This window comes from Oncorhynchus gorbuscha, linkage group LG09, assembly GCF_021184085.1.
Source record: "Oncorhynchus gorbuscha isolate QuinsamMale2020 ecotype Even-year linkage group LG09, OgorEven_v1.0, whole genome shotgun sequence".
NCBI classification, from domain to species: Eukaryota; Metazoa; Chordata; class Actinopteri; order Salmoniformes; family Salmonidae; genus Oncorhynchus; species Oncorhynchus gorbuscha.
Genome location: NC_060181.1, coordinates 66,005,067 through 66,077,155, shown reverse-complemented (window position 1 = coordinate 66,077,155; position 72,089 = coordinate 66,005,067). Strand labels below are relative to the sequence as shown.

At 44.7% G+C, this 72,089-nt stretch overlaps 1 protein-coding gene and 2 pseudogenes across 3 annotated transcripts; 1 reads left to right on the top strand and 2 right to left on the bottom strand.

Annotated features, from left to right (window-relative positions):
• The first annotated feature begins 14,665 nt into the window (after window positions 1-14,665).
• Window positions 14,666-17,987, top strand: LOC124043962 (annotated as a pseudogene).
• Window positions 17,988-19,363: 1,376 nt separating this feature from the next.
• On the bottom strand, window positions 19,364-40,969 carry LOC124044421 (annotated as a pseudogene).
• Window positions 40,970-49,678: 8,709 nt separating this feature from the next.
• creb1b (cAMP responsive element binding protein 1b) lies at window positions 49,679-65,338 on the bottom strand. 3 transcript variants are annotated; one of them, XM_046363148.1, is made up of 8 exons: window positions 65,204-65,338; window positions 60,974-61,086; window positions 60,219-60,389; window positions 59,880-59,980; window positions 59,640-59,788; window positions 59,218-59,400; window positions 58,968-59,124; window positions 49,679-50,622 (listed from the first exon to the last, which is right to left on the bottom strand). In XM_046363148.1, exons 2-8 carry the CDS (start codon window positions 61,076-61,078, stop codon window positions 50,601-50,603), a joined length of 888 nt encoding a protein of 295 aa, XP_046219104.1. In that variant the 5' UTR covers window positions 61,079-61,086; window positions 65,204-65,338; the 3' UTR covers window positions 49,679-50,600. The 3 variants fall into 3 exon arrangements, with proteins under 3 accessions (XP_046219104.1, XP_046219102.1, XP_046219103.1); XM_046363146.1 differs by lacking the exon at window positions 49,679-50,622 and adding an exon at window positions 55,355-56,912; XM_046363147.1 differs by lacking the exon at window positions 49,679-50,622 and adding an exon at window positions 55,355-56,912 and having other exon boundaries at window positions 60,219-60,365.
• Between the last annotated feature and the right edge of the window lie 6,751 nt (window positions 65,339-72,089).

The window sequence follows — 72,089 nt, the reverse complement described above, 5'->3', positions numbered from 1 at the left end:
CGCAAATATTTAGAAAAGAAACATGACAATTTTAAAAATAAGCAACTGTAGTTTTTTGAGCGAGAATCAAGACGACTTTCGAGTAGTAAGACATATATTAAAGCAACAGATGCCATTAATAAGAAGGGGTTAGAAGCGTCTTATATGATGAGCTACCGAGTGGCGAGGACAGGCAAGCCCCATCTTTTGTGGAGCACGTAATTCTTCCTGCTGCTGGCTGGGACAATGGATGGGACAATGGCTGGGACAATGGCTGGGACAATTGCTGGGACAATGGATGGGACAATGGATGGGACAATGGATGGGACAATGGATGGGACAATGGCTGGGACAATGGATGGGACATGGCTGGGACAATGGCTGGGACAATGCTGGGGGAAAAGACCAAAAAAACTATACAGACAATGTCTTAATCAAACAACACTGTTTCACGATGCATCAGTGACATGGCAGGAGATGTTTTGAAACAATTACTGCTTTGCATACAAGCCAGTGTATTCAATGTGCGGGACAAAATTGAGACTTTAATTAAGAAGTTGGAGCTCTTTTCTGCCTGCATTATCATCATTGTATGATTTCTTTGTGTGCAAATTAACTCAAGCTTACAGACAATGTCAAATGTGATATAACGAAGAACCTGAGTGAGATGGGTGCGCAATTACGCAGGTACTTTCCCAAAACGTACGACACAAACAACTGGATTCGTTATCCCTTTCATGCCCTGCCTCCAGTCCCCTTACTGATATCTGAACAAGAGAGCCTCATCGAAATTGCAACAAGCGATTCTGTGAAAATGTCCTTTAATCATAAGCCACTGCCAGATTTCATGCCTTGGTAAATTGTGTTGTTATTAAGACACTGATGCCCTTTGCAACCACGTACCTACAGTTGAAGTTGGAAGTTTACATACACTTAGGTTGGAGTCATTAAAACTCCTTTTTCAACCACTCCACACATTTCTTGTTAACAAAATATCGTTTTGGCAAGTCAGTTAGGACATCTACTTTGTGCATGACACAAGTCATTTTTCCAACAATTGTTTACAGACAGATCGTTTCACTTATAATTCACTGTATCACAATTCCGGTGGGTCAGACGTTTCCATACACAAAGTTGACTGTGCCTTTAAACAGCTTGGAAAATTCCAGAAAATGATGTTATGGCTTTAGAAGCTTCTGATAGGCTAATTTACACAATTTGAGTCAATTGGAGGTGTACCTGTGGCTGTATTTCAAGGCCTACCTTCAAACTCGGTTCCTCATTACTTGACATCATGGGAAAATAAAAATAAATCAGACAAGACCTCAGAAAGAAAATTGCAGACCTCCAAGTCTGGTTCATCCTTGGGAGCAATTTACAAATGCTTGAAGCTACCACATTCATCTGTACAAACAATAGTACACAAGTATAAACACTATGGGACCACGCAGTCGTAATACCGCTCAGGGAGGAGACGCTTTCTGTCTCCTAGAGATGAACATACTTTGGTGTAAAAAGTGCAAATCAATCCCAGAACAAGAGCAAAGGACCTTGTGAAGATGCTGGAGGAATCAGGTACAAAAGTATCTATATCCACAGTAAAACAAGTCCTATGTCGACATAACCTGAAAGGCTGCTCAGCAAGGAAGAAGCCACTGCTCCAAAACCGCCATAAAAAAGCCAGACTACGGTTTGCAACTGCACATGGGGACAAAGATCCTACTTTTTGGAGAAATGTCCTCTGGTCTGATGAAACAAAAATAGAACTGTTTGGCCATAATGATCATTATTATGTTTGGAGGAAAAAGGGGGAGGCTTGCAAGCCGAAGAACACCATCCCAACCGTGAAGCATGGAGTTGGCAGCATCATGTTGTGGGGGTGCATTGCTACAAGAGGGACTGGTGCACTTAACAAGAAGGCAATGCTACCAAATACTAATTAAGTGTATGTAAACTTCTGACCCACTGGGGGTGTGATGAAATAAATAAATGCTGAAATAAATAATTCTCTCTACTATTATTCTTACATTTCACATTCTTAAAATAAAGTGGTGATCCTAACTGACCTACGACAGGGAATTTTTCCTAGGATTAAATGTCGGGAATTGTGAAAAACTGAACTAAATGTATTTGGCTGAGGTGTATGCAAACTTCCGACTTCAACTGTATGTGTGGAGTCTCGGCCCTCACTAGCATGAAAACTAAATACAGGCGCAGACAGTGTGTGGAAATGATTTAAGACTGAGAGACTCTCCAATACAACCCAACATTGCAGAGTTATGTGCATCCTTTCAAGCACACCCATCTCATTAACCTGTGGTGAGCTATTCAACCTTTTTGATGAACAAATAATGAGGTTTTATATGTAAGATGGCTAAATAAAGAGCGAAATGATTGATTATTATTATATTATTATTTGTGCCCTGGTCCTATTTCCCACGAGCCGGGTTGTGACAAAAACTCACACTCATTCTTCTGTTTAATAAATGTATCGTATAGTGTGTGTGTGTGTGGCAGGATTACAGTGATGGCAAAAAACAGCATTTGAGAGTGAACTGACCCTGGTGCTAGAGGGGGTACGCAGCTGGAGGTTGAATGTTTGAAGGGGTACAGCATTTGAGAGTGAACTGACCCTGGTGCTAGAGGGGGTACGCAGCTGGAGGTTGAATGTTTGAAGGGGCAAAGTTTTGGAAGCACTGCCTTAACCCTTATCCTAGCTAACGTTTGCGTTAGCCACCTAGCTAACGTTAGCCACAACAAATTGCAATTCGTAACATATCAATTCACAACATGTCACAATAATTGTAATTTGTAACATATCATACGAAATGGATGATGGACATCCACAAATGAATACATACCATACTAAATTGAGTTTCCTGGATTTACATACAGAATCATAGGGAATTCTCTGAGACCAGGCTGCCCTTAATTATTTAACTAGGCAAGTCAGTTAAGAACATTTTCTTACTTACAATGACAGCCTAGGACCAGTGGGTTAAGTGCCTTGTTCAGGGTCAAAACGACAGATTTTTACCTTGGGGATTCAATCTAGCAACCTTTCGGTTACTGGCCCAACGCTCTAACCACTAGGCTACCTGTCAACCCTACCTACCTACCTACCTACTCCCCTACTTCCCTACCTACTTTGGCCAGCACTAACTGAGAATTCAGGATGTTAACAATTGGACATGTCCAATAATGTAGGGCCTCGAGGTGGGTCCTTGTGGTCCTCTGTAGCTCAGTTCGCAGAGCATGGCTTTGGCGCTATTTTACTCATGCTAGGCTGTCAACCATGTCCATGTCCATGTTTCAAAAGCCAATCATGTATAGCTTCTCATTCATTGGAAGGACTCAGCCTATAGCGCCGTTCCATCTTTTGAAAGATAGAGGGGTGCGTTTGCTATTGGTTGACTCAGCCAGACAGAACTGTAGCTAGCTAGCTACTGTAGCCAATTGTCTCCAACTTTCTCCCTAAATTATCAGCTTTTCATACCACAAGGTAAGATTACACATCATACTGTAATGGTGATATTAACCAGAGCCAACTTATTTTCCAACAGTAGAAGTTAAATAGCAACCGCCAACTTGTGGCTATCAATAGTTGCTCCTTAGCTGCAGGTAACGGTACAGTAAAGTTACAGTAACTCTAGCATTAGATTTCATAAGTAAGAGAACTCTCAAAGTTGGTGAGATTTAAAATATAATGCAATCTGCTAACGTTACGTTATTGCCCGTTTTAGTAAATGCTATTCTGCTAGCTAAATGTATTAGCTATCTAGCTAATGTTTGCAATCTATGTAAACAGGTACGGTCACACATTACATTTAGACTTTTTTTTGCTAGCTAAGTTAGCTATTATGCCAGCTAAGTTAGACAATGCTTTGATATCCAGGGGATGAACTTTGTTCTAGGCATAACTAACATATACTTTATACCAAAGTATTTGTTTAGCAATTAAAACAGTCAGTCCATGATATTTTATTTAACCAGGTAAGTCAGTTAAGAACAAATTCTTATTTACAATGATGGCCTACCCCAGATGACACTGGGCCAATCACGGATGGTTGTGATACAGCCTGGAATTGAACCCGGGTCTGTAGTGACACCTCTAGCACTGAGATGCAGTGCCTTAGACCGCTGCACCACTCAGGAGCCTAGCTGATATAGCCTAAGTTGACTATTTGCCATGATGCTTGATTAGACAACTTGCTTGAATACTGACAAATTTCCCAATAACACCATGTATTCTTGTAGGCTGACTATATTAGCATAGTTGACATTAGGTTTGCTATGTATTGCTAATTGTTCTTCTTTCAGATGTGTAAAAGAAGGGCTAGCTTAGCCAGCTAGTCCTAAGGGGGACTCCGGTACACTGCACACCATGTGCTTTTGTACTTTTTGTTCATCTAAAAAACATACTGTATTACTAGAAATAGCTGTCATTAAATATAGGCCTTTACTACTAATGAACAACAACTTTGTTATAATATTTGGCCATCAAATTGTCATTGCATATTGTAACAAAGAGTATACACAGTGTCAAAGTCCCAAGCTGTGATCTTGTCAACCAATCACAACAGGTTAACAAAAGTTCCAGAGAGAGGTAGAGTTCATCACCCCTTGACTCAAGGTTTTGTGTGTGGGGGATGGGTAGTGGGGTGAGCTACTTGAAAGTGCTGGGAGATGGTGAAGTCACCAGCAGGGGACTTCATAACAGGCTTCCTTGTGTATTGTTACAGATAGAGAATTGCCCGATTGCAGGTCCACGGACAACTCTTCTCTGGGGCCTTCAGAGATGTGTCTGTGGATTTCACCCCCAGGAGGTCAAATGAATAAAGCTTACAGGCTAAACGAACATGCATTCTCTTTTCTGATTTACTGAAATTAGATACCTTACTCTAGTGTTGTCTCTGTATTCCCCCCCCCCTATATTTGAAGCAGGTCTCTACCTACAGCTTCGCCAGTGCCTGCGCCTGTGTCTGCTGTTCAGACTCCTCCATTGAGGACTGCAATTGAACTTGTTGTCAATGGTAAATGTTACATTTTTTATTTTTTGCTATTAGGTTTTTCCTCTCTCTTTTGCAGTTCAATAAGCAAAGTTTTTGGGGGCTTTCGTATCTGCAGTAAGACCAAACCTTAACCTGGCAAGGAAGCCTTTAAAAAAATCTATTTAACCTTTATTTAACTAGGCAAGTCAGTTAAGAAAGCCTGCTCATGTAAATCAAATACAGACCAACCTGTCAAAAGCTTGGCTTGTATTGATCTGTTTTTATAACGGTATAACCTTAAATAATCTTAATGGAACTACATAGATGTCCGTAGCCCGGCCAAGTTGTCTACAGCCTCTCTGAGTGCCCCCAACCATGCTATTGTCATGTTTTGTCTTAGATTGTCTTGTCATTTTGCTTTTCCCTCTGTTCATTTTCCCCCTGCTGGTCTTTTTAGGTTCGTTCCCCTTTTTCTCTCTCCCTTCCTCTCTCTCTTCTCTCTATCGTTCCGTTCCTGCTCCCAGCTGTTCCTATTCCCCTAATCAATCATTTAGTCTTCCCACACCTGTTCCCGATCCTTTTCCCTGATTAGAGTCCCTATTTCTCTCCTTGTTTTCCGTTCCTGCCCTGTCGGATCCTTGTCTATTGTTCACCGTGCTGTGTCTGTGTATCGCCCTGTCGTGTCGTGTTTCCCTCAGATGCTGCGTGGAGAGCAGGTGTCTGAGTCTGCTAGGTTCAAGTGCCTTCCCGAGGCAACCTGCAGTTCTTGATCGAGTCTCCAGTCTGTTCTCGTCATTACGAGTGGAATTATGTCTTATGTTTGTAGAATTACTTTACTGGATTAAAGACTCTGTTTTCGCCAAGTCGCTTTTGGGTCCTCATTCACCTGCATGACAGAAGGATCCGACCAAAGAATGGACCCAGCGACTACAGACGTTCGTAACACTGCCGTCGAGATCCAAGGAGCCATGCTCGGCAGACACGAGCAGGAATTGTCTGCTGCTCGCCATGCCGTGGAGAACCTGGCCGCTCAGGTTTCCGACCTCTCTGGACAGTTCCAGAGTCTTCGTCTCGTGCCACCTGTTACTTCCTGGCCTGCCGAGCCTCCGGAACCTAGGGTTAATAACCCACCTTGCTACTCCGGGCAGCCCACAGAGTGCCGCTCCTTTCTCACTCAGTGTGATATTGTGTTCTCTCTCCAACCCAACACATACTCTAGCGAGAGAGCTCGGGTTGCTTACGTCATTTCACTCCTTACTGGCCGGGCTCGAGAGTGGGGCACAGCTATCTGGGAGGCAAGGGCTGATTGTTCAAACAATTACCAGAACTTTAAAGAGGAGATGATTCGGGTTTTTGACCGTTCAGTTTTTGGTAGGGAGGCTTCTAGGGCCCTGGCTTCCCTATGCCAAGGTGATCGATCCATAACGGATTACTCTATAGAGTTTCGCACTCTTGCTGCCTCTAGTGACTGGAACGAGCCGGCGCTGCTCGCTCGTTTTCTGGAGGGACTCCACGCAGTGGTCAAAGATGAGATTCTCTCTCGGGAGGTTCCTTCCAGTGTGGACTCTTTGATTGCTCTCGCCATCCGCATAGAACGACGGGTAGATCTTCGTCACCAAGCTCGTGGAAGAGAGCTCGCGTCAACGGTGTTTGCCTGCTCCGCATCGCAACCATCTCCCTCCTCTGGCTCAGAGACTGAGCCCATGCAGCTGGGAGGTATTCGCATCTCGACTAAGGAGAGGGAACGGAGGATCACCAACCGCCTGTGCCTCTATTGCGGATTTGATGGACATTTTGTCAATTCATGTCCAGTAAAAGGCCAGAGCTCATCAGTAAGCGGAGGGCTACTGGTGAGCGCTACTACTCAGGTCTCTTCATCTAGATCCTGTACTACTATGTTGGTCCATCTACGCTGGACCGGTTCTGGTGCTACATGCAGTGCCTTGATTGACTCGGGGGCTGAGGGTTGTTTCATGGACGAAGCATGGGCTCGGAAACATGACATTCCTTTCAGACAGTTAGACAAGCCTACGCCCATGTTTGCCTTAGATGGTAGTCATCTTCCCAGTATCAGATTTGAGACACTACCTTTAACTCTCACAGTATCTGGTAACCACAGTGAGACTATTTCTTTTTTGATTTTTCGTTCACCTTTTACACCTGTTGTTTTGGGTCATCCCTGGCTAGTATGTCATAATCCTTCTATTAATTGGTCTAGTAATTCTATCCTATCCTGGAACGTTTCTTGTCATGTGAAGTGTTTAATGTCTGCCATCCCTCCCATTTCTTCTGTCCCCACTTCTCAGGAGGAACCTGGCGATTTGACAGGAGTGCCGGAGGAATATCATGATCTGCGCACGGTCTTCAGTCGGTCCCGAGCCAACTCCCTTCCTCCTCACCGGTCGTATGATTGTAGTATTGATCTCCTTCCGGGGACCACTCCTCCTCGGGGTAGACTATACTCTCTGTCGGCTCCCGAACGTAAGGCTCTCGAGGATTATTTATCTGTGTCTCTTGACGCCGGTACCATAGTGCCTTCTTCCTCTCCGGCCGGGCGGGGTTCTTTTTGTTAAGAAAAAGGACGGTACTCTGCGCCCTGCGTCGAGGGCTGAATGACATAACGGTTAAGAATCGTTATCCGCTTCCCCTTATGTCATCAGCCTTCGAGATTCTGCAGGGAGCCAGGTGCTTTACTAAGTTGGACCTTCGTAACGCTTACCATCTCGTGCGCATCAGAGAGGGGGACGAGTGGAAAACGGCGTTTAACACTCCGTTAGGGCATTTTGAGTACCGGGTTCTGCCGTTTGGTCTCGCCAATGCGCCAGCTGTTTTTCAGGCATTAGTTAATGATGTTCTGAGAGACATGCTGAACATCTTTGTTTTTGTCTATCTTGACGATATCCTGATTTTTTCACCGTCACTCGAGATTCATGTTCAGCACGTTCGACGTGTTCTACAGCGCCTTTTAGAGAATTGTCTCTACGTGAAGGCTGAGAAGTGCTCTTTTCATGTCTCCTCCGTTACTTTTCTCGGTTCCGTTATTTCCGCTGAAGGCATTCAGATGGATTCCGCTAAGGTCCAAGCTGTCAGTGATTGGCCCGTTCCAAGGTCACGTGTCGAGTTGCAGCGCTTTTTAGGTTTCGCTAATTTCTATCGGCGTTTCATTCGTAATTTCGGTCAAGTTGCTGCCCCTCTCACAGCTCTTACTTCTGTCAAGACGTGTTTTAAGTGGTCCGGTTCCGCCCAGGGAGCTTTTGATCTTCTAAAGAACGTTTTACGTCCGCTCCTATCCTCGTTACTCCTGACGTCACTAGACAATTCATTGTCGAGGTTGACGCTTCAGAGGTAGGCGTGGGAGCCATTCTATCCCAGCGCTTCCAGTCTGACGATAAGGTTCATCCTTGCGCTTATTTTTCTCATCGCCTGTCGCCATCTGAACGCAACTATGATGTGGGTAACCGCGAACTGCTCGCCATCCGCTTAGCCCTAGGCGAATGGCGACAGTGGTTGGGGGGCGACCGTTCCTTTGTCGTTTGGACAGACCATAAGAACCTTGAGTACATCCGTTCTGCCAAACGACTTAATGCCCGTCAAGCTCGTTGGGCGTTGTTTTTCGCTCGTTTCGAGTTTGTGATTTCTTACCGTCCGGGTAGCAAAAACACCAAGCCTGATGCCTTATCCCGTCTGTTTAGTTCTTCTGTGGCTTCTACTGATCCCGAGGGGATTCTTCCTTATGGGCGTGTTGTCGGGTTGACAGTCTGGGGAATTGAAAGACAGGTTAAGCAAGCACTCACGCACACTGCGTCGCCGCGCGTTTGTCCTAGTAACCTCCTTTTCGTTCCTGTTTCCACTCGTCTGGCTGTTCTTCAGTGGGCTCACTCTGCCAAGTTAGCTGGTCATCCCGGTGTTCGAGGCACTCTTGCGTCTATTCGCCAGCGCTTTTGGTGGCCGACTCAGGAGCGTGACACGCGCCGTTTCGTGGCTGCTTGTTCGGACTGCGCGCAGACTAAGTCGGGTAACTCTCCTCCTGCCGGTCGTCTCAGACCGCTCCCATTCCTTCTCGACCATGGTCTCACATCGCCCTAGACTTCATTACCGGTCTGCCTTTGTCTGCGGGGAAGACTGTGATTCTTACGGTTGTCGATAGGTTCTCTAAGGCGGCACATTTCATTCCCCTCGCTAAACTTCCTTCCGCTAAGGAGACGGCACAAATCATCATCGAGAATGTGTTCAGAATTCATGGCCTCCCGTTAGACGCCGTTTCAGACAGAGGCCCGCAATTCACGTCACAGTTTTGGAGGGAGTTCTGTCGTTTGATTGGTGCGTCCGTCAGTCTCTCTTCCGGGTTTCATCCCCAGTCTAACGGTCAAGCAGAGAGGGCCAATCAGACGATTGGTCGCATACTACGCAGCCTTTCTTTCAGAAACCCTGCGTCTTGGGCAGAACAGCTCCCCTGGGCAGAATACGCTCACAACTCGCTTCCTTCGTCTGCTACCGGGTTATCTCCGTTTCAGAGTAGTCTGGGTTACCAGCCTCCTCTGTTCTCTTCCCAGCTTGCCGAGTCCAGCGTTCCCTCCGCTCAAGCGTTTGTCCAACGTTGTGAGCGCACCTGGAGGAGGGTGAGGTCTGCACTTTGCCGTTACAGGGCACAGACTGTGAGAGCCGCCAATAAACGCAGGATTAAGAGTCCAAGGTATTGTTGCGGCCAGAGAGTGTGGCTTTCCACTCGCAACCTTCCTCTTGCGACAGCTTCTCGTAAGTTGACTCCGCGGTTCATTGGTCCGTTCCGTGTCTCCCAGGTCGTCAATCCTGTCGCTGTGCGACTGCTTCTTCCGCGACATCTTCGTCGCGTCCATCCTGTCTTCCATGTCTCCTGTGTCAAGCCCTTTCTTCGCACCCCCGTTCGTCTTCCCTCCCCCCTCCCGTCCTTGTCGAGAGCGCACCTATTTACAAGGTACGTAGGATCATGGACATGCGTTCTCGGGGACGGGGTCACCAATACTTAGTGGATTGGGAGGGTTACGGTCCTGAGGAGAGGAGTTGGGTTCCGTCTCGGGACGTGCTGGACCGTTCACTCATTGATGATTTCCTCCGTTGCCGCCAGGATTCCTCCTCGAGTGCGCCAGGAGGCGCTCGGTGAGTGGGGGGGTACTGTCATGTTTTGTCTTAGATTGTCTTGTCATTTTGCTTTTCCCTCTGTTCATTTTCCCCCTGCTGGTCTTTTTAGGTTCGTTCCCCTTTTTCTCTCTCCCTTCCTCTCTCTCTTCTCTCTATCGTTCCGTTCCTGCTCCCAGCTGTTCCTATTCCCCTAATCAATCATTTAGTCTTCCCACACCTGTTCCCGATCCTTTTCCCTGATTAGAGTCCCTATTTCTCTCCTTGTTTTCCGTTCCTGCCCTGTCGGATCCTTGTCTATTGTTCACCGTGCTGTGTCTGTGTATCGCCCTGTCGTGTCGTGTTTCCCTCAGATGCTGCGTGGAGAGCAGGTGTCTGAGTCTGCTAGGTTCAAGTGCCTTCCCGAGGCAACCTGCAGTTCTTGATCGAGTCTCCAGTCTGTTCTCGTCATTACGAGTGGAATTATGTCTTATGTTTGTAGAATTACTTTACTGGATTAAAGACTCTGTTTTCGCCAAGTCGCTTTTGGGTCCTCATTCACCTGCATGACAGCTATGGCCTCTGTAAGTGCCCCCACCACTACACCGCATCTGAGTACCCCAATCCCTGCACCCCTGTCTGTGAGTGGAATTGTACCTGATACATCATACACTGTTGTCCTTTTAGAACTAATACCTAGAACTTACATCAATCAAACATGATGGAGAAAAACTATCGTGTGTCATGTTCGAAATATCGCATGCCCATATTGTCGGTATTCATACACATCTTTTCCTTTAGAATTTCAGCATGATGTGCCTAGGAAGCCTGTTTGGGAAAATATTATATTGCTTAACCTGTCAAGAGCTTATTTGATTAATACTGTTTACCCTCAAATCATTTTCATGTTAGGTTATATAATAATCTTCTACCATTTCTCCTTCCTCCCAGCCCTTCTCCAGCCCTGCTACAGCCTCTGTGAAGACCACCTCGCCTTTCTCACAGACCCCATCTGCTACAGCCTCTGTGAAGACCACCTCGCCTTTCTCACAGACCCCATCTGCTACAGCCTCTGTGAAGACCACCTCGCCTTTCTCACAGACCCCATCTGCTACATCCTCTGTGAAGGCCACCTCACCTTTCTCACAGACCCCATCTGCTACAGCCTCTGTGAAGACCACCTCGCCTTTCTCACAGACCCCATCTGCTACATCCTCTGTGAAGATCACCTCGCCTTTCTCCCAGACCCCATCTGCTACATCCTCTGTGAAGGCCACCTCGCCTTTCTCCCAGACCCCATCTGCTACAGCCTCTGTGAAGACCACCTCGCCTTTCTCCCAGACCCCATCTGCTACAGCCTCTGTGAAGACCACCTCGCCTTTCTCACAGACCCCATCTGCTACAGCCTCTGTGAAGACCACCTCGCCTTTCTCCCAGACCCCATCTGCTACAGCCTCTGTGAAGACCACCTCGCCTTTCTCCCAGACCCCATCTGCTACATCCTCTGTGAAGGCCACCTCGCCTTTCTCACAGACCCCATCTGCTACAGCCTCTGTGAAGACCACCTCGCCTTTCTCCCAGACCCCATCTGCTACAGCCTCTGTGAAGGCCACCTCGCCTTTCTCACAGACCCCATCTGCTACAGCCTCTGTGAAGACCACCTCGCCTTTCTCCCAGACCCCATCTGCTACATCCTCTGTGAAGACAATCACTCTGCTGTTTCTAATGGGCACCGCCAGCTCTTCTAGAGCTTCTAAGTGCTCTCCTCTGATAGAGCCTCGGTACATAACATGCTGTCATTTCTTAACTAATATTGTTATTAAACTATGTGTCAGTGTTTTGATTTGATTAAGATATTGTGAGTAATCATATTAATCTATTTTTGGATGGTTTTACATTCAGTTCTCTTTGTCATTCTCAAGAGAGCTGATTGGTGGGTGGACAACCTGCTCAGGCAGACTGGGAAGGCCATACAGGACATGGACCTGACTCAGAGGAGACTGATATTCAGGACTATTCATTCAATGGACCCCACAGTTGCTAGTCATCTGGATGGCTTCACTAACACCACCACTGCTGACTTCTCTGCTGCCAGGCCCACCCAAACTGCTCCCACTACAGTCCTGCTTCCTCCTGTGTCAAGTCTGCTGCCACCAATACCTGGCCTGCTTCAATCACAGCCCAGTCTGCTGCCAGGCCCACCCAAACTGCTCCCACTACAGTCCTGCTTCCTCCTGTGTCAAGTCTGCTGCCACCAATACCTGGCCTGCTTCACTCACAGCCCAGTCTGCTGCCAGGCCCACCCAAACTGCTCCCGCTACAGTCCTGCTACCTCCTGTGTCAAGTCTGCTGCCACCAATACCTGGCCTGCTTCAATCACAGCCCAGTCTGCTGCCAGGCCCACCCAAACTGCTCCCGCTACAGTCCTGCTTCCTCCTGTGTCAAGTCTGCTGCCACCAATACCTGGCCTGCTTCACTCACAGCCCAGTCTGCTGCCAGGCCCACCCAAACTGCTCCCACTACAGTCCTGCTTCCTCCTGTGTCAAGTCTGCTGCCACCAATACCTGGCCTGCTTCACTCACAGCCCAGTCTGCTGCCAGGCCCACCCAAACTGCTCCCGCTACAGTCCTGCTTCCTTCTGTGTCAAGTCTGCTGCCACCAATACCTGGCCTGCTTCACTCACAGCCCAGTCTGCTGCCAGGCCCACCCAAACAGCCAACTCCACCCATGCAAAACAACTTGAGTGGCAACGCGTCACTAGTTTCCATATAGATCCTGCTGCAAGTTTCCATATCGACCCTGCTGCAAGTTTCCATATCGACCCTGCTGCAAGTTTCCATATCGACCCTGCTGTAAGTTTCCATATCGACCCTGCTGCAAGTTTCCATATCGACCCTGCTGCAAGTTTCCATATCGACCCTGCTGCAAGTTTCCATATCGACCCTGCTGCAAGTTTCCATATCGACCCTGCTGCAAGTTTCCATATCGACCCTGCTGTAAGTTTCCATATCGACCCTGCTGCAAGTTTCCATATCGACCCTGCTGCAAGTTTCCATATCGACCCTGCTGCAAGTTTCCATATCGACCCTGCTGCAAGTTTCCATATCGACCCTGCTGCAAGTTTCCGTTTCGACCCTGCTGTTAGTTTCCATATAGACCCTGCTATACTCCAGCCCTTTTCATCTTCTTTCTAAAATTAGGGTCATCGAGTAAATCAGATTGAGCTTTAACCCACGGTTGTTCTAGTGTATCACAAACCACTACCTTCCTTCCCACGGGGCACACCTGGGTAGAATCAATTTTGTTCCAATGTCATTTCAATTAAACTACGTTGGTTCAACGTAGTTTCATTGAAATGACGTGGGAACAAAATTGAATTGACATCTGTGCCCAATGGAATGTGATGTATTTATAATTATATCAGGTAATATGCAGTCCACAAGAAACTGCAACAGATAACTGAATATTTAAGATACTAATTGTATAGTACAGCAATAAACCAACCTCATTAGAACAACACTTCTATATATTATGATTATGCTACCATAATTGTTTCATTAACTTAGGTGATCTTAAATTCACCAATGAGAAAAATAACACTTTTGGAGACTACAGTGGTTGTTTAGAAATTTTATTTCTGGCCAAGGCGGGATTGAACTGGGGACCTTAGGGTCCACTCTTCCCCTTCCTCTCCCCTCCCCTTAACTTATTATTGTTCCCCAGCTTTGGCGCTTGCAACACCAGGATAGTGGGTTTGATTCCCGGGACCACCCGTATGTAGGACTGTACGCACGCATGACTGTAAGTCGTTTTGGATAAAAGCGTCTACTAAATGGCATATATTATATTATTATTATGTGAATGTGTTTTTCCTGACCATGTGCAAAGCTGAGACTGAACCTAGGGTCCTATAGGAAGTGATGTCAAGGGGATGTACTTCCTTTTTCTGCAGGTGTGTGTTGATCCTTCAGGCTGCATTTTAATAGCGAAGCAGACGAGTTTCATGCCACTTCATTCCTTTGCTGGAATAGGCCCTTAGGGTAAACACATACACTATACAGGGACCCATACACACACACACACACACCCTCTCCAAGACAATCCCCACCCTTCATTTGTCCCTACATGGACTCTTTTTCTGTTTGTTTGACCCACGGTGCATATACATGTACAACCTGCTGGCTGCATACATGTATTGTGTGAAATCTTGTATTAAGACTACACTACAGGGTCTTGCTGCCATCATCTGGGTCACAAATTCACATACTGAGGGTATGTAAGGCTACATTTCCCCACATACTACTCAAAAGGTTGTATTCATCCCACAGTATACATCTGGAGTATGGCATATTTGGTGTGTGTTATCATACTTTCTTTTTTTCACCATCATACTTTTCCTTGAAGTGCAGGTGCGTTATGTCTCCAAATGCCACCTGTCCCTTCACATCCGGTGAGCTACATCTTGGTCCATAAATGAACTGATTTGGTCAGTATTGTCGCCCACAACTCAGGTCCTGATTGGCACAAAAGGTACAAAGGGCGCGGCGTTGAAGTGCGAGTAGGCGTGGTAAAACTATCCAAACAGTCCTGGGTAATGAAACCGAGTGCTCGAGGACTGGCGCTCTGGATGAGGTGGGCGTTCTGTGCGTTCTGTAGCGGGACGAGAGGGGTCTCCTGAGTTATTTCGGCTCGAGCGCAGTGAGATGTGTAGCGCAACACAGTGATACCTGCTAATATCATTGGATACAAATTTGGAAAACAAGTGCTTTAGTTTGGAATAAAACGTCTTTGTGGTTATCCAAGTGATCGGACAAAGGCAAGCGTAACGAGTTTCCCAAACTTTAGATAGAGAGGAGTGTAAACCTGTTTTCTACCTCTACATTAGGAACCCGAGAGCTGCTGCATAAAGAGTGGATTCTGTTTTTGTTGGATTTTAATCTGGACTTCAAATTAAACACATTATTTTCCTCAAATTTCTTCGAACATTTTTGCTCCAACTGTTTTATTGAGTAGAGAGCCTGTGACCGATGCACGGGTGACTTCACCTGTCATGCGGAATACAAACTGTAGGAATATGAAATCGTTTCCGGATTAAGCCTGCGGTTACAGTTGTTACATTTATTGGCGCGTGACCTAACTGCAAGTAAAGAGGAAATTCAATTTTCAACTCATGTAATTGTAAAGCTAGGTGAATGATTTACAATTCGACCTCTAGACCCTCGACTTGGTGCTTTAGTCCATCTTTCGAAATCCTCACACATGTTTAATTGATTCGTTGGATTAAACAACAGTGAACGTTTATTTAGCTTTTTCCCGGACCTTTACTGCATTTATAATCACCATGGTTCATTCGAAAGGTGCTCATGCTGTTGGAACAGAAACTTGTGGTCTGGAATGAAACTTGTCGGTGATTTATAGAACAGAGGACTCTGGGCATGCTGCTGGAGCAATTACTCTCTCCTGGGATTTCATATTTCCGAGATGCAGTCATAAATTAAAGGAAGGACTGAGCTGAGAAAATACTCAAGTTCATAGCACACAGTGCAATTTTTCTACCTATATTTCTTTCTGGAAATATCCCACTTTCCTATGGCAACCACAGTAAAACCCCCGCTATGCGGTGTCGTCCGTTGGCTGCTCGTGCTGCTTCTCTCCCAGCTGCCCCGGCTCGCGCAAACTGCCTCCAAGGATATAGTGTGTGAGCCCATCACGGTGCCCATGTGTAAGGGCATCGGATACAACCTCACCTACATGCCCAACCAGTTCAACCACGACACCCAGGAGGAGGTGGGATTGGAGGTCCATCAGTTCTGGCCCCTGGTCCGCATCCACTGCTCCCCAGACCTGCTCTTCTTCCTGTGTTCCATGTACACCCCTATCTGTCTGCAGGACTACAAGAAGCCCCTGCCCCCCCTGCCGCTCTGTGTGTGAGCGGGCCAAGCGAGGCTGCTCCCCCCTCATGATCCAGTATGGTTTTGAGTGGCCAGAGAGGATGAGCTGTGAGCAGCTGCCTCAGCTGGGAGACGAGACTCTGTGTATGGACCAGAACAGTAGCGAGACCACCACCCTTTCCCCTCCCTTGCCCAAACCCACCCCCAAAGGCACCCGCCGAAGGCAGCCCGCCCCCAAGCCCCCCGCCCCCCCAGGAGTGTGACCGGGACTGCCGTTGTCGGGACCCTCTGGTGCCTATCAAGAAAGACGCCCACCCCTTATACAACCGGGTCCACACTGGCCCTGTGGATAACTGTGCCCAGCCGTGCCACCACCCTTACTTCTCCCAGGACGAACGCACCTTCACCACCTTTTGGATCGGCCTGTGGTCCATCCTGTGCTTCGTCTCCACCCTGACCACTGTTGCCACCTTCCTCATCGACATGGAGCGCTTTCAGTACCCTGAGAGACCCATCATCTTCCTGGCTGCCTGCTACCTTTTTGTCTCCCTGGGCTACATTATACGACTAGTGGCAGGTCACGAGAGGGTGGCGTGCACAGGGAGCGGAGACCTGCAGCACATCCTGTATGACACCACTGGCCCACCCCTGTGTACCCTGGTCTTCCTGCTCATCTACTTCTTCAGCATGGCCAGCTCCATCTGGTGGGTGGTGCTCTCCCTCACCTGGTTCCTGGCCGCGGGCATGAAGTGGGGCAACGAGGCGATTGCTGGTTACTCCCAGTACTTCCACCTGGCTGCCTGGCTGATCCCCAGCGTCAAGTCCATCGTGGTCCTCGCTCTGAGCTCTGTGGACGGAGACCCGGTGGTGGGGATCTGCTACGTGGGGAACCAGAGTCTGGAGAGCCTGAGGGGGTTTGTGTTAGCTCCCCTGGTGGTCTACCTCTTCACCGGCTCCCTGTTCCTCCTAGCGGGCTTTGTGTCTCTGTTCCGCATCCGCAGCATCATCAAACAGGGAGGGACCAAGACAGACAAACTGGAGAAGCTGATGATCAGGATCGGATTGTTCACGGTGCTTTACACAGTTCCTGCTACTATAGTAGTAGCCTGCCTGGTGTACGAGCAGCACTACAGGCCTGGTTGGGACCGGGCTCTATCCTGCTCCTGTCAGGCTGAGAGACAGAGGCTGGGCCTGGGGCCCGACTACGCCGTCTTCATGTTGAAATACTTCATGTGTCTGGTGGTGGGGATTACGTCCGGCGTGTGGATCTGGTCCGGAAAGACCCTAGAGTCTTGGAGGAAGTTCACCGCTCGCTGCTGCCTCTGCTGGTCCTCCAAGCCCACCGCACCCCCCTCCATGTACAGCGAGGCCAGTACGGCCCTCACAGGACACCCCAGTGCGGCCCTGCCACCAGGGTCCTACCACAAACCTGCCCTGCCCTCACATGTGTGAACGGGACCCTAGAGGGTAGAGAGGCCACGAATGCACGTGTCCAGTGATAGCCCCCCTGTCCTATGTGTGATTGGGAACGTGCCTCACCTGGAAATTGGACAAGATGGTGACTGTGATAAAAACACCATACAGCTCTCTGGAAGGAAAAGGGACAGAGGACAAGTAATTCCACAGGTTCTAAATAGAACATTTATCGACCAGCCTCACTAGCTCTTCTTGGAACACAAATGTGTTTTAACAGGAAAGAAATGGGACGTTTGTATCATATGAACTCTGTGGTACTTCTGATGCGCCATGCTGCTTTGGTAAAGTACCACTACTTCAAAAGAGCCACTAGAACATTCTCTGAGAGGGGGAAAATGGAGATGTGTTTTTATGTGTTTTTATGTGTATAAACCAGTACTCCTGTCAATCTATCGGGACCATTAGAGATGACTCATTATTTATTCCTGTATACATTACCAGTCAAAAATTTGGACACACATACTCATTCAAGGGTTTAAAAAATATATATTACTATTTTCTACATTATAGAATAATAATGATGACATCAAAACTATGAAATAACACATATGGAATCATGTAGTAAACCAAAAAGTGTTAAACAACTCTAAATATATTTTAGATTCTTCAAAGTAGCCACCCTTTGCCTTAATGGCAGCTTTGCACACTCTTGGCATTCTCTCAATCGGCTTCACCTGGAATGCTTTTCCAACAGTCTTGAAGGAGTTCCCACATATGCTGAGCTCTTGTTGGTTGCTTTTCCTTCAATGTTTGGTCCAACTCATACCAAACCATCTCAATTGGGTTGCGGTTGGGTGATTGTGGAGGCCAGGTCATCTGATGCAGCACTCCATCACTCTCCGTCTTGGTCCAACAGCCCTTACACAGCCTGGAGGTGTGTTGGGTCATTGTCCTGAGTCCCACTAAGTGCAAACCAGATGGGATGGCGTATCACTGCAGAATGCTCTGGTAGCCATGCTGGTTAAGTGTGCCTTGAATTCTAAATAAATCACAGACAGTGTCACCAGAAAAGTACCACCACACCTCCTCCTCCATGCTTCACGGTGGGAACCACACGTGTGGAGATCATCCGTTCACCTACTCTGCGTCTCACAAAGACACGGCGGTTGGAACCAAATATCTCAAATTTGGACAGATTTCCATTGCTCATTTCTTGGCTCAAGCAAGTCTCTTCTTGTTGGTGTCCTTTAGCAGTGGTTTATTTGCAGCAATTCAACCATGAAGGCCTGAATCATGCAGTCTCTTCTGAACAGTTGATGTTGAAATGTGTCTGTTACTTGAACTCTGTGAAGCATTTATTTGGGCTGCAATTTCAGAGGCTGGTAACTCTGCTGCAGAGGATAAGTTCATTAGAGGTAACTCTGAGTCTTCCTTTCCTGTGACGGTTCTCATGAGAGCAAGTTTCATCATAGTGCTTGATGGTTTTTGCGACTGCACTTGAAACTTTAAAAATTATTGAAATTTCCCAGATTGACTGACCTTCATGTCTTAAAGTAATGATGGACTGTCATTTCTCTTATCTTATTTTAGCTGTTGTTGCCATAATATGGACTTGGTCTTTTGCCAAATAGGGCTATCTTCTGTATACCACCCCTAACCTTGTCACAACACCACTGATTGGCTCAAACGCATTAAGGAGGAAAAAAATTCTACAAATTAACATTTCACAGGGCACAACTGTTGATTGAAATAGTGACTACCTCATGAAGCTGGTTGAGAGAATGCCAAGAGTGTGCAAAGCTGTCATCAAGGCAAAGGGTGGCTACTTTGAAGAATCTCAAATATATTTTCCTTTTTTAACACTTTTGGTTACTACATGATTCCATATGTGTTATTTCATCGTTTTGATGTCTCCACTTTTAATTTACAATGTATAAAATTGTAAAATCAAAGAAAAACCCTTGAATGAGTAGGTGTGTCCAAACTTTTGACTGGTACTGTGTATGATGCTCTATAAATATTATGGATTGAGCTGGCCCAGAATGCCCCCATTATCCAGGGTACTGTGAAGACAAAACAACTCGAGGAACACTAATGAAAATATATATTTTTTATTTTCAGCATGATCCCCAGTGATTTAAATCACAATATTCTGTATGAATCAAGTACATATGTGGTATGGATGTGTTTGTATGCTGCTCGAGTTGAATCAATCAGTATGTACCAATGCACAAAATCTTTGCCATATTCTGCCTGGTAAATCCAGCTTGTTTAACTGGCCGGTCTGTGAACATCCCAGTCAGTCAATACAATAGTAGGATGAGGACCTCTAGCCCAACTGTTGACCAGTTGCTGGACTGGAGTTACGGTAAAACAGCCTCCCAAGATGTAATCAGAGTATGTATGTGGTGCAATGTACCAGTAAACAACAGTTATGAAGTCTATACTTTTCACAATGTATTATTTTATTTTATAAATCAATGTCAAAGGTAAACTCTAAAAACCACAAGCCCCATAACAGCCATTGCAGTAAATGTAGTGCTTTGGAATAGCCTTGATACTGAACATGTTGTAAAGTGGTTTGGAGGGACTACTGTCTGTCAGATCAGTCTCGCAGGCCAGAAGAGAGTCGTCTCAAAGGGCACCTGGCTTTTGCTCAGCGAGTCCTTTGCCATTGTGTTACTGCCTCTAGTGGTACACACAGGAACTGTTCACACCAACCCAATGGTGAACGTATGTATCTCTTAGGGCTTTGTATACATGTTCAATGACCGTGTCAGTACTTATCTTGTGTGTTTTACAAGTCAGAGGTTTACAAAAAAAAGGCAAACCATTTCTTTTCAATGGTATCCTGCAGACATCAAAAACGGTCTTACAATTGATATACTAATCATCTATAGGAACTATGGTGGAGAGCCAGAGTATGGTTGAACCAAAACTCTGGGTGAACCAAGTTGCCGTTTTACTCTGCTGTGCTTGTCCAAGTTGTCGTGTGCCTCATTGTTTTTCTAACCAGACTAATGTGTAAATGGTCCAGTGTCTGTTTAATTTATTAGCCTGTTTCCTCTGTGTTCTACCCCCATCATTTGTAAATCTGCTTTGGCATCCCTCCGTAGATGAGTCGACTGCATCGTTATGTGTACTTAAAATCTGACATTTCATTCTTGGAGAAGTTTTTTAAAAATAGATATTTATGAAAATGCATTCTTTCACTTGTTTCATTTGTCTCTGACTGATAGAGAATTAAACTGTGGACCAATCTGTTTCTGAGTATGTGTCATTTGATGTGTAAAGTAAAAATGTACATTTTTACAATGCGCTGTGCCACTCTTGCATAGTCTCATCTCCACTCCAATGAAAGCCACACGGATGATTAGTGTTTATGTAAAATACTCCATCTGCAAATTATTTTTCCATTTAAAAACAAGAATGTCACAACTAGCAGCCTACATAGTAAGCAAATATATATACATTTTTTTTTTATAAACAGGAAAAGAGTCTACTCTTCTCTCTGTAGTTATTTTGCACAGGGGTCTGGGACCAGCCAGTCAGGGGAGTGGGCATGAGGGGCTGCCAACGACAAATCCCTGAGAGGGGTTGGTGGCGAGTCATGGTTATGTATCCTGGAGTGTTTGTTGGTTAGGCTGTAGAGGTCAGATATCGTGTCGCTGTCCAGTGAGCACAACATTGGAGTATGGCTGTCCAATAAGAGAACAGCATTCGAGTGACATTTGTCCAATGAGAGAACAGTGCTGTAGTATGGCTGGCCTATGAGAGTACAGCATTAGCGCAGCGGATGCCCACCAGGTTGTCAGCGCTAAAGGACCTCTTCACGGCTGCTCGGCTCCAATCCTTATACTTGTCCTCACAGTCTGGAGATGGCCTGAACGCGCGCGCACACACACACACACACACACACACACACACACACACACACACACACACACACACACACACACACACACACACGCACACGCACACACAGATGAGTGACGAGTTACTGTGGCTTCAAACCTAATGGACTGGTTAAATTCCCTTTCTACAATTCTTGTGTGTCACTCTCTGCTACCATCTTTTCTGTGACGCATTCTCAAACCTCTACCTGTAAGCTCCATCACAGCCCTCTCCTACCCAACACCCTTTAACTACCCCTCATTGCCGTGCCTCCAGTTTCTGTGCCCTCTCGTTGCCGAGTGTCTCCAGGGGGAAGCGGGGGCTGTTGTCGTTAGCCAGAGAGCGCAGGTCGAAGTAGTACTTGGCATAAACACTAGCCGGGACGTTGATGTGGAACTGCATCAGCTCCAGGAATTGGCGTTCCATCTCGTTCCTGAAAGGGGAGAGAGCGAGGGAAACATGGTTAATATTCCTCATAAAAGTTGCTCTTAGGCACAGTTATAGGATCAATCTCCCCAAATTAAATCCTAACCCTGCCAATCAGTGGGAGTGAAATGCCAAATGGACTTTAGATCAGTGATAGGGGTAGCTTCATCCACAGGCAAGCCCTCGGGGTAGCTTCATCCACAGGCAAGCCCTCGGGGTAGCTTCATCCACAGGCAAGCCCTCGGGGTAGCTTCATCCACAGGCAAGCCCTCGGGGTAGCTTCATCCACAGGCAAGCCCTCGGGGTAGCTTCATCCACAGGCAAGCCCTCGGGGTAGCTTCATCCACAGGCAAGCCCTCAGGGCATCAATCTAATCAACTCCACTTGTCTTTCCCTGGAGCAGCAAGGGGAACAGTACATGAGGGCTATTCATTCTAACTGTCCTGCAGTGAAGACCAGACTGGCTTTCTGACAGAGCGGCTTGCTTCAGGTATATCATGTCTCTCCCTATACAGATCCCCCTCATCATCCTCATCATCACGACAATGAATAGGAGCGGCAAGCCGGTCACCATGGAGACAGCATCCAGGATGCTTTGTGGGAAAGGAGACAAGAGGGCCAGGGTGGCTGAAGGTTGGTGTGTGTATTGGAAGGCTGGTCTCCCAGGGAAACTAATGGAGCGGGCGAGGGCTGGGGCCATTATGTAGTAGCAGTGAGAGCCACTCCACTCCCTCCCCTTTCCTACCGCCGCCAGTCCTCGGCCCAGCTCACAAAGAGCACTTCAATGGAGGAGATGAAACTAGACTGCGAGAAGAGGGAGAGCGCACACACAGAAAAACATGTACACACACGTGTACTCTTAAACAAATGAGACATACAACACTCTAAAACCTACTAGGATGATGACCAGTAGTGGTGAGGAGCAGCCTACTGATTGCTTTGAGATTGCCTTCTGAACACAACCTCACTCAGCCTCCGTGCCCCTCTCCCTCTGTAGTCTCCTCAGTTTGATCCTAACACAGGGGCCCACATCACACAGCCCTGATCAGAGCTAGAGACAAGACTACTATACCAGTCTACAGACCACCAGCCAGTGACTGATCATCAGACAGGAAGGAGGTCTACATCGGTCCTCCACCTGAACCAGCACAGTATGGTTTAGGTTGGCACAATAATAAAAAGGACATATTGTGTGTAATGACTCTATATAAAAGTGACAACTGTGGCAGACGTACATATCCTCCACAGTGATGTCTTTGAGGATCTGGCAGTAGTCTACGTTCCAGACAGCCTGGTCGTCCCACACCTTGGAGGCCAGCAGGATGGCTCCCAGTACAATGCGCTTCCAGTTACATGGGCAGATGTCCATCTCAGCGTAGGTCAGCAGACGCTCCAGGTACACCTGGTGAGGTAGATAAACCTGTGCTGATAAACATGCGGTGGCTATTTCGCTTCAGAAATGTGATTGGCACAACAAAGAAAATAAGCGCAATCTGTGGGTAACGGCATGTCATTGATGATTTATTAGAACCAATCACACTGTAATAAACAAATGCAGGTCTACTCTGTTCATTGAGATGAGGCTCGGTTCACTTGACTTGCTGTGCTTTATCAATTGTTTCTAATACTTTGCTGCCCTCTGGTGGTACATTAGTGCAGATACAGGTTAATACAACATCAAATCAAACTGTCACATGCACCGAATACAATGCTTACAAGTCCTTAACAAACAGTGCAGTTTAAAAATAGTTAATAAAATATTTACCAAGTAGACTAAAGTAAAAACATTTTTTTTGTTTTTAAGGTAACAATAACAAGTCAGTGTGGGGGAGTACAGGTTAGAGGTCATTTGTACATGCAGGTAGGGGTGAAGTGACTATGCATAAATAATAAACAGCAAGTAGCAGCAGTGTACAAAACAAATGGGAGGGGGGGGGGGTCAATGTAATAGTCCGGTGACCATTTGATTAATTGTTCAGCAGTCTTATGGCTTGGAGGTAGAAGCTGTAAAGGAGCCTTTTGGTACTAGACTTGGCACTCCAGTACCGCTTGCCACGCGGTAGCAGAGAAAACAGTCTATGACTTGGATGACTGGTCTGACAATTTTATGGGCTTTCCTCTGACACCGCCTATTATATAGGTCCTGGATGGCAGGAAGCTTGGCCCCAGTGACGTACTGGGCCGTACGCACTACCCTCTAGCGTCTTATGGTCAGATGCTGAGCAATTGCCATACCAGGAGGTAATGCAACCGGTCAGGATGCTCTCGATGGTGCAGCTGTAGAACCTTATGAGGATCTGAGGACCCATGCCAAATCTTTTCAGTCTCGTGAGGGGGAAAAGGTTTTGTTGTGCCCTCTTCACGACTGTCTTGGTGTGTTTGGATCATGATAGATCATTGGTGATGTGGACACCAAGGAACTTGAAACTCTCGACCCGCTCCACTACAACCCAGTTGACGTTAATGGGGGTCGGTTTTGCCCGCCTTTTCCTGTAGTCCACGATCAGCTCCTTTGTCTTGCTCACATTGAGGTCATCGTTGTTGATGACCACTGTTGTGTCGTCAGCAAACTTAACGGTGTTGGAGTTGTGTTTGGCCATGCAGTCGTGGGTGAACAAGGAGTACTGGAGTGGAATAAGTACACACCCCTGAGGGGCCCCAGTGTTGAGGTTCAGCGTGGCAGACGTATTCTTGCCTACCCTTACAGCCTGGGGGCAACCAGTCAGAAAGTCCAGGATCCAGGTGCAGAGGGAGGTGTTTAGTCCCAGGGTCCTTAGCTGATGAGCTTCGTGGGCACTATGGTGTTGAACGCTGAGCTATAGTCAACAAACAGCATTCTCACATAGGTGTTCCTTTTGTCCAGGTGGGAAAGGGCAGTGTGGAGTGCGATTGCAACATCTGTTGGGGTGGTATGCGAGTTGGAGTGGGTCTAGGGTATCCGGGAGGATGCTGTTGATGTGAGCCATGACCAGCCTTTCAAAGCACTTCATGAGTACGGACGTGAGTGCTACGGGTGAGTGCTACGGGATGGTAATCAATTAGGAAGGTTGCCTTCACTTTGTTGGACAATAATACCTAGCGGAATATATCTACAGCACAGGAGATTGGTGGAACGTTATTTGGGGAGGGGCTTGTGTTAATGGCTGGAGCGGAATGGTATCAAATACATCAAAAACACGGCGTTTCAGCCTCTATTATGAGCCATCCATCCCTCAGCAGACTCCACTGTATCCTTTCATATACGTGTTGATGAATCATGTATTCGCTGCTGATACATGGGCGTATAATGGGTTTTGATTGTGCCGACTGGACTCACCAAGGTGACGATGGCACACTCTGCAGTGAGCTGTGCAGCGCTGAACAGAGTTCGGACAAAGCGGTAGATGAGTTTTGCTCGGGGTCCGTACGAGAGTAGTCACCAGAAACCTGCTCTCTCTTCAGGGAGAAGACCGTGTTATAGACACAGATACAACAAACACCAGCGGAGACTGCTGAGGGGAGGACGGCTCATAATAATGTCCAGAAAAGAAGCGAATGGAATGGCATCACACCATGTGTTTAATGCATTTGATACCATTCCACTCATTACCACGAGCCAGTCCTCCACAAAATAAGGTGCCACCAACCTCGCATGATACACCAGCCCAGACTCAACACATTCAGTCTTAAATGGCATATAGACTACTCTCAACAAGTTACAGTTGAAGTCGGAAGTTTACATACACCTTAGCCAAGTACATTTAAATTCAGTTTCACAATCTGACATTTAATCCTGGTAAAAATTCCCTGTCTTAGGTCAGTTAGGATCACCACTTTATTTTAAGAATGTGAAATGTCAGAATAATAGTAGAGAATGATTTCAGCTTTTATTTATTTCATCACATTCCCAGTGGGTCAGAAGATTACATACCAAATACTAATGGAGTGTATCATTGCCTATAAATTGTTCAACTTGGGTCAAATGTTTCAGGTAGCTTTCCACAAGCTTCCCACAATAAGTTGGGTGAATTTTAGCCCATTCCTCCTGACAGATCTGGTGTAACTGAGTCAGGTTTGTAGGCCTCCTTGCTCATACACACCTTTTCAGTTCTGCCCACAAATGTTTTATAGGATTGAGGTCAGGGCTTTGTGATGACCACTCCAATGCCTTGACTTTGTTGTCCTTAAGCCATTTTGCCACAACTTTGGAATTATTCTTGGGGTCATTGTCCATTTGAAAGACCCATTTGTGACCAAGCTTTAACTTCCTGACTGATGTCTTGAGATGTTGCTTCAATATATCCACATCATTTTCCTCCCTCATGAAGCCATCTATTTTGTGAAGTGCACCAGTCCCTCCTGCAGCAAAGCACTCCTACAACATGATGCTGCCACCCCCGTGCTTCACAGTTGGGATGGTGTTATTTGTCCCCATGTGCAGTTGCAAATCGTAGTCTGGCTTTTTTATGGCAGTCTTGGAGCAGTGGCTTCTTCCTTGCAGAGCTGCCTTTCAGGTTATGTCGATATAGGACTCATTTTATTGTGGATATAGATACTTTTGTACCTGTTTCCTCCAGCATCTTCACAAGGTCCTTTGCTGTTGTTCTGGGATTTATTTTCACTTTTCGCACCAAAGTACGTTCATCTCTAGAAGACAGAACTTGTCTCCTTCCTGAGCGGTATGACGGCTGCGTGGTCCCATGGTGTTTATACATTTTTTTTCTGGATGTCTTGACTGATTTCTTTTGATTTTCCCATGATGTATGATGTCAATTAGCCTATTAGAAGCTTCTAAAGCCATGACATCATTTTCTGGAATTTTCCAAGTGGTTTAAAGGCACAGTCAACTTTGTGTATTTAAACTTCAGACCCACTGGAATTGTGATACAGTGAATTATAAGTGAAATAATCTGTCTGTAAACTGTTGGAAAAATGACTTGTGTCATGCACAAAGTATATATCCTAACCGACTTGTCTAAACTATAGTTTGTTAACAAGAAATATGTGGAGTGGTTGAAAAAGGAGTTTTAATGACTCCAACATAAGTGTATGTAAACTTCCCACTTCAACTGTAAAAATACATAAAAAAAAAAAAGAGTAAAAAAAGTATTATTTTCTAAATGTAGGTTCATGTAGAGTTTCCTACTAGCTAAACTAAATCTTATTCAATCCCCCTGCAGTGGTGTGTTTTATGCTGAAATTCGAGCTAGAGGTGCACTGGGCTGGGCTATGGCATAAAGTTACAGTGTAAGGTCTAGAAGGGAGTGGGGAGACTGGCTGATACCAGATATTGATGTAGACAAGGGCAGACACACCAGTACAGCCAACAGTAGATCCACTGCAGATCTGTTAGGATGTAAACCGATATCAGAAGCCATTCTTTGGAATACAGAAGATTCTGCAAACCCAGAGTGGATTATGGCAAAACTGGAACTGCCCACTCACCGATAAGGGGTGCATCTTCTCATCGAAAATGTCCAGTGACCTGTCAGAGTCCCTGAGACAGAGACGGAGAGAGAGAACACCACTCTGAACCACACTGTCCCAAACATTTGTCCAGGCCCAGAGACCACCAACAGATACATAATGCCTACTACCTATGTATACTCAAAACGAACAAGTCAAAACACTGCCACTCACCTGTTTTTAATGTGGTAGTATATCGCTAGTGTAACACTGGAAGAGGAGAAAGATAATTCATTAGGACCTGTGTTCAACTAGAAAAGGTACATGTCTTGTATGTGCATATGAAGGTAGCAGGTAGCCACCATTTTATTGTGCTTTTCAGGTTGGGCTGGCTGACCGTGCTGTCATCGATAAAGATGGTGGAACAGGAACTGTACTTCTTAGAGAGAGGAGAGGTCTGCAAAAGGAAATGTGTGACATTCAGTGGAAGTTGTCTTGGAAGTCAGACAGTGCTATATTGAAACCTATCCCTTTGAGGTAATTGATGCTAGCCTGTGGTGGCTATAGCATAATAATGACATCACCAATTGTCAGGACTTACTGCAACCAAACTACTTCCAAGGTAAAAGGGAAGGTTTGAAATGTGGGTGAACTAGGCCATGTAATCTTGTGTCTGGGCAGTCACTATAATACAGAGGTGTAGTTGAGGAAGGACAGTGGACACACTCAAAACATTCACACCAGGTCTCCTGTTTAATTGTGTTTGTCTTCTAGCTGACCGGACACCCCAACCACTTACTACAGGGGCTACAGTCTGTTCACCACACACACTAGGGTATTTGACCAGGTCAAAAAGTCTTGGCAAATAGTTCGTTTCCACAGTGGGGATATTAAATAGAGGTCAGAGTACACAAAGATTAAGAGGGCAGCCATAATGTCAACCAACCCTCTGCCCAGATCCTTTAAAAAGCTGACCAATCAGGTATGATGTCAGAGAGTTAAATTTGCATTTACATTACATTACATTTAAGTTATTTAGCAGACGCTCTTATCCAGAGCGACTTACAAATTGGTGCATTCACCTTATGACATCCAGTGGGACAGTCACTTACAATAGTGCATCTAAAACTTAGGGGGGATGGGGTGAGAGGGATTACTTAACCTATCCTAGGTATTCCTTAAAGAGGTGGGGTTTCAGGTGTCTCCGGAAGGTGGTGATTGACTCCGCTGTCCTGGCGTCGTGAGGGAGTTTGTTCCACCATTGGGGGGCCAGGGCAGCGAACAGTTTTGACTGGGCTGAGCGGGAGCTGTACTTCCTCAGTGGTAGGGAGGCGAGCAGGCCAGAGGTGGATGAACGCAGTGCCCTTGTTTGGGTGTAGGGCCTGATCAGAGTCTGGAGGTACTGAGGTGCCGTTCCCCTCACAGCTCCGTAGGCAAGCAGCATGGTCTTGTAGCGGATGCGAGCTTCAACTGGAAGCCAGTGCATATGTATTAGTTTGGTGTTGCCCTCCAGAGTAGGGATACAATGTTTTGGTGTCTCATCTGCCAGAGCCACAGTGCATCTGATGACCCCAGGTGACAATGACATCATACTGCTAACTCTAGAGCATGTGATGAATACACACAGTAGCCCCCCCCCCACACACACACACAAAACCTTAATTATAGTTGGTTGACAAAAACCCAACCTAACCATTAAATACTTACATGACTAACATGGTTTATGTGATTGCTTTTCCTCTTGTCTTGCACTGGAAGGAAAAAGAAAATAGGCCGTATCAGACTCAGACAAAACAGTCCCATGGAAAGGACGAGGACCAGTCCCATAGAAAGGACCAGTCCCATAGAAAGGACCAGTCCCATAGAAAGGACCAGTCCCATAGAAAGGAACAGTCACATAGAAAGGAACAGTCCCATAGAAAGGAACAGGACCAGTCCCATAGAAAGGACCAGTCCCATAGAAAGGAACAGGACCAGTCCCATAGAAAGGAACAGGACCAGTCCCATAGAAAGGAACAGGACCAGTCCCATAGAAAGGAACAGGACCAGTCCCATAGAAAGGAACAGGACCAGTCCCATAGAAAGGACCAGGACCAGTCCCATAGAAAGGACCAGTCCCATAGAAAGGACCAGTCCCATAGAAAGGACCAGTCCCATAGAAAGGAACAGTCCCATAGAAAGGGAAAGGACGAGGAACAGTCCCATAGAAAGGAACAGTCCCATAGAAAGGAACAGTCCCATAGAAAGAAACAGTCCCATAGAAAGAAACAGGACCAGTCCCATAGAAAGGACCAGTCCCATAGAAAGGACCAGTCCCATAGAAAGGACCAGTCCCATAGAAAGGACCAGTCCCATAGAAAAAGGAAAGGACCAGTCCCAGTAGAAAGGACCAGTCCCATAGAAAGGACCAGTCCCATAGAAAGGAAGTCCCATAGAAAGGACCAGTCCCATAGAAAGGACCAGTCCCATAGAACCAGAAGAAAGGACCAGTCCCATAGAAAGGACCAGTCCCATAGAAAGGACCAGTCCCATAGAAAGGACCAGTCCCATAGAAAGGACCAGTCCCATAGAAAGGACCAGTCCCATAGAAAGGACCAGTCCCATAGAAAGGACCAGTCCCATAGAAAGGACCAGTCCCATAGAAAGGACCAGTCCCATAGAAAGGACCAGGACCAGTCCCATAGAAAGGACCAGGACCAGTCCCATAGAAAGGACCAGTCCCAGTCCCATAGAAAGGACCAGTCCCAGTCCCATAGAAAGGACCAGTCCCATAGAAAGGACCAGTCCCATAGAAAGGACCAGTCCCATAGAAAGGACCAGTCCCATAGAAAGGACCAGTCCCATAGAAAGGACCAGTCCCATAGAAAGGACCAGTCCCATAGAAAGGACCAGTCCCATAGAAAGGACCAGTCCCATAGAAAGGACCAGTCCCATAGAAAGGAACAGGACCAGTCCCATAGAAAGGACCAGTCCCATAGAAAGGACCAGTCCCATAGAAAGGACCAGTCCCATAGAAAGGACCAGTCCCATAGAAAGGACCAGTCCCATAGAAAGGACCAGTCCCATAGAAAGGACCAGGACCAGTCCCATAGAAAGGACCAGTCCCATAGAAAGGACCAGTCCCATAGAAAGGACCAGGACCAGTCCCATAGAAAGGACCAGTCCCATAGAAAGGACCAGTCCCATAGAAAGGACCAGTCCCATAGAAAGGAGGACCAGTCCCATAGAAAGGACCAGTCCCATAGAAAAAGGAGTCCCCAGGACCAGTCCCATAGAAAGGACCAGTCCCATAGAAAGGACCAGGACCAGTCCCATAGAAAGGACCAGTCCCATAGAAAGGACCAGGACCAGTCCCATAGAAAGGACCAGGACCAGTCCCATAGAAAGGACCAGTCCCATAGAAAGGACCAGGACCAGTCCCATAGAAAGGACCAGTCCCAGTCCCATAGAAAGGACCAGTCCCATAGAAAGGACCAGGACCAGTCCCATAGAAAGGACCAGTCCCAGTCCCATAGAAAGGACCAGGACCAGTCCCATAGAAAGGACCAGTCCCATAGAAAGGACCAGGACCAGTCCCATAGAAAGGACCAGGACCAGTCCCATAGAAAGGACCAGTCCCATAGAAAGGAACAGTCCCATAGAAAGGACCAGGACCAGTCCCATAGAAAGGACCAGGACCAGTCCCATAGAAAGGACCAGGACCAGTCCCATAGAAAGGACCAGGACCAGTCCCATAGAAAGGACCATAGAAAGGACCAGTCCCATAGAAAGGACCAGTCCCATAGAAAGGACCAGTCCCATAGAAAGGACCAGGACCAGTCCCATAGAAAGGACCAGTCCCATAGAAAGGACCAGGACCAGTCCCATAGAAAGGACCAGTCCCATAGAAAGGACCAGGACCAGTCCCATAGAAAGGACCAGTCCCATAGAAAGGAACAGGACCAGTCCCATAGAAAGGACCAGTCCCATAGAAAGGACCAGTCCCAGTCCCATAGAAAGGACCAGTCCCATAGAAAGGACCAGTCCCATAGAAAGGAACAGGACCAGTCCCATAGAAAGGAACAGGACCAGTCCCATAGAAAGGACCAGGACCAGTCCCATAGAAAGGACCAGGACCAGTCCCATAGAAAGGACCAGGACCAGTCCCATAGAAAGGACCAGTCCCATAGAAAGGACCAGTCCCATAGAAAGGACCAGTCCCATAGAAAGGACCAGGACCAGTCCCATAGAAAGGACCAGGACCAGTCCCATAGAAAGGACCACCAGTCCCATAGAAAGGACCAGGACCAGTCCCATAGAAAGGACCAGTCCCATAGAAAGGACCAGTCCCATAGAAAGGACCAGTCCCATAGAAAGGACCAGTCCCATAGAAAGGAACAGTCCCATAGAAAGGACCAGGACCAGTCCCATAGAAAGGACCAGTCCCATAGAAAGGACCAGTCCCAGTCCCATAGAAAGGACCAGTCCCATAGACAGGACCAGTCCCATAGACAGGACCAGTCCCAGTCCCATAGACAGGACCAGTCCCATAGACAGGACCAGTCCCATAGACAGGACCAGTCCCATAGACAGGACCAGTCCCATAGACAGGACCAGTCCCATAGACAGGACCAGTCCCATAGACAGGACCAGTCCCATAGACAGGACCAGTCCCATAGACAGGACCAGTCCCATAGACAGGACCAGTCCCATAGAAAGGAACAGGACCAGTCCCATAGAAAGGAACAGGACCAGTCCCATAGAAAGGAACAGGACCAGTCCCATAGAAAGGAACAGGACCAGTCCCATAGAAAGGAACAGGACCAGTCCCATAGAAAGGAACAGTCCCATAGAAAGGAACAGGACCAGTCCCATAGAAAGGAACAGGACCAGTCCCATAGAAAGGAACAGGACCAGTCCCATAGAAAGGAACAGTCCCATAGAAAGGAACAGTCCCATAGAAAGGAACAGGACCAGTCCCATAGAAAGGAACAGTCCCATAGAAAGGAACAGTCCCATAGAAAGGAACAGTCCCATAGAAAGGAACAGTCCCATAGAAAGGAACAGTCCCATAGAAAGGAACAGTCCCATAGAAAGGAACAGTCCCATAGAAAGGAACAGTCCCATAGAAAGGAACAGGAACATAGAAAGGAACAGGAACAGTCACATAGAAAGGAACAGGAACAGTCACATAGAAAGGAACAGTCACATAGAAAGGAACAGTCACATAGAAAGGAACAGTCACATAGAAAGGAACAGTCACATAGAAAGGGAAAGGACGAGGAACAGTCCCATAGAAAGGAACAGTCACATAGAAAGGAACAGGAACAGTCACATAGAAAGGAACAGGAACAGTCACATAGAAAGGAACAGTCACATAGAAAGGAACAGTCACATAGAAAGGAACAGTCCCATAGAAAGGGAAAGGAAGAGGAACAGTCACATAGAAAGGGAAAGGACGAGGAACAGTCACATAGAAAGGAAGGAACAGTCACATAGAAAGGGAAAGGACGAGGAACAGTCACATGGAAAGGAACAGTCACATAGAAAGGGAAAGAACGAGGAACAGTCACATGGAAAGGAACAGTCACAGAAAGGGAAAGAACGAGGAACAGTCACATGGAAAGGAACAGTCACAGAAAGGGAAAGAACGAGGAACAGTCACATGGAAAGGAACAGTCACAGAAAGGGAAAGAACGAGGAACAGTCACATGGAAAGGAACAGTCACAGAAAGGGAAAGAACGAGGAACAGTCACATGGAAAGGAACAGTCACAGAAAGGGAAAGAACGAGGAACAGTCACATGGAAAGGAACAGTCACAGAAAGGGAAAGGACGAGGAACAGTCACATAGAAAGGAACAGTCACAGAAAGGGAAAGGAGGAGGAACAGTCACAGAAAGGGAAAGGACGAGGAACAGTCACATGGAAAGGAACAGTCACAGAAAGGGAAAGGACGAGGAACAGTCCCATAGAAAGGAACAGTCACATAGAAAGGGAAAGGACGAGGAACAGTCCCATAGAAAGGACGAGGAACAGTCCCATAGAAAGGACGAGGAACAGTCCCATAGAAAGGACGAGGAACAGTCACATAGAAAGGGAAAGGACGAGGAACAGTGACATAGAAAGGAACAGTCACAGAAAGGGAAAGGACGAGGAACAGTCACATAGAAAGGAACAGTCACAGAAAGGGAAAGGACGAGGAACAGTCACAGAAAGGGAAAGGACGAGGAACAGTCACAGAAAGGGAAAGGACGAGGAACAGTCACAGAAAGGGAAAGGACGAGGAACAGTCACAGAAAGGGAAAGGACGAGGAACAGTCACAGAAAGGGAAAGGACGAGGAACAGTCACAGAAAGGGAAAGGACGAGGAACAGTCACAGAAAGGGAAAGGACGAGGAACAGTCCCATAGAAAGGAACAGTCACATAGAAAGGGAAAGGACGAGGAACAGTCACATAGAAAGGGAAAGGACGAGGAACAGTCACATAGAAAGGGAAAGGACGAGGAACAGTCACATAGAAAGGGAAGGGACGAGGAACAGTCACATAGAAAGGAACAGTCACATAGAAAGGGAAGGGACGAGGAACAGTCACATTGTGCTTATGAGGGAGCATAGAAGTCACTTACAGTAGCCTAAGTATCATCTGTTTACATAGTGTGCCAGAGCAGAGACATTGGTGGTGGAGAGGACGAGTTACCACCGTACCAAGTAGCTAAAATGCATAAGACGAGAGTTTGAGACGTGTGCCGTATGGACTCTCACGGCATCATGATCATGTCTCGTGTGATGATGTGATGCGAGCAGGGTAGATTACTTACACTCACAGTCTGTCTGGGACTTGCTGAGGAAGATGGTTCTCAGTCGGGCATGGTTCGATGGATGGGACTCCTGGGCCAGTTCTGGAACGCAAAAAGTCACCATGGACCAATAGAAAACAGTAGATAAAAGAGGGATAATGATACAGACTGTTACTGAAGAGACTGACTTATTCCATGGTTAGTGATACAGAGAACAGCCTGTGTAAACTCTTAGTTCACTGGAGGCCAGTATGTTGACCCGAGGCCAGTATGTTGACCCGAGGCCAGTATGTTGACCCGAGGCCAGTATGTTGACCCGAGGCCAGTATGTTGACCCGAGGCCAGTATGTTGACCCGAGGCCAGTATGTTGACCCGAGGCCAGTATGTTGAACCGAGGCCAGTATGTTGACCCGAGGCCAGTATGTTGACCCGAGGCCAGTATGTTGACCCGAGGCCAGTATGTTGACCCGAGGCCAGTATGTTGACCCGAGGCTAGTATGTTGACCCGAGGCCAGTATGTTGACCCGAGGCCAGTATGTTGACCCGAGGCCAGTATGTTGACCCGAGGCTAGTATGTTGACCCGAGGCTAGTATGTTGACCCGAGGCTAGTATGTTGACCCGAGGCTAGTATGTTGACCCGAGGCCAGTATGTTGACCCGAGGCCAGTATGTTGAACCGAGGCCAGTATGTTGAACCGAGGCCAGTATGTTGACCCGAGGCCAGTATGTTGACCCGAGGCCAGTATGTTGACCCGAGGCCAGTATGTTGAACCGAGGCCAGTATGTTGACCCGAGGCCAGTATGTTGACCCGAGGCCAGTATGTTGACCCGAGGCCAGTATGTTGACCCGAGGCCAGTATGTTGACCCGAGGCCAGTATGTTGACCCGAGGCCAGTATGTTGACCCGAGGCCAGTATGTTGACCCGAGGCCAGTATGTTGACCCGAGGCCAGTATGTTGACCCGAGGCCAGTATGTTGAACCGAGGCCAGTATGTTGACCCGAGGCCAGTGAGAAGAAAATTAGACCTGATGCTCCATAAAGACATTCCAGTGACCTGAATGCATACTATTACCCAATTAGATGAATGCATGAATGAATACATAAATTAAAACAAATGTGCATAGGACAGCCAAGCTATGTAACCAAACACAGACAGCAGACAGCAGCAGCATCACATACTAAACGATGGAGATCGATTTGATGACCTCATTTGAAACTACACCACATAATGGGTCCATTACACACAGGTTAGGCTTAGAGATTAGACAACCGGAACCAACCGTAATGTATTAACAGCTGCCTCTCTGTCTGGGTTTGTGAGCCCCTGGTGTGAAACGTGGCAGGCAGGGCCAGGGGAATATCAGGTCAGGCGGGTTGGCTTGGCAGAGCCAGCACCCCCCCGTCCACTCAGGCTGTGGCAGGGGCACGGGGATGATGGTATGGGACTGGCAGGGAGGGGGACAACAATGAGGCCTTTGTCTGGGGTCTCTGGAGAACACTGAGTCTGCTCTCCTTAAGCTCCACCCATACTGGCCAGCATGCTGAGAAACAGAAGGTAGAGCAGAGAGGAGGGGTGCCTGTGCCAGTCATGCCTGCCCATCTGCAGACATGCTACCGAACGGCGTGTGCGCTTTGCAGAGCACAGACAAGGGTCATGGATAAATTGGACCAACAGGTAAAACCTGTGGTTTTCAACCTGTGGTCCGACCGCTGTTGATCCGTGGGGTACTGGAGGTAATTTTTTGGTAATAAGCCATTTGATATTACAATTTGCCTTTGAATGTGTTACAGTCACTGATCAAATTTACTCTTAATTTGACCACTAAAATATTTGTGATTTGGTGGTCCTCGGAACAGAAAAGGTTGAGAACTGCCGAGGTAGACTTGGTTGCAACACAAAATACAGTGCGACATAAACACGTCTGCCACTACCGATCAGATAAATGGCACGCTGTCTGGGATTGTGAGCCCCTGGGCCACCGAGTGGCGCGGTCTAAGGCAATGCATCTCAGTGCTAGAGGCATCACTACAGACCGTGATTCGATTCCAGGCTGTAATCACAACCGGCAGTGATCAGGAATACCATTGTGCGCTGCCCTATTGGCCCAGCATCGTCCGGGTTAGACCAGGGTAGGCCATCATTGTGAATAAGAACTTGTTCTTACCTGACTTACCTAGATAAAAGGTTAAATAAAATACAGATTAGAGTATGTCAGACATCAAGTGATTACTGCATCCTTGATAAGATGGAGCCTCAGCTCCCCTACCCAGCCACACAGCTCCTCCCTCCACCAGCATCTACCATTCACGCCCTGACCTCAACACGGACTGGAGTCTTCCTGCCGGGGAATCCCATGCCCGCTGAGCTCCGTCTGTGCAATGGGGCGGGGGGGCCCATATGCCATGTTTGAATTTTTGTGTTTTGATTCAGTGATGTAAATGCGAAAGCACAACCGTCACTCACTGCTCCGTTTTTCCTCTGTCACTGTCACTCAGAGGCTGTGTGACAGCAAAGCCTAGTCTGACTGGCCTGTTTGTTCTTACACACCAAATAAAAACATACCTAGTATCCACTTTGCTCGCGCTGCAAGCCGCTCCAATCATTAAAACAAATGTAACAGAAACCACATCAAATGTTACAAATTCGCCGTGATGGAGCTGAGCAGAAGAGGACAGAAACATCTACATGATTCAGGTGGATGACATATTGAGTTCAAATGTTGCATGTACAGCCATCTAGCGCAAAAATAATATTGTGATATGAAACTATCGATTTTTTCCGCCATTAGATCCAAATATGACTAACTTAAGTGATCGAGTAAGAACGAAAATAGCCTTCATTGTCTGCTTGTGCAGAAATGTGCTTTGCACCCTAGGCTCTAGGCTGAAGGGACAGCAGTAGTAGGCAGACAGAGCAGACAGCACTGATAACCACTCTATTGATTGAAGGAAAGTCCTTGCTGTGAGATCAATGGTCTATTGGCCATCACAGTTCAGACAGCAGGATGTGTGGGCTGCCCGAACCTGGGTGAGCAGGCTGTGATGGTGATGTAGACTACTGTGCTAAAATGTGTCACTGGCGTTTAGGCCGAAGAGTGGCTGTCTGAAGTCTCTGCACATGGTGATTATGCTCCAAAACTTCTCAGTTCATGGCTTACACAAAACAACACTTTGGCATGAGTGGCCCTTATCAGGTGATCTACCCTCAGTTCAGTCTACTACAGCTGGTCCTAGACCTGTGATGAAAAGCTGGAGGACTGTCTTCATAATAGTGCTGAGCAATTAGTGCTTTTTGAGGTCGGTCTGGTTATTAAAAAAAATGAAGATTTTCGGTTTCGATAATTGTTTTTAATACATGAAATGCACTATGCATTATGTGGGTTGAATGCTGTAAAAACACAATAAAACAATGAATAAAAGTCCCATGACAGTAGTGACTGCCATACGCATGACACTTATTAACAATCAGTTATTCACAGTATTTGATACAAATATTTCAGGTTGTGTATTTAACATGTTTTATTTGATAACTTGTATTTCATTCCAAATCATCTCTATAGAGCTGTTTCCTATGCCGTCTTATTGACTTTTTTAGTAGTTAAAAGTCAATAAGAACACTTTTGTAACTGTTGAATACCAATTATTAATCACTTAGATAATGTATTGTCAGGTAAAGATGCCTCATGAAATAACTGCTCTCTTGATTCTTCTGTCTCCTATGTAGCAGGCGTAAAAGAAAGAGACTGGACAAGTTTACCAGTCAATGGACTATGGTCATTGTAGTTAATTATCAAGTTGTCTGCGGTAAACTATGTATAAACTATGTTGGAAACGACAACGACATCACACCGTTTGAGCTTGATCGGATTTATCTCTAGAGAAACTGCAGCACACATTGAGCTCACCCACCAACAAAAAATAACAAGGAATTCAAATACTTCCACCAAAGTCAGTCAATTTGTTGTTTAAAAATGAAAAATAACCGACGTTTTGGTAAAAAAAAAAACTTACATTTAAAAAAACTCAGCACTACTACATAAGGACACAAAGAGGGACAGACCATCTAATACTGACCCAGGGTCAGCCTTACAACAGCTGGGTATAACACACTAGGCTTAGTGCTAGTAGACAGGCAGACCCTCGCTCTCTCTGAAGTCAAAAATAAACCGGGGGGTGCTCTCTCAAGGGAATGCCTCCGTCTGTTACTGTAGGGTGGTGGGTAAGGCGTTGCAGAGATCAGTGGCTATATCAAGGATTCAATCATCTGTTTATGTCAAGGACTGCTAAAACAAAACATCCTTGAAACATTGCTGCAATTCTTTCATGAGGAGGATATCCCAAGCTGGAAGGCACGCAATGAAATCACATGGGTGTCACCCATAGGCACAAGGGGTCTTATACTCACTGAGGGTTAAAATAGTTATACTGTAGCAACATAACACTGCTTATCAGAGCATAGTGCACATAGTATTGGTTTAAAACAGCTTTTCCCCTTGATTAGTTGTGCGAGTCAGTTGTCCTGTGGTATAGCATCATCAGGATGCCCGGGATATCTAGCAGAGTTGGGGAATAGATCCTTGGGGGTCTGTGCCATATTACACCAACCAGCCAGCCAGCCAGCCTCACCACACAAATGGCACCCTATGCCATAGTGCAGTACTTTTGACAAGGGCCCATAGGGTTCTGGTCATCTACAAGTCCATGCTAGGTAAAGCTCCGCCTTATCTCAGTTCACGATGGCAACACCCATCCGTAGCACGCGCTCCAGCAGATGTCTCACTGATCATCCCTAAAGCCAACACCTCATTTGGCCGCCTTTCGTTCCAGTTCTCTGCTGCCTGTGACTGGAACGAATTGCAAAAAAAAAAAAAAAAAAAAAAAAAAAAAAAATCGCTGAAGTTGGAGACTTATCTCCCTCACCAACTTCAAACATCTGCTATCTGAGCAGCTAACCGATCGCTGCAGCTGTACATAGTCTATCGGTAAATAGCCCACCCATTTTTACCTACCTCATCCCCATACTGTTTTTATTTATTTACTTTTCTGCTCTTTTGCACACCAATATCTCTACCTGTACATGACCATCTGATCATTTCACTCCAGTGTTAATCTGCAAAATTGTAATTATTCGCCTACCTCCTCATGCCTTTTGCACACAATGTATAGACTCCCCTTTTTTTCTACTGTTATTAACTTGTTAATTGTTTACTCCATGTGTAACTCTGTGTTTTCTGTTCACACTGCTATGCTTTATCTTGGCCAGGTCGCAGTTGCAAATGAGAACTTGTTCTCAACTAGCCTACCTGGTTAAATAAAGGTGAAATAAAAAATAAAATACACTAAATGTGGTCCTTTGTAGTGCAGTTGGTAGAGCATAGCGCTTGTAACACCAGGGTAGTGGGTTTGATTCCCAGGACCAACCATATGTAAAATGTATAAATGCATGACTAAGTCGCTTTGGATAAAAGCATCTGGTAATTGGCATACACTCACTAGCTTTTTTAGGTACATCCACATTTCAGGTACACCCATTTAGTACCGGGTCAAACTTTGCCTCCAGAACAGCCGGAATTCTTTGAGGCATGGAAATGTTTCTCAATTGGTATCAAGGGACCTATTGTGTGCCAGGAAAACATTACCCACACAATTACACCAACAGCCTGTACCGTTGAGACCAGGCAGGAAAGGGCCATGTTGCAGCAGATGACCACACCGGGTTCTACACCTATGATGCTGCTTACGCCAAATCCTGACTGACATCAGCATGATGCAACAGGAACTGGGATTCGTCAGACCAGGCGATGTTTTTCCACTTTAATTGTCCAGTTTTGGTGATCATGTGCCCACTGGAACCACTTCTTGTTTTTCCTCTGATAGAAGTGGAGCCCGGTGTGGGCGTCTGCTGCAATAGCCCATCCGCGCTGCTATTTGCCTGGATCAAACACCCCTCCTTCCCAGGCAGCCTCATCACACCCAACTTTATGGGCATGTAATTCAATTGGCTACAGACCTGAGAGTGGTGTATGAGAAATGGTGGGCTCAAAAGACTAAATGGGTGTAAAACGAATCGGAATATTGTACCTTTAGTATCTCTACTACAGCAGCTAATCCCAAATATGCGAATGTGACACCTACCGTTAGGTTCCTCTCTGTCGCTAATGTGCTGCAGGTACGGGCGGGTGTCGTCCCTCACGTTCGTGCTGATTTGGTAGTCTTCCTGGCGGTCCGCCAGTTGCCTTGGTAACTTTGGGCTTCTCTCCGGGGACACGCAGCATGCTATCGTATTCCCCATTCCACACGAGGAATAACTTCAATACTATTTTAGAATCAAGAGTAGTGCAAAATTCCTTCAAATCAGGTATGCCAGCTAGTTAGTTTCAGCTACCAACAAATACATTGAAAACAGAGAAAATATTAAATTATAAACAAAATTGCTGACAAGAAATATCAATAAATTGCACTTCTGTCCATGAGGGTGTGCTTGCCCGTTCTCCTTCCGCACCATGCATTAATCAAGATTGCTGACTGCAACTAAAATAAAAAGCGATGTTGTTTCTTTGTGTATACTACATTAGATACATGGAGCAAAAACAAGGTTGCTCGCTACTTAACATAAATCATTTGTAACACCGAGGTCATCAAGAAGCTGTTTAAACCCGAGCAATTCAAGTGGCTGCCCATTCATCCATTGGACATTCCTTTACAAGAAAGTCAGCAAACTAGCTGTAGCAGCAACGGAACACTGTATGAGCGATTAGCTAGTCCCTTTAATTAAACAATATAACTACTCCACGCATATGCAACTAGTTTTCAACCGTCGGTTCCCAATTGTCCGAAGTAAATTCGATCTCTCACGCCAGTCCCTTCTTTGATTCCCAATCCCAGGATCAGACGCCAACTCTATCCCGAGGCTTTGCGTTCACGTAGCTGCCGTCTTGATAAAGAAATCAAAGCCGGAGCGGTTCAAATCATTTATCGAAGTCAATCTGGTCAAGTATTCCCGAAGTTCAACTTCGACCCCACCCCCTAACATTCGGACTCAGGAACCTCCGTTATCCCCTCGTCCCCACCGGCCAGTTCTGCGTACCGCTCGCAGCCACTACAGCCATCTGTTCTGAACACGGCTACATGGCATGCACAGCTGACCCACCCACTTACAGAATTCCTTAAATTACTATTGGGCGTAATCAAAACGAGGGGAATTTCTCAATGGCCATTGGTTCAAAAACGTGTAAATTGAAATGAATTCTGACAAATAAATACATTCAGATAAATTCATACATCTTCATCCTTATTGGTCTTCAAAATATGAATAATTAAGAATGACCGTCTCCCATCGTTCAATGGGCGCATTCGATCATTCTGAGCCGCGGGACACCTGCCCATGGACCTGTGACGTGACCTGGGCAATAGCAGTGAGACATTGAACGCCGTAATCTACGTCGCGTAGTCATGTCGTCAACAAGGCAGCATGGTGTATCGTCCAGAAACATACATCTAGTTTCCATAAAACATACACTCGCTGGAACAGTTTATCATTTAAACGAATGTAATCAACTTTCACCCTGTGCAAAACACGCTGACCCGACCGCCCGATTAATCAAATCCCCTCATTGTACTTGTCCAATTTTTATTTTGATGTAACCTTTATTTAACTAGGCAAGTCAGTTAAGAACAAATTCTTATTTTACAATGACCTCCTACCCCGGCCAAACCCTTGGCTGGGCCAAGGGGATACCGGTACCGAGTCAATATGCGGGGGTACAGGCTAGTTGAGGTCATTTGTAAAGTGACTATGCATAGATAATAAACAGCAAGTAGTGTAAAAACAAAGTGGTGGTGGGGAACGGGGGGGGACTACGACTTGGGGTGGTAATTTTTTGGGGCCTTCTGACACCACCTAGTATATACAGCTGAAGTCGGAAGTTTACATACACTTAGGTTGGAGTCATTAAACTCGTTTTTCAACCACTCCACACATTTTTTCTTAACAAACTATAGTTTTAGAAAGTCGGTTAGGACATCTACTTTGTGCATGACGCAAGTAATTTCTCCAACAATTGTTTACAAACAGATTATTTCACTTATTCTAGCGGGTCATCATGGGAAAATCAAAAGAAGTCAGCCAAGACCTAAGAAATTAAATTGTAGACCTCCACAAGTCTGGTTCATCCTTGGGAGCAATTTCCAAACGCCTGAAGGTACCACGTTCATCTGTACAAACAATAGTATACAAGTATAAACACCATGGGACCACGCAGCCGTCATACCGCTCAGGAAGAAGACGCGTTCTGTCTCCTAGAGAAGAACGCACTTTGTTGCGAAAAATACAAATCAATCCCAGAACAACAGCAAAGGTGCTGGAGGAAGCAGGTACAAAAGTATCTATATCCACAGTAAAACAAGTCTTATATCGACATAACCTGAAAGGCCACTCAGCAAGGAAGAAGCCACTGCTCCAAAACCGCCCTAAAAAAGCCAGACTAAAGCTAGAAACAAAAATAGAACTGTTATATTTGGAGGAAAAAGGGGGAGGAAGCCGAAGCACACCATCCCAACTGTGAAGCACGGGGGTGGCAGCATCATGTTGTGGGGGTGCTTTGCTGCAGGAGGGACTGGTGCACTTCACAAAATAGATTGCTTCATGAGGGAGGAAAATTATGTGGATATATTGAAGCAACATCTCAAGACATCAGTCAGGAAGTTAAAGCTTGGTCCCAAGTGGGTCTTCCAAATGGACAATGACCCCAAGCATACTTCCAAAGTTGTAGCAAAATGGCTTAAGGACAACAAAGTCAAGGTATTGGAGTGGACATCACAAAACCCTGACCTCAATCCCATAGACAATTTGTGGGCAGAACTGAAAAAGCGTGTGTGAGAAAGGAGGCCTACAAACCTGACTCAGTTACATCAGCTCTGTCAGGAGGAATGGGCCAAAATTAATTGAGCTTGTTGTGGGAAGCGTGTAGAAGAATACCCGAAAGGCAATGCTACCAAATACTAATTGAGTGAGTGTATGTAAACCTCTGACCCACTGGGAATGTGATGAAAGAAATAAAGCTGATATACAACATTCTCTCTACTATTATTCTGACTTTTCACATTCTTAAAATAAAGTCGTGATCCTAACTGGCCTAAAACAGGTAATTTAATTATAGGATTAAATGTCAGGAATTGTGAAAAACTGAGTTTAAATGTATTTGGCTAAGGTGTATGTAAACTTCCGACTTCAACTGTAGGTTCTGGATGTCAGGAAGCTTAGCCCAAGTGATGTCCTGGGCCTTACGCACTACCCTCTGTAGCGCCTTACGGTCAGATGCCCAGCAGTCGCCATACCAGGCTGTGATGCAACCGGTCAGGATGCTCTGGAAGGTGCAGCTGTAGAACCTTTTGAGGATCTGGCGACCCATGCCAATTTTTTTCAGTCTCTTGAGGGGGAAAAGGTGTTGTCATGCCCTCTTTACAACTGTCTTGGTGTGTTTGGACCATGATAGTTTGTTGGTGGTGTTGGCACCAATTTGAAACTCTGAACCCGCTCCACTTCAACCCCATCGATGTTCATGGGGGCCTGTTCGGCCCATCTTTTCCTATAGTCCACGATCAGCTCTTTTGTTTTGCTCATAATGAGGGAGAAGTTGTTGTCTTGGCACCACACTACCAGGTCTCTGACCTTCTACCTATAGGCTGTCTCATCGTTGTCGGTGATCAGGCCTACCACCTTTGTGTCGTCAGCAAACTTAACGATGATGTTGGAGTCGTGCTTGGCAATTCTTTGAGGGACAGGTAGCCATTGGAGGTCAGCAAGAATGGGGTGATATTGGCAGACTTTTTTGTGTCAGAATCCTTGCAGCACTGTTGGAGGAAGTTGTTCTGCATTCAAGACTTAATCTCTTCCATTTAGCTGGTCCAGGTTGACAGAGCAAATGTACACCTGTTTGTTGTCTGCATAGCAGTGAAATTGGACACTGTGCTGTCTGAAGATCTGGCCAAATGGGAGGATGTACAGCAGGAAGAGAATAGGTCCTAGCATCGACCATTGTGGTACACCGCAGGTTATGGTGGAATCCTCTGTTATGGTTATGGTGGACTCTTCTGATATTGCCTCACCGAATGTGACTGTACTTGTTACATTTCTTTTATTGAACCTTTATTTAACTAGGCAAGTCAGATGTGAACACATTTTTATTTACACATACTACTTGCAGTTAGAGAGGTAGGAGGTGAACCAGTTTAGGGCAGTCCCACAGTTGGCAGTGTGCTTTCTGAGGTGCTGCTGTGTTCTACTGTGACAAAAGCAACACTGAGGTCCAGAAGAATCAAGATGGTGGGGAATCCTATATCTGCAGGCATAAGCAGGTCACTAACAGCAGCCTTCACCAGGGCTGTCTCAGTACTGGGCATGGGTCTGAAGCCAACTGGAGAGCTTCATAAAGCTGGTTAGCGCTGAGGTGTGAGTGAATTTGAGTTGCCACCATCTTCTCCAGGACTTTAAATATAAACGGGAGGTTGGAAATAGGTCTGTAGTTTGAGAGGAGGTCTAGGTCAAGAGATGGTTTTTGGAGCAAAGCGGTGATGGCAGCAATTTTGAATAGTGACGAAACCTGCCCGCTATGGAGGGGCTTGTTGAACAGATTTGTTAAAAACCTGGATGAGAGCAGCTGAGCATGTTTTGAACAGTGATGTTGGAATAGGGTCGAGAGTGCCACTGGTAGTTTTCATTTTTTATATTAGTTTATGTTAGCAAAGTCACTTAGAGGATGAGCAGATATGGGTGGTGGTGTAGGAGCCAGAGTGGGGTTAGATTTGGAGGATAGTATGTTCTCTCGGATGGTGTTGATTTAAGCCTTGAAGAACTCAGCAAATATATTGCATTGTTCGGTAGTTGCTATGGGAGGGCCAGAGTCTGTAGGGTGGAGGAGGTGACTGATGGTGGAAAACAAGGTCCTAGGATTTCCTCGGTTGTTGTCTATCATGGCAGAGTAGAAGGTGGAGCGGGCTACTTTAATGCTTTGAAATAGCAAGCCTGGTAGTCTTTATAAGCCAGTAGGTGGACAGTTAGGCCAGTACTTCTCCACAGACGTTCTAGCTTGCGGCCAATGATGTACTGTATATAAACCCTGGATTGCTGATTCTATGTATTGGCCATTGAGGTGCTTTGAAGCCACTGGCCGGCCATAATGGCACTCCCCTGGAGAGCAGTCCTCCATAGGAATGAATGGCATTCTAAGGTATTTCAGTTAAATGTTTCAAGGACAAAATTAAATGTATGGAATTATGTTTGTTGTTGTGGGAACAGTAACATTTGTACTCTACAATTATTCTTTTAAAGGAAAATGTTTTATTTTTATGTTTATTTATATAACATAATTATGTATGCATTAAGGTGTCTAAATAGAATAAATGTGTCAAAAACAAATGTAGACATTAATAAATGCATTTTTATAGCTTCCAAAATCTGTTTTACAATGGTAGAGGAGTAACAAGATCATGGTCAAGCCTCCAGACAGTCAGGGCTCCACCAGAAAACAACGTTCGCATTGATCAAATCTGTAAGTGGCGCAACAATCTCAACAATCTCAGCAAGTTCTTGCAAAAAGTCATCTACAAGCCATTCCCAAGAATCAGTGCAGCTCCTGTTGAGAAACAGGCACTGGAAGGTTATTGATGGCCACCACTTTTGCCAGGACCGGTTGGACTTTTCCTTGCCCCACCACCTTCCCGAGATATTTCACTGTTGTTCTGGCAATTTCGCTCTTTCACAGGTTAACTCTCAAGTTGTGAGCTGCGAAACACCCGAACAGACTCCTAATATCCTGAAGGTGTTGGGGTCTGGTGATGCTAAATAAGACCATATCGCCTAAATATGCGTCCACATTTTCTAGGTCATGTAGCACGATGTGCACGAGCCTTTAAAACTTGGCTCCAGAATTTCATAACCCGAACAGGAGATGAAGGTAGGAAAACAAGCCATCAGGAGTGACAAAAGCAGACAACTCTTTGGCACACTCAGTTAGAGAGACCTGCCAATATCCCTTCAGCAGATCAAACTTGCTAACATACAGTACTGTTGATGATAGTGAAGACATCAAAACTATGAAATAACACATATGGAATCATATAGTAACGGAAAAAATATGATATTCTATAGCATTGCAACAATGTTGCCTTTTTCCTCCAGAGACAAGTAAGACAACAAGATCTTCTAGAATCTCCGAGTTACTCAACTGCACAACAGGCACAGGGTGTATTCGGCTTTCCTTGTGCTTTGAGGAAGACTAAAAGCAGAATATCACTACCGGTTTCCACTGACTTCTCCGCCCGATCATAGAGGGTGAAGTATGATTTCAAAATGTTGACATGACACAGCCAGGTTTTGGGTCTGAAAAGTGAGTTTGAAACAGTGTACGGTGTTTCCTCCGACACATTGGTGCGGCTGGCTTCCGGGTTGGATGCGCGCTGTGTTAAGAAGCAGTTCGGCTTGGTTGGGTTGTGTATCGGAGGACGCATGGCTTTCAACCTTCGTCTCTCCCGAGCCCGTACGGGAGTTGTAGCGATGAGACAAGATAGTAGCTTCTAAAACAATTGGATACCACGAAATTGGGGAGAAAAAGGGGTAAAAATTAACTGGAACAACAATTTGAGAAACATTGGGCCAATCTTCTTGCCCAGAAGTGGCGCGAGAATGCCATTTCCTTATTAGCACACCAACAATCAAAGTAACACCCATACATTTAATCAAACTCCTCTGGACGTATCTCAGCAAAAAGAGGGGAGAAGGAAACTTCTTTTCTCTGTTCAGCAATTAGCTGCTTCCTAGACATCAAGTCTTACAAACTCACCTTTGAGGTTTATTTTTTGTGTTTTATTACCCCTTTTTCTCCCCAATTCCGTGGTATCCAATTGGTAGTTACAGTCTTGTCCCATCGCTGCAACTCCGATACGGACTCGAAGGTCCAGAGCTGTGCATCCTCCGAAACACAACCCAGCCAAGCCGCACAGCTTCTTGCCACAATGCCCGCTTAATCCTGAAGCCAGCCACACCAATGTGTTGGAGGAAACACCATACACTTGGCGACCGTGTCAGCGTACACTGCGCCCTGCCTGACACAGGAGTCACTAGTGTGTGATGGTACAAGAACATCCCTGCCTTGTCAAACTCTCCCCTAACCAGGACGACCCTGGGCCAATTGTGCGCCGCCCCATGGGTCTCCCCATCAAGGCTGGCTGCGACAGAGCCTGGACTCGAACCAGGATCTCTAGTGGTACAGCTAGCACTGCGATGCAGTGCCTTAGACCACTGTGTCACTCAGGAGACTCACCTTTGGGGTTTTCAAGGGAGAGGTCAGCTCAGGAGGTTTACCGAAATCAGGATCCCCGATAAACGTCTCAGACAGATCTACCATGGTGGGATTGTTGACATCCTCCTCAACACTAGACTTCTTCCCGGTGACTTTCTTAGACAGCACGTGTAACAGCACACACTGGGAACACTCTAGGGTACTTTTCTGATTACCAATCAGGTTCCTCTACTCTGGGTACCTTACAAATGACAGGATTTGCCACGACCTTCACTCCAGCCAAATCGTTTCCCAAAAGGAATGAGACCCCTGTCACTGTTAGGCTAGGCCTCACTCCAACGATCAGACTCAAGTTCCACATTATACAAAAGAACTTCCATGCAACCCAACTCCACACCTTGCACTAACACACTGTAATCAGTTGTTGAAGTGTCAGACAAAGGCAATACACCCTTCAAATGAATAACTGTGCTGTCCAGTATCTCGCAGTATCTTCACCAGTATCTTTCTCAGGAGTGAGATCCTTGTGCTCATAGATGTAGGTAGCAACCCTTTTTGTGAAGGCAATTTTTGAACTGCTTGAGAAGTACGAGTGTCTTTAAATCCTGAAAGTCCAAAAAGACAGGCTTGTTTTCTTACGAACTTGACATGGCTTTGTGATTCCGTCTTTTGTCATTTACAGAAGTGTTGTCTGTTGGTCTTGAGAGATGTGGAGGGTTGACACCTTTAGTTGGCTCTCTCCCTATTTGATTTCTAGACAAACAATCCTTTATCTGATCTTCCCTGTATTCCTTTTGCTCCACTTTTTGGTTTGCTTCTTGTCTCTAAGTTTGGTGTGGGTTTTCATTTGGTTTGCCTGTTCTTAGGCTAATTTCATGGGCGCTCATGGTGGATGTGTTTTAGATTCCAGTTGTTTCTAGTCTACTTTCAATGGACACCCCTGTTGTCACGCTGCATAATGATAGGAACCTAAAATCAAGTACATCATGAAAACAATGGGGACGAAGCCCAAAAACAAACACGTGTATATATATATATATATATATATATATATATATAACACAGGGATGTAACCCAAACAATAGAGTGAGGTGTATAACCTCTAAATAATACACGGGACGAGACCCGTAATAACAAGTGCACAATAACACATAGCATGAAGACCGATACCACAGAGCACACAACCAACGGACATGGGACAATGATCGACAAGGACAATGGGGAACAGAGGGCACATATATACACATATTAATCAGGGGGAATGGGAACCAGGTGGACGTAATGAGACAAGACAGTCGCGGTTGGTGGTAATGAATTCTGTTCAGTGACGCATAGAAGGCCGGTGACGTAGACCTCCGGAGCTGGTGAACGGAATGAGCAGCAGTACCAGGGGAAGAGTGTCTTTCAGGACCCCTCTTAGCTTGACCTGGTAAAATCAACTATGTTAGCTACATAGCTAGTAGCTAGCTAATGAACAGATTTCCAGTCCCAAAGAGAGAACTATGAAAATACAAAAACACAATTGCAACAAAAATCTAAAATGTTATATCACTTGAGAATAATGAAGCAAGTCCTGGTCTAATTTCTGTTTCCTAACCTCAGATACAGAGACCTGTGAAAGCTGATAAATCCTGTCTGTGGATGAATGTCCCAAAGAAAGTCCCAAGTCCTGGAGAGACTGAAGGGTATATCTCCAACGTGTTATATATGCTATTGGTTTACTGTTACAATTGGTTGTAGGACTACCAAAATACTGTTAAAAGTAACAATGCATAGACCTAGAACATGCATGGACAACCTTGCTCTTAGAGGTCTAGCTACTGTGTGTGCAGGTTTCTGTTCCAGCCTTGACATTCTGGCTATTATTTGTAATAGACACTACTCATCTAACTATCATCTCTTGTTTTGGAGTAAGATGAATGTTTAAACCCACTAACCATTTACATATGCATTCTTTGTATGATATGAAATAGTGTTGATTCTTTGATTTAAGTATAGTGCATTTTTTGGTCATTTAACATTCCTTGTTTGTCTGGTTTATTTGGTTGTCACTTACTCTCATTTTGTCTGATTATATTGCACAGATTTGCAGCTGATGTCGTTGAGTGTTATAGGTGTAACAATCTCTGTATGGCTGACCTAGGATGCAACCCCTGTCCACAACAGCACTTCATACCCACAAAGCAGCATCCATTATCCTACAAAAAACATAATCTTGGTTGGGTTAGGATAACAGTTCTTTTGTTCTCAGGGCAGGTGACATCACCACACGAAGGCTACTAGGGCTTTGCCTTACTTTGTCTTTCCTTGATTTACTCGCATCCAACCTCCTCAACTGTATTGTCTTGTACCTGTATTGGAGGAGAAGGTGCAAGGTCCCTCCACTCAGACCTATCCATGCTCTACCCTTTGGTTACAGTGGATGTGAGATTATTTATGGCATGCATGCCAAATGCAGACATACGAAGAGATGAATATTGAGCTCGTGGACATGTTTAATGCACTTGAACATCATTTCTAGGCTGAAACCGGATTAGTAAATCCTCACACATTGTTTACAATTTGTTGAGATGTTTTCTCCATTTGAAATGATATTATAAATAGGAAACACAATCACATATCAGAGATAGTTTATGTGTGTGTCACAGATGGCCTGAGGCACCTGAATTGGGGAGAATGGGCTCGTAGTAATGGCTGGAATGGAACAAATGGAACGTATCCAACATGTCAAACACATTGTGTCAGTGTGTTTCATACCATTCCATCCATTATTATGAACCATTCTCCCCTCTACAGCCTTTTGTGGTGTGTGGGAATCATTTGCTAATAACTTGAAAGAATTGAAAAGGCTGACACTGGCAAGACCAGTGTGTGGGTTTTTCTTTTTCATTAGACAATTAATGAGGCTAACTATGTTGAAGGATATCCGATTTGACTTCTACAGCTACTGTATATGCCGTCATCAAATGGATTAGTGCAAGCCCTATCCTTGTAATGAAGGTAGGTAGGCCTTAAGGATGACATGCACAGGAGAGAGATATTACTAGCACATGAGTGTGTGCAGAAAGGAATTATTTAAGGTTATTTGATTTCATTTCAAAATACATGTTGCTTGAAATAAAGTTGTCATTTGTTTGCTTCATGTATCATCCTGGTGTAATTAATATGCAGTTCTACATTATCACAAGTTGCCTTCCGTCTGGTGCATCGATCCTGGGCTGTGTTGCAGCCGGCTTCGACCGCGAGACGGCGAACGATTGTTCCAGCGTCGTCCGGGTTAGGGGAGGGTTTGGCGCACGCCAGTTTGACGGTGTTTCCTCTGAAACATTGGTGCGGTTGGCTTCCGGTTTAAATGGGCAGTGTGTCAATAAGCAGCGCGGCTTGGCAGGGTTGTGTTTCGGAGGATGCACGGCTCTTGACCTTTGCAGCGACGGGACAAGACTGTAACTACGAATTGGATATGTCAAAACTGGGGAGAAAAAAATAAATAAAAATAAACATTATCAGCATTAGCATTTGTACAATAGTCTCCTATAGCTTTACAATATAAACAAACCACTAGCTAGGTCTAGTAATGCAAGGTCAATAATACATGCGTAGCACAAGCTAGTGCTTAATTAAAACTAGTATATTTCTTAATTGAAACTAAATGAGTTATATACCTGGGTAAAATATATTTGCGTTTTGGAGGAAGTGGACGAAGAGCTAGGAGAGACAGATTGGTGAGGGGGGAGAGAGAGGTTGATAGTGAGATAATTACTGCTGCTAGCTAACATTTGATGTAAACAATGTGGCCGTTAAACATTGGACTCGTATGCTAGCTACATTTAGTTTAGTTATATTATTGGCTGTCTTGAGAGAAATGATCTGGCTAACAAGTTAAGCTGATCTTTACCTTGACATCACGCTAGCTCTGTGGTTATTTGCTGTGCTCGCCAAATGTAACACCACCAGAGCAAACGGATAATAACCAGGAAATGAACGTTGTCTGATGATTTGCGCGTCCATATCGAACATGTTATTGTTTTGACAGTTAAAAACAGTCTATAAAATGATGACAAATAAGACACTTTGAATGCAATTTATTGTGGCATAAATGTTTACAAAAGAGTGGTACAATGTGTCACATAGCGCTTTCAAAATGTCTATCTGTCCATGGCTGTGGAAAGACGTTTCGGGGTGGGGGTGCTGACATTTTTCCTAGATTTTTTGTCTGCTGACAAGCACTTTGCTTCGCTCCACTTCTACAGGAGTAATAAAGGCCTAGTGCATTAATTGGATGAATTGTTTATTTCTTTATTGATCAGAGGACAGCACCCCTATTCCCCGCGACTTTGTATCTGTCTAAAGTGTGGATCGTTAGGCGCTTTAGTTTAATGCTGTTCACAGACAATATATACAATGGACAGATACACAACTGGAACACAATAAAACCTCCCTTAACAGGATTACATTATGTACAATAAATGGTATTTAAAGAGTACAATTTGTAAAATTGGCAATATTCAAACAGGGCACAAAAGTTTAGAAAAAGGTTATTGTTCAAAGTTCCACTATGACAGGCTGTTCATGCAGGAAGTAAAGCCAGGTTGTGTACCTCAAAATGGTACAGAAACCAAACCACTGTAGGCTATTGATATTTTTTGTTTGTTCATTCAGCTACTTAAATTGAACGAAATGCTAAATACAAAAGCCTATAGGCAAGTTTACCTCTTGGTATCTTCCCTGGTATTTTGTCAAGATTAATTCAAGATGAATTCTTCTTCTGTTCAAGCAAACCTCACCTACTGTTTTGTAAGCGCCATTGACCTGCTCTGCTCAGTTCTGCTCGGGTCATAAAATAATGAGTTTTACAGAGCTGGCAAAGCTGAAACTCAAGGTGTGCTGTGTCAAATTGCTTCCCTTCAGCATGAGTCCATAATCTACCCTGAAAAAGCTCTGCTAAGAGATTACCTCTGCAATTTGTCATGCTTGGATTCAGCCTCACAAATGACTTGTCAAAGCGTCTGTAAAAACTGAAAGAGTAGCGCCAGGACAAGGTAATGATTCACACGACTCAAAAGATGGCTTTGCCTTTTGCAAGCAACAGAAGAACAAAATTACAGTGATACCCTTGCACAATGATAATCAGAAACATTACTTTCTGTGACCATTTCACACGAACTCAACCCACTTTTCTTTTTACAATACCATTCACATAATATGATGAATGCTGTACATTATAAACAGTCTTTTAATGTAGAAAAATAAAGCAAGCAGAGTGACACTGGATTGACTGAATCTCAACGTACAAACACAGTAAAAATGATAACCATTAACAAACTACCCCCATCCTAAACAGAAAACTCAAGAAGTTATGCTCTGTTATATGTTTGATGTGCATGAGATGAATCTGGGTATTCACACTGAAGATACATTCCAATTCCAATGTGTTGATTTGTTTTTCATGGTTCACCCAGGATCAATATATTTAGATTCCTGATGCGTCCTCCTGAATACAAAAAGACGAACAAACTAGGATTTTGGTGCTGATTATTTCCACAAATAATGTTTGGTTTTTTAAAAGATATTACAGGTTTGGAGTTGGCTGAACCATGTATTTATTTCACATTCAACTCAGGAATATTCTAGTGTCTAAAATGAATTCTTATTTATAAAGTACAAACAAAGGCAAAAAATGTAGGAAGAAATGCATTTACTGTACCGTGACATTACATATGACATAATATCTAACAAAAAGAAAAGAAGCTTTCGTTTTATGATGGTGTTGCTTCCTAGTCGGGCGGTGCTCTGTGATGAAATGCATTTATAGTAAGCATGTTACAACATTCGCAAGAGGCTTTTACAACCACTTAGGGCTCTCAGTCCTCTGCACAGATGAGTGGTGTGGCTGGCAGAATCACATTGATTTCTTAGCCATTTACAGCTTAATGAAACCCAGAGGACTAATTGAACTAATATGTCTTATGGGTTGTAATAGCTTCCAACAGGCTGTTCAGTCGCCTGTCTCAAAAGAAGATGAGCAGAGCAACACAAAGCATGGTGAGTTTAAAAAAGGCCTTTTTCTTAAATAGCTGCCGACATTGTAATAGGCCTGGTAAGCTAAAGGAATACACATTATATATTTTTGTATTTTTTTATGTGCTGCAGTGTAATGATACAAATACGTTAATCTATATTGGTTTCATATTATGCATAACAATTTTCTTATCAAATCAATAGAAATATCATAGTAAAATCTACACATGCTGTAGGCTCCATGTACAGTAATTATATCAAAAGAAAAATAATCAATATGTAATACAATATGGTACTACTTTATCCTATCATAAACAGAATATAAAGTATCTATGTCTGTGATGTTGGAAGATTGATCCCAAGTCCTACATAAACCTACTAACGAAATGTTAATGTAATCGTATACACTACCGTTGAAAAGTTTAGGGTCACTTAGAAATGTCCTTGTTTTTGAAAGAAAAGCAAATGTTTTTCCCATTAAAATAACATCAAATTGATCAGAAATACAGTGTAGACATTGTTAATGTTGTAAATGACTATTGTAGCTGGAAACAGCAGATATTTTATTGAATATCTACATAGGCGTACAGAGGCCCATTATCAGCAACTATCACTCCTGTGTTCCAATGGCACGTTGTGTTAGCTAATCCAAGTTTATCATTTTAAAAGGCTAATTGATCATTAGAAAACCCTTTTGCAATTATGTTAGCACAGCTGAAAACTGGTGTCCTGATTAAACTAGTCGAGTATCTCGAGCATCAGCATTTGTGGGTTTGATTACAGGCTCAAAATGGCCAGAATCAAATAACTTTCTTCTGAAACTCGTCAGTCTATTCTTGTTCTGAGAAATAAAGGCTATTCCATGCGAGAAATTGCCAAAAAACTGAAGATCTCGTACAACGCTGTGTACTACTCCCTTCACAGAACAGAGCAAACTGGCTCTAACCAGAATGGGAAAAGGAGTGGGAGGCCCCGGTGCACAACTATGCAAGAGGACAAGTACATTAGAGTGTAGAGTTTGAGAAACAGACGCCTCACAAGTCCTCAACTGGCAGCTTCATTAAATAGTACCCGCAAAACACCAGTCTCAATGTCAACAGTGAAGAGGCAAATCCGGGATGCTGGCCTAGGCAGAGTTGCAAAGAAAAAGCCATATCTCAGACTGGCCAATGGGCAAAAGAACACAGGCACTGGACAGAGGAACTCTTGCCTAGAATGATCAATTAGCCTTTTAAAACAGGCCTCTGTACACCTATGTGGAAAATTCATAAAAAGATCTGCTGTTTCCAGCTACAATAGTAATTTACAACATTAACAATGTCTGCACTGTGTTTCTGATCAATTTGATGTTCTTTTCATGGCCCCAGAAAACTTGCCTTTTATTATTATTATTTTTTTAAACAAGGACATTTCTAAGTGACCCCAAACGTTTGAACGGTAATGTATGTACTGAATGTATGTACAGTAGTACACTCACCATAAATATGTGTATGCCGGAGATTACAAATGTATCTATTCCAACAAGATTTACTTAGGTGAATTTAATCTCAGATAATTGCCATTAACCCATTAACCATATGTAGTGTGTACTGACAACTTTTTCCAGTATTCAGACACGAATCTGTTTTCTTCAGTAGTTATATGGGATCCATATTCCACCACCACCTAGCAACAGTCCAAATCTTTAGAGAGCGTAACAAAAGTAGCTCAAATCTCAGATATCAAAATGTAACGAAATACAGAAAATACCCAAGACACTTGAAATGGAAGATGAATCCGAGTTGATGGGTTATACTGATTATGGAGGTTTAACCTAAGCACTGAGATCTAGCAAATAACATAATCTGATCTCATATGATCTACTGAGCAGGGCCCGGTTTCCTGATAGCGATGGAATTTAGGCGTGTTTTAACAATGTATCTTTCCCAAAGATGTAACATGAGTTTCCCAAAACACCACACAGAGAGAACGCTCGCTTAAGAGCATTGTTTGATTATGTGTTGATACTGATAGGATTGAAAGAAAGGGAACTTTCCTCAACATTATAATTATTTCACAATACTGACGACAGATCAGCTCCTAGAGTGATATTACCATGGCCGCAGAAAGTTGTTTTGGCGTGGGGGTGCTGAAATTGTTTGTCGACGGGCGAGTTGGGGGGCTTTCCCCTGCTCTGCGGATGAGTATTTTTCCCCGCTCATACAGGGGTAATAAAGGCCTAGTGCACCAATTTGGTTTATTCAAAGGCCTAGTGCACTAATTTGGTTTATTGTGATTTATGAGAGGGTGATGCAGCACCCTCAGCACCCTTACTTCCCGCGGCTATGGATATTACCACCCATGGATGCAAATATTGAGGCGCCTTAGTCTAATGCTTACCCACTAAATCAAAGATTTGGCACATCATTAAGCACGTTAGGCTACACATCATGAAATGTATTGAGACAAATTACAAACAGTAGCCTAAAAGTAGCAAAATAGAACTCAATTGATTGAACATGGTATGTATTTCAATAGGACTGAAATAGGCCTACATCCTACTGTTTATATTTTAATGCAGTCATCTCGGTTTTCATTTGAAGCATATTTTTATACGTTGCTTGTTTGTATCAATTCCAAAGACATTGGCACCTTTGCATTTGTAGTCAACATCGTTCTGAAGTTATCATCGGACACAGAGAGACGGACAAACAATGTGATGTTTAGCGAAGATCTTCTGTACATAACAGAGGGCAAAAAAAGCATCTGACGACGCACTGCTGTTCTACGAGTGGTCTGAAGCATGCGTTAGATTACGAGCGCTTTCAAGTGCAATGTTAATAACCAGATTTAATGAGGCTCCTACAAAGGTTCTAACGATGAACTTAGCCTTAAGATGCTTTTGGGAAACCGGGCCCAGGGAAATCTACAATGTCTTAACTGGACTCCAATGCCAGGGTTCTGGAGGCTACCTTGACTTCCTTGTCTTGACTTCCTCTTGAGCTGATTGGACATTCAGACACTAACCCTATGGTTTGATTGGCTAACCATTGTTAGTGAAGACATACGAGGCTTTGGGTTAATAACAAATGACTATGTCAGAAGTCTGTGACTTCTCTTCCCAGTATTCAAACCCCAAACAAGAAGCTTGAATAGTGTAAAAGAGTTAGTGTTATGTTTCACCACGTTATCCCTGGAACCACAACTGACGAATGAATCCTCATCCTTTCAGTTCCGCGGTGGGATAATATTGAGAGAAGTTGGGAGAGGCAAAGAAAGATGAAAAGGTGGATAACAAGTGAGCGGGAGAAGAAGGAGTGGAAGCAAGAGGATGTGAGAGAGAAGACAGGGTGAAAATGGATTGGTGGATGGGAGATTTGGGGACGTATGGGCCAAAGTGGTCATGTTTACTACAATTCCCACAAAGCACTGTCCATCACTGATCTCCCGTCCATCAATCCATTTTCATTCTGTCTTCTCTCTCACATCCTCTTGCTTCAGATGTCATGGGTCATGCCCGTAGGCCAATGCTTGGCAGAGTCTCTGTACAGTTCAGTGGGCAGTCTGATGCCCGCTGAATAGGGAGTGACAGTTGGGTTGGATGGGTTATTTTGAAGCTACTCAGATTTATGGCAGTACAGGTCTTTAAGTGCTTTCAGTTCCTCTATGAGGGTTTTGTTCTGGTTTTCCAGCACGGCCACGCGGTTCTCAAGACACTTGACATACTCCTTCTTCTTCCTGCGACACTCGCGGGCCGCCTCTCTGTGACACAACAAGACACAGTTAGTTTCCCAAGACACAGTTAGGGAAACCTCTGGCTATTGGCTCAGCCTGCATGAGATGGTACACATCATCTTCTCTAGAGCAGCTTCTAGTTTTGTGCCAAAAACTCTTGAAGTTTTTCTTCATTTGTATTTGTAAATACAGTGCCTTGCGAAAGTATTCGGCCCCCTTGAACTTTGCGACCTTTTGCCACATTTCAGGCTTCAAACATAAAGATATAAAACTGTATTTTTTTGTGAAGAATCAACAACAAGTGGGACACAATCATGAAGTGGAACGACATTTATTGGATATTTCAAACTTTTTTAACAAATCAAAAACTGAAAAATTGGGCGTGCAAAATTATTCTGCCCCCTTAAGTTAATACTTTGTATCGCCACCTTTTGCTGCGATTACAGCTGTAAGTCGCTTGGGGTATGTCTCTATCAGTTTTCCACATCGAGAGACTGACATTTTTTCCCATTCCTCCTTGCAAAACAGCTCGAGCTCAGTGAGGTTGGATGGAGAGCATTTGTGAACAGCAGTTTTCAGTTCTTTCCACAGATTCTCGATTGGATTCAGGTCTGGACTTTGACTTGGCCATTCTAACACCTGGATATGTTTATTTTTGAACCATTCCATTGTAGATTTTGCTTTATGTTTTGGATCATTGTCTTGTTGGAAGACAAATCTCCATCCCAGGCTCAGGTCTTTTGCAGACTCCATCAGGTTTTCTTCCAGAATGGTCGTGTATTTGGTTCCATCCATCTTCCCATCAATTTTAACCATCTTCCCTGTCCCTGCTGAAGAAAAGCAGGCCCAAACCATGATGCTGCCACCACCATGTTTGACAGTGGGGATGTTGTGTTCAGGGTGATGAGCTGTGTTGCTTTTACGCCAAACATAACGTTTTGCATTGCTGCCAAAAAGTTCAATTTTGGTTTCATCTGACCAGAGCACCTTCTTCCACATGTTTGGTGTGTCTCCCAGGTGGCTTGTGGCAAACTTTAAACGACACTTTTTATTGATATCTTTAAGAAATGGCTTTCTTCTTGCCACTCTTCCATAAAGGCCAGATTTGTGCAATATACGACTGATTGTTGTCCTCTGGACAGAGTCTCCCACCTCAGCTGTAGATCTCTGCAGTTCATCCAGAGTGATCATGGGCCTCTTGGCTGCATCTCTGATCAGTCTTCTCCTTGTATGAGCTGAAAGTTTAGAGGGACGGCCAGGTCTTGGTAGATTTGCAGTGGTCTGATACTCCTTCCATTTCAATATTATTGCTTGCACAGTGCTCCTTGGGATGTTTAAAGCATGGGAAATATTTTTGTATCCAAATACGGCTTTGAACTTCTTCATAACAGTATCTCAGACCTGCCTGGTGTGTTCCTTGTTCTTCACGATGCTCTCTGCGCTTTTAACGGACCTCTGAGACTATCACAGTGCAGGTGCATTTATACGGAGACTTGATTACACACAGGTGGATTGTATTTATCATCATTAGTCATTTAGGTCAACATTTGATCATTCAGAGATCCTCACGGAACTTCTGGAGAGAGTTTGCTGCACTGAAAGTAAAGGGGCTGAATAATTTTGCACGCCCAATTTTTCCGTTTTTGATTTGTTAAAAAAGTTTGAAATATCCAATAAATGTCATTCCACTTCATGATTGTGTCCCACTTGTTGTTGATTTTTCACAAAAAAATACCGTTTTATATCTTTATGTTTGAAGCCTGAAATGTGTCAAAAGGTCGCAAAGTTCAAGGGGGCCGAATACTTTCGCAAGGCACTGTATGTGTATATATAGCCTGTGGCTGCATAGAATTCTTCCACTCCTTTATGCTGTACATGTTTTGTGTTGTATGTTATCGGTCTTGTATCTAGCAATCCGTCACCACACATGACGTTATTGGAATTGAATGAATTGATGGTCTTGGTTACACTTTACTTAATGCAAGCAGGTATAATGTTTGATTACTTGTAGCATATATAAGCCCTAAAATGGCTTATTATAAGGTTTACAGGTCTCCAAAGGGAACCCCACTCTGTCCTTACCTGTTCTTCATGAGTCTGACCTCTCTCTTGCGGGTAACTTCTACCTCTGGGCCCCCCTGGCCAGACAGGGCAGGGGAGGAGGCCATGACCACCCCAGGGGCGATGGTGCTAGTGGGGGCCGTGCGGATCTGGTAGGCCTGCACATCTCCTGACGCAGCTGGGGAACAATGGAAACGATCCAAACGATCTCAAACACTCCGATTGACTGTGTGTTTTTATCCATATCAAGAGGTAAGGCACTACCACTCACCTTGCACTACCACCTGGTTGCTTGGCACCAGGATCTGCTGGCCGTCCGAGGTCTGAGCGTACTGCAGGATGGTGGTGCCCTGCTGGGCGGCCGCAGCGTTGGTCATAGTCAGGGTCTGCAGTCCCTGGATCCCGTCTGTTCCGTTATTGGCCAGCTGGATTGCCCCGCCCTGGGTGATGGCGACTGGGAGAGGAGAGGGAAGGAGAGAGCAAGAGAGAGAGAGACAAAGAGAGACAGAGAATGAGGGCAGACAAAGAGAGCGCGAGAGAAGGAAAATAATAAGGTTGTAAAATTAGCAACTAAACATCTTGCTTAAAATACCCTCTTAAATTACCTCTGTCAGTGACTGAAAAAATAACTTTTGCTGCTCCGATGACCATGACATTGGTGAGTAAAAGAACAAAGGGTCAAACGTGACGTACTGTACTGGCCACTGCTGGTCTGGTAGATGGGGCATGATGTGGGCATGGTAACCGTGGTGATGGCGGGCGCTGTGTCCTCCTCCGACTTCTCTTCCTCGATCCTGGGAACCCCTGGGGTGTCACCTGATGACAGGTCATTCAGGATCTTCCTGTTAGGGTTAGAGGGCAGGATGTCAGATAAACACCAAGAAACACCTACAGTAATCACAGCACTGCATTATCACACACACCAAAGTGTACCTATATGAGGGGCGTCGTGAGAGGATCTCTCTGCGTTTCTGAGAGTCAGTCACACTGTCCACTGACTCCTGAGAGTCTTCACTCTCTGCTAGGGTGGAGATCTGGAAAAGTCCAATCAGGTGTGTTAGTGCTGGGCAGGAACAAATACTTACATACACTGTATTTCTTCAACACCAGGGTTGGCGATCATAATTGGTTTATTATGACCAGGTCTGGTTGGGGTCACAGTGATTTCTTCTAGTGCTAAGTTGTTGTTTCTAAGCTAGGATTTTGTTAAAGTTTTTTTTATCTTGACGACAAAGCTCTATAAATAAAGGTTAGATGAGAAGGTCTACTCACCTGAACAGTCTGGACCTGTGGTGACTGTATGACAGAGGGCTGAGCGGCCTGGATGACGCCGTGAACCTGGACCGTCTGGCCATTGGGCAGCTGCACCAGGGTGACTGTAGGACCGCTGGATGTGGCGTGACCTGCTGCCATGGAAACCTGCAAAGCATAAACATAATCCTGCTGTCCAGGGGACACACACCTATAACTAGAACCCCCGAGTTTTCCTGGTCTGGAAAAACTTGAGGTTTTCTGGGTCCTACTACTTATGTTTATAAAAACACCTGTTTGCTACATTTGTTTGTCTCTGTATAGATACATATTTACTGCATTTGTGTGCATATGAGAATGAAGCGGTAGCGTGAATGATGTCAGTATGTACAGTATATTTTGTGACATTCTACTGTCTCCTGCTTGCATCAGCCGGTTCTGCTGTAACTGAAGTTGTGTGTGTGTGTGGGGGGGGGTGACTATTTCCATGTCTTCCTATTTCTTGTACAACAGGGTCATGCTGACTACCGTCTCCCAGTGAGTCATACTGTATATATCTGCTGGGTGTGTGAAGTGGCAGACCATTCCCTATCAGTCAGTGAGTATTCACAACCCTGTGAGGGTCTGGGTCCAGTCATAGATGAGTCAGTGGGGTAGTGAGTGGAAGTTGTAATGCGCAAGTGTGTGGTAGGGAGGCAGAGTAGGCTTACCTGTGAATGGTAGTAGTAATGTTATACTGTACTAGTGTGTGGTAGGTTGATGGGCCGGCTACTTACCTGTGCCAGGGTTGCTATCTGTGCCTGGGAGATCTGTTGGCTGTCTGTCTCTGACACTACCGTGTCTCCTCCCTGATGAACCTCTGCTCCCGACTCCATGGTCATCGACTTAGCTGTAGGGGAAGAGGGAGAGAAGGACATTAGGGTTAGATGGGACTTTCTGATACATTTTATAGGTGTCTTGTTATGATCATTAAGGAGAAAATCTCAGTAATGCTGATGATCATTTCAGCTGGTTTGACCTGGTTTTTGTTGAGAGATATGGTATGATATGATATTGTTCTTAGTAGTACTTTCTACTGGTACTTATATTTGAAGGATTCAACACAACAGATAGTTAGTTACCTGGCACCAGCTGGTATTTGGGGTGACAGGTAGCCTAGTGGTTAGAGCGTTAGGCCAGTAACCGAAAGGTTGCTAGATTGAATCCCCGAGCTGACAAGGTAAAAATCTGTCGTTCTGCCCCTGAACAAGGCAGTTAACCCACTGTTCCCCTGAACAAGGCAGTTAACCCACTGTTGCCATGAACAAGGCAGTTAACCCACTGTTCCCCTGAACAAGGCAGTTAACCCACTGTTCCCCTGAACAAGGCAGTTAACCCACTGTTCCCCTGAACAAGGCAGTTAACCCACTGTTGCCCTGAACAAGGCAGTTAACCCACTGTTCCCCTGAACAAGGCAGTTAACCCACTGTTCCCCTGAACAAGGCAGTTAACCCACTGTTCCCCTGAACAAGGCAGTTAACCCACTGTTGCCCTGAACAAGGCAGTTAACCCACTGTTCCCCGGTAGGCTGTCATTGTAAATAAGAAAATCAGTGGAAAGCCTGTCTCTAGAATCAACCCACTGTCTGTTAGGCAAGTGTTTCTGCAAACTGCCCACAGCTGTCCTTCCAGCTTTTATGAACAGAGTATCTAATAACTGAAACAGATGTGGACCGTTTGTAACTGTTTGTAACTGACTGGCAACATGATAGCTTGTACCTCTCTCAGAAGTGAAGCGGGGCGAAGCCGCTTCTTACAGATGTAACTGAGAGGTCCAATGTAAGTGGATACGTTCTCAGGGCTATTCCTAAGCTTTATCATACTCTTCTAAAGGTACATAAGAGAGTTGGGGATACCCTTTGACAATGTGATTTTTGGGCTGGAAATCTCTTTAGGAATGTCCTGAGACAACCTTGGAAAACATTTGGCATTACTATAAAGAACAAATTATTCCGTTCTGGCTGAAGAATAGCTTGGAGACTGGCGTAGCGGAGTAAGGAAGTGACCCATTCCTAGGTTATAAACACACACACACATTAACAAGCATTTCCCTACACCTGCAATAACATCTGCTAAATATGTGTTTGCGACCAATAAAATGTGATTTGACACAAACACACAGCACTATCCCCTGGAGAGGTCATTCTTCTCATTGTCTAGGAATGCGTCACTTTCCTCCTCGTGGGTATAGGGCCTAGCAGCTAGCGTGTGTTTGGTTTGGGCAGCTGACATTTCCCTCTGGTCCTCTGGGACACCTTGTTCAGCAGAAGGCCTGTACATCCACCTAATGGCTGCCAAAGACAGCATGGCTGCCCCTGAAATGGCATCCTATACCCTACATCAGGAGTCCCCGATAACATTCAGCCGTGGGCTGATCTTTCCTTGTGCGGATGGTCGGAGGGCCGGAACATAGTTCTAAATCATTTGTACAGTGCAAACAGACCGCAAGAATCCCAAACAATATTTGACAAAACATTTTAAACCTTAATTACAGTGGAATACAATCACATATGCCTCGCTATTTATGCGTGGGAATACATTGGAACAGATTTACTAAATTAAAACAATTTTGAGCTAATTCCTTAGTGATTTTTCAGTCTTTTATGTCCAAAAGATAAATCTTTAAAAACAATGAATTTTTTCTCAAAAACTTGGGTGGCCAGATAAAATTATTTGGCCCGTGAGTCGCCTTTTGACCAGAGACCCATAGAGCGCTGGCCAAAAGTAGTGCACTATTTACGGGATAGTGTGCTGGCCTCTGGTCAAAAGTAATGCACTATAAAGGGGATAGGGTGCCATTTTGGACTCATGCCATTTTCTTCCTTCTCTAGACCTTTAAGCTTAAATATTCTCCGATAGCTGTTACTAAACTCCACAGAGTCCGACCAACTCAGACTTGGCAAACATGTGCACTGCCAGAAACCCATTACCAACATGTCATGCAATGGCTTTATCCGCTAGAGGCCTTTCCCAGATTCCCAAAACACTTCCGCCTCCTACTCCTCTGTCTTGTCAATATGCCATGTCTCTAGACTAGCCAGAGAAATGTTTCACCTAACAGGGATAGCTAGGACAGAACACACACATGGGACAGTGCTCTCATGCAGTCTGTAGCCATAGGCACATATGTGTTATGACTTGTCTGGCCTGTCTGGTCTGCCAGTACCACCCCAACGGCGCTAGCTCTGTCTGTCAGAGAATACAATGTTGGCAATTCCCCTACTACCAGTGACCATTGGCTGGCTGCTAAACATGGTAGTCTGGTTGTGGAGGGGAGGGAGTGCCAGCAGCCACAAACCCTCCCTCAGTGGAAAATCAGGGTCATGAAAGAGGTGCCTGTTGCAGACAAAGGGAGAGAAACAGCTTCATTCTCCCCTGATAGTCAACTCTTATTTCTTGCCCTTTTTATTTTATTGAACCTTTTCAGAACCATAGAGAAAGAGCATGACAGAAGATCACTTGTGGAATAAAGCTATCAACCATGAGTGTAGTAGCCTATTGATTTTGACAATAATATTTTGACAATGTAATTACAAAAAAGAGAGAAGTTTTCACTAAATAGCAATGCAACAGTAATAGTGTGTAGAATGATGAATCATTATTCAAGTCCCATTCAAAAGAAGGCAGAAATGAAAGCATCGTGAGCTCACACACTGCATCACAGTCGGTCACAGTGAATAACGTCTCTGTTGAATCTTACAGAGTTATCCCTCTTCAAAAGTCATTGGCTGTGTTCGAGCGGTAAGGCTTAAGTAACCGACTGTAGACAATAGTCGAGAATTGAAGTTGAGGGAGACAGCTGAAAGTCGGACACTAATGTGGTTTTCCACAGCAAGGCTCAGTGCAACATGGCAGTATAATAAAAAAAGATTTCTCTAACCACCATGTCACACATTTTCAAACTGTAAATATATGTGTTTACATTCAATTGTACATATCGACTTTATATCTGCTCAGTGACAAGACAGAGAGCCACATGGAGAGCAGCGACGCCCTCTTTGTCTCATACCATTCATAAATAGCTTACCATTGGTTTTACATTTAGTTCGCGACCATTTTTGTGAACTTTTGAGAGCGATATATAACATTATATCATGCTGTATAATAAGTGAATATCCAAAATAGGCTGACCAAAAACTCATAGTGGCCTAATGCGTTTGAGGATGTTTTGACTAGACTACACTTACATAACTTTATTTTGGCACAAAAAAACGACTAGAAGCAAATAGACTAGCATTACGTGATGGGTCATATTGTTATTGCGAACCAGGCATATGGATACATAATAATACCAAATTAGGGCACTTGTCTAAATTGACGATTTCTTATTATAGACTAGGACAGCACAGCAACAAGCCTTCTCCCATAGAGTTGGTTTGACAAGTGGACTAGGCCCACCCCTATAAATAAAATCGACATTTCTCATAATTTCTTATTCTGGTTTATGAAAGCCAATACATAATTTTGCACTTTAAGAATTTAAGTTCAATAATACCCAACACATTTTTCGTACGAACAATTATTTAGCAGTTGAGTTTGGCTTATAGGACCACTACATTTTTTAGGCTACATAAAATCTAAGACAGCTCCCTTTGCATGTCTACTCTACAGGCGAGGGATAGGCTGCTGCGCAAGAAGACCCACAGCGCGCGAGTAGCCTTCAATAGGCTATAGAAAGCAGAAAGTCTCATGTTTGATCACAGTGCGCATTTGCTTGTAATGTCGCATCACAGACTATGCTGTCCAAACAAGCAATGTTCTCGATCCTGACTGGCGAGCAAGCATACTCCACATTCCCTGCCTTTATATACTAGCCGCAGCAGCCTCCCCTCCCTCCATGCCTGCATGACTGCCTGAAACAAGCCCGCCGCCATGATCTCTTTGTTCATCCGATATGAACCGGACCAGAATACAGTTTATGTGGGACGCGCCTTGTCTCTCTTCCCCTGGACACTAGTCCTCTCTTACCGAAACAGACTCCCTCGGTCACTCCCGGGCCCTCGGAGCTCCACTTTTATTCAGGCCGACACGTAAGAGACCGCGTCAGGCTACACCTCCGTCGCGTCACCGAGAACAACAACACCGAGAACGAGAGGGACGAAAATCAAATCGTCAGCGGCACCATCGAGAACGACCGAATGATGGGCGGAACAAGCCGAACAACTGACGGAGTAGACCGAAGTCATCTCGAAAATGGGCGGAAAGGAACGAACGTTTAGGCGAGATGGTCATAATTCTGTTACAAAGTAGCAGCATATTTTGATACATTTAGCGAGGTTACTTTGTAGCGACTAGTTGGTACGTGCCAACCAAGTGAAGTGCAATGTTACAATGTGGCAACCTGTGCCGTGTGTGTGTGTGTGTGTGTGTGTGTGTGTGTGTGTGTGTGTGTGTGTGTGTGTGTGTGTGTGTGTGTGTGTGTGTGTGTGTGTGTGTGTGTGTGTGTGTGTGTGTGTGTGTGTGTGTGTGTCAAGGTTATTATAGTAAATGTAGTAAAAATATGAAATCAAATAATTAACAAACCACTAAATGTATCAAGAACTAAAATATACTTACACTATTTTACTGTATTTGACTCCAAAACTAAATAAAACACAATAAAAAACATCATTACTTGTTTTCAGTTTTCGTTTTTTTCTCTCAAAGTTTTGGGCAAAATCGAATGGGGTTTTCATAATTTTTTAAAAGTGTTTTTAAGCTTCTGAATCTGGTGGGTCACATTGAGAATTACTTTAATTCAAATGTAGACTCAGCAAAATTATATTTCCACAAGCAGAGAGACAGATATTGGTTGTGTTCCCCTGCTCAGATGTTGCATGCATCATCTGTCGGCACCAGATTTCGATACATTTTGGTTATGTCCCTCTGCTCAGAATTTGCGTAAGCATGCCAGATCTTACAATGCATGGATAGGTATTTTGTTATATCACATTTACATAACTATTCAGACCCTTCAAGTCCAGGTTCTGGCTGGGCCACTCAAAGACACTGCATTGTCTTGGCTGTGTGTTGGAAGGTGAACATTCACCCTAGTTTGAGGTCCTGAGTGCTCTGGAGCAGGTTTTCATCAAGGATCTCCCTATACTTTGCTCTGTTCATCTTTCCCTCGATCCTGACTAATCTCACAGTCCCTGCTGCTGAAAAACATCCCCACAACATGATGCTGCCACCACCAAGCTTCACCGTAGGGATGGTGCCAGGTTTCCACCAGATATGACACTTGACATTTAGGCCAAAGAGTTCAATCTTGGTTTCATCAGACCAGAGAATCTTGTTTCTCATGGTCTGAGAGTCCTTTAGGTGCCTTTTGGCAAACTCCAAGCGGGCTGTCATGTGTCTTTTACTGAAGAGTGGCTTCTGTCTGGCCACTCTACCATAAAGGTCTGATTGGTGGAATGCTGCAGAGATGGTTGTCCTTCTGGAAGGTTCTCCCATCTTCACAGAGGACCTCTGGAGCGCTGTCAGAGTGACCATTGGGTTCTTGGTCACCTCCCCGACCAAGGCCCTTCCCCCCCCAATTGCTCAGTTTGGCCAGGCGGCCAGCTCTAGGAAGAGTCTTGGTGGTTCTAAACTTCTTCCATTTAAGAATGATGGAGGTCACTGTGTTCTTGGGGACCTTCAATACTACAGAAATGTTTTGGTACCCTTCCCCAGATCTGTGCCTCGGAGCTCTATGGACAATTCCTTCGACCTCATGGCTTGGTTTGTGCTCTGACATGCACTGTCAACTGTGGGACCTTATATAGACAGGTGTGTGCCTTTCTAAATCATGTACAATCAATTGAATTTACCAGAAGTGGACTCCAATCAAGTTGTAGAAACATCTCAAGGATGATTAATGGAAACAGGATGCACCTGAGCTCAATTTCAAGTCACATAGCAAAGGGTCTTAATACTTATGTAAATAAATATTGGTTTTTATTTGTAATAAATTTGCAAAAAAATTGAAAAACCAGTTTCCGTTTTGTCATTATTCGGTATTGTGTGTAGATTGATTAGGATTTTTAAATGTAAATGTAAATCCAATTTAAATGTAATCCATTTCTGAATAAGGTTGTAACAACAAAATGTGGAAAAAGTCAAGGGTTCTGAATATTTTCTGAATCCACTGTATATTGTCGTAAGTAGATTATTGGATTTATTTATGTTAAGAATGTGGATCACATGTAGGCCTATGTATCTAGATTGTAAGGATGTAAGGATAAAGATGTATTTAAGCTCTAAATAGTCATCCACCCAAAACGGTAAACATGCATTGATAATAACCAATGATATGTGGCGACATCAACCGTTTATGAGTCTTTAGTGCCTTTTGCTTCCAAAAAAACAGAAGAAGGTTGTCTCCCACAATGCTTTGGTTCTGACTTCAAGTTGCAGTTGGTGAGGAGCAACTACAAACAGTTCCAGTCAACCTGGGTCGAAGGTTCATAACCTTCGTTGTAAACGTCATGCAGTCAACAAGTTGGACAATTTTTATACCCATAATGCAACACACCTTGAAAGACAGTGACCAATGTTGGTCAAGGTCTTGACAAAAGTGATCTGCTAGAACGTGCCCAAAGTAGTAGTTGCTGGGCCAAAACAGCAGGACAGCTAATCATTTCTGTCAAATTTTCCAAAATGACGTTGGAAGCGGCTTACGGTAGTAAAATTAACATTAAATTATCTTGCATAAGCTCTGGTGACATTACTGCTGTTGTGAAAAACAGAGACAATTAAATTGTATGCAAGGTTAATCCGTCTCTGATCACAGTCAAGGAAGTAGCTCAAAGAGTAAAAGGTTACATGTCCCTTATATAGTGGGAGGTGATAATACAATCATATTCACAACAGTTCTTCTTTACAAGCAACGGTTACAGAACACAATGGCTTTGTGTTAGGGTGCAGTGATAACAGGAGTCTATAAAATGTATTGCATTACAGTCCAACACAGAATAATAACATAACCCATGAGAAGTTACAACAGCTCACCCCAGTTCTACCACAACACTGCAGTCAGAATGCCATGGCAATTGCACGCTTCATCAAAAACCTGAGACATCTGTGGTATTGTGTTGTGTGACAAAACTGCACATTTTCGAGTGGCCTTAGATTGTCCCCAGCACAAGGTGCACCTGTGTAATGATGATGCTGTTTAATCCGCTTCTTGATATGCCACACCTGTCAGGTGGATGGATTATCTTGGCAAAGGAGAAATGTTCACTAACAGGGATGTAAACAAAATGTGTGCACAACATTTTAAATAAATAAGCTTTTTGTGCGTTATGAAAAACAAACAAAAAAATGTTCAGCTCACGAAACATGGGACCAACACTTTACATGTTTTATATTTTAGTTCAGTATAGTATACCCCTCTGGTTGTTGCGGAAATCAAATCAAATCAAATTTATTTATATAGCCCTTCATACATCAGCTGATATCTCAAAGTGCTGTACAGAAACCCAGCCTAAAACCTCAAACAGCACGCAATGCAGGTGTAGAAGCACGGTGGCTAGGAAAAACTCCCTAGAAAGGCCAAAACCTAGGAAGAAACCTAGAGAGGAACCAGGCTACGAGGGGTGGCCAGTCCTCTTCTGGCTGTGCCGGGTGGAGATTATGACAGAACATGGCCAAGATGTTCAAATGTTCATAAATGACCAGCATGGTCAAATAATAATAATCCCAGTAGTTGTCGAGGGTGCAGCAAGTCAGCACCCCAGGAGTAAATGTCAGTTGGCTTTTCATAGCCGATCATTAAGAGTATCTCTACCACTCCTGCTGTCTCTAGAGAGTTGAAAACAGCAGGTCTGGGACAGGTAGCATGTCCGGTGAACAGGTCAGGATTCCATAGCCGCAGGCAGAACAGCCACTACTACTGTTTACTTTGTGCATCTACATAATCTCTCTGAGTCTACTTTTAAACAGAATCTAAAGTACTGTATGACCTGACCCAGTGCAATCAGAGAAGGAGCAAACCCATTATTGCAGGGCAGAATTTTTTGTTTTGGCAGGGGATGCATAGAATGCAAAACCGATAGATTCCAACTTCCACTCACAACTCTATAACAAGTACAAAGTAAGCGTTACATAATTGCTATTTATAAAAGTATTGAGTGGTAGTGCATGTTTGAAGTTGCTAACTTACTCCATTGGAAAACAGCGGATTACATTGCATAATTTGACATCACAATAATTATGTTTTTAATAGAAACTTTCTCAAGTAAAAGGGAAAGTCACTCAGTAAAATCCTGCTTGAGAAAAAGTAAAAAAGTATTTGGTTTTAAATATACTTAATTAAGTATCAAAAGTAAATGTAATTGCTAAAATATACTTGAGTATCAAAAGTAAAAGCAAAAGTTAAGCATAAATTAAGCATAAATTAAGCATAAATTAAGCATAAATGAAGCAAACCAGACGGCAAGGTTTTCTTGTTTTAAAATGTACGGATAGCTAGGGGCACACTCCATCACTCAGACATCATTTACAAACAAAGCATTTGTGTTTAATGAGTCCGCCAGATCAGATGCAGTAGGCATGACCAGGGATTTTCTCTTTAAATGTGTGAATTAGACCATTTTCCTGTCCTGCTAAGCATTCAAAATGTAACGAGAACTTTTGGGTGTCAGGGAAAGCGTAAGGAGTAAAAACTACATTATTTTATTCAGGAATGTAGTGAAGTAAAAGTAAAAGTAATCAAAAATATGAATAGTAAAGTAAAGTACAGATACCATAAAAAACGACTTAAGTAAAAAATACTTTCAAGTATTACTTATGTACTTTACACCACTGGTCAATACGTCCAGTCACTACAAAGATACAGGCGTCCTTCATAAATTAGTTTTCAGAGACAAAGGAAACCGCTCAGTAATTTCACCATGAGGCCAATGGTGACTTTAAAACAATTATAGGAGAAAACCGAGGATGGATCAACAACATTGTAGTTACTCCACAATACTAACCTAAATGACAGAGTGAAAAGAAGGAAGTGTGTACAGAATAAAAATATTCTTAAAACATGCATCCCGTTTGCAACACGACATTAAAGTAATACTGCAAGAAATGTGGCAAAGGTAATTAACTTGTTGTCCTGAATACAAAGTGTTATGTTTGGGGCAAATCCACTACGACACATTACTGAGTACCACTCTTCATATTTTCATAGAGGTGGCTGCATCATGTTATGGGTATGCTTGTAATCGTTCAGAAATGGAATGGAGCTAAGAACAGGAAAAATCCTTGAGGAAAACCTGGTTAATTCTGCTTTCCACCATACACTGGGAGATGAATTCACCGTTCAGCAGGACAATAACCAAAAATTCAGAATCTGCACTGGAGTTGTTTACCAAAAAGACAGTGAATTTTCCTGAGTGACCAAGTTACAGTTTTGACTTAAATCTACTTGGAAATCTATGACAAGACCTGAAAATGGTTGTCTAGCAAAGATCAACAACCAATATGACAAAGCTTGAAGAATTTTGCAAAGAATAATGGTCAAATGTTGCACAATCCAGGTGTGGAAAGCTCTTAGAGCAGCGTTTCCCAAACTCGGTCCTGGGGAATTGAAGGGGTGCATGTTTTTTTTTTCCCCTAGCAATACACAGATGATTCAAATAATGAACTCATAATCAAGCTTTGATTATTTGAATCAGCTGTGTATTACACAGGAGGTTTGAATTCAGGTTGTAACGCAGGCAAAGAGGAAATAAAGAGACAAATTAAGGATCAAATCTGCCTTTTCTTTCTATTGCCCCTTGAATGAAACCTGCAGTTGACATTAGTTCACAGGAATGTATAAATGTAGAAAGCCTTTTGAAAAGTGTAGGTCTGGGCAGGCCTATTGAAAAGGGTAGGTCTGGGCAGGCCTATTGAAACGGGTAGGACTAGGCCTATTGAAAAGGGTAGGTCTGGGCAGGCCTATTGAAAAGGGTAGGACTAGGCCTATTGAAAAGGGTAGGACTAGGCCTATTGAAAAGGGTAGGACTAGGCCTATTGAAAGGTGTAGGACTAGGCCTATTGAAAAGGGTAGGTCTGGGCAGGCCTACTGAAAAGGGTAGGACTAGGCCTATTGAAAAGGGTAGGACTAGGCCTATTGAAAAGGGTAGGACTAGGCCTATTGAAAAGGGTAGGACTAGGCCTATTGAAAAGGGTAGGACTAGGCCTATTGAAAAGGGTAGGACTAGGCCTATTGAAAAGGGTAGGACTAGGCCTATTGAAAAGGGTAGGACTAGGCCTATTGAAAAGGGTAGGTCTGGGCAGGCCTACTGAAAAGGGTAGGACTAGGCCTATTGAAAAGGGTAGGACTAGGCCTATTGAAAAGGGTAGGACTAGGCCTATTGAAAAGGGTAGGACTAGGCCTATTGAAAAGGGTAGGACTAGGCCTATTGAAAAGGGTAGGACTAGGCCTATTGAAAAGGGTAGGACTAGGCCTATTGAAAAGGGTAGGACTAGGCCTATTGAAAAGGGTAGGCCTGGGCAGGCCTATTGAAAAGGGTAGGTCTGGGCAGGCCTATTGAAAAGGGTAGGACTCGGCCTATTGAAAAGGGTAGGACTAGGCCTATTGAAAAGGGTAGGACTAGGCCTATTGAAAAGGGTAGGACTAGGCCTATTGAAAAGGGTAGTACTAGGCCTATTGAAAAGGGTAGGACTAGGCCTATTGAAAAGTGTAGGCCTGGGCAGGCCTATTGAAAAGGGTAGGTCTGGGCAGGCCTATTGAAAAGGGTAGGACTAGGCCTATTGAAAAGGGTAGGACTAGGCCTATTGAAAAGGGTAGGACTAGGCCTATTGAAAAGGGTAGGACTAGGCCTATTGAAAAGGGTAGGACTAGGCCTATTGAAAAGGGTAGAACTAGGCCTATTGAAAAGGGTAGGACTAGGCC

Coding starts and splice junctions, on each gene's coding strand:
- creb1b (XM_046363146.1), bottom strand. CDS start 61,078: ATGACCATGGAGTCGGGAGCAGAGGTTCATCAGGGAGGAGACACGGTA. Junction 60,390..60,973: donor AGATAGCAACCCTGGCACAG/GTAAGTAGCCGG, acceptor TCCCCTGGACAG/CAGGATTATGTTTATGCTTT. Junction 59,789..59,879: donor TCACGACGCCCCTCATATAG/GTACACTTTGGT, acceptor TAACCCTAACAG/GAAGATCCTGAATGACCTGT.